We start from the raw sequence: 72089 nt of genomic DNA, 5'->3' as shown, positions 1-72089 counted from the left end.
TTCTTATTTGGAACAGTTCTCTGTTTCAGTTGGTTGACAAACAAGTAGGGACTTTCTCAATCACACAGTGAAGCTTCTATGGTTGCACGTCGATGTTTCTATTTTGGTCATCATTGTGTATGGATCCACTGAGCCCTCTCTAAAACTCTGTTGTGGGAGGATCTAAACGAGGTAAGTAGCAGATGGTTTGGACCTTGGCTAATTGGGAGAGACCTTTAATGTCACTTTAAAGCCTGAAGACAGACAAGGGAAACATAGGTATGATAGATACAGAAGATTTTTTCAGATTTCTTACAAAGATGGAAACTTCTAGACTTGCCTCTTGCAGGTGCCCATTACACTTGGACCAAGGTGCAAACTATCAATATGATACACCCCATATCGGGTGTATTGTATCATATGTTTGGGTTTCTGATACACCTATTTAAAGGTGCATGTTTTCAGGAAACCAATGTTTTTTAATTATTAAACAACGTTAAATATATGTAAAACTGAAATTTTGAAAAAAAAAAAAAAAAACTAAAAAAATAACCAAGTGTTGGGTAAAAGGTATCGATACTTAAACCTTGACTTGGACCAATAACCAAGATCCACTGTCCCTGGTGCAGCTTAATCGTTTTGTTATTTCTTCAGACTGGGAGGAATTATTCCCAAATTCATCACAGGAAGTTCTTCCAAGGGTAATCTCAGATCACGTATCGCTCTTGTTGGATACCAAAGGAATTAGACGAAAACCTCCTCCTTTTAGACTAGATCATAGGTGGTTGGGTATGGAAGAGTTTGATGCAAATGTGTGTTTAAATGGTAGTCAGAAGCAAATTTTGAAGGTTGGCAATATCATCAATCAAGAGAGTCAATTAAAAGGAAGGAGGAATGCAGGAAAATCAATGCTAAAATATACATGAAAGAAGAAACGACTACAATAGATGAGGAAAAGAAAAAGAAAATACAGCTAAGGAGGATCTGCTAAAGGTATTAAAAGAATTTTACTCATTAGCAGCTTTAGAGAGAAGCTTCAGTTTCACATTTATCTTTCTAATCCCAAACATATCCAAGATGGAGCCTTAATAAAAGTGGAAACCGTGGCAAGAAGGGTTTACTTTGTAAAATTGATCTTGAGAAAGTCAGCAACCATGTGAATTGGGCAACCAGCAAGATCTTTCTAGGGTCAAATATTTAGATATGTTGGGATATTCAAGAATGGTATGCCAATTAATGATCAATGTGATAGGATCTGCTACTATGTCTTAGTAGTAAGATTGCATGAATCCTCGTGCACTAAAGCCCATAGTAGATATGGGCGAATTGACCATGTGGGCTGCTTTCTTTTAACTGGTCGCCCCACTATAGTGTTAAGTGGATATTAGTTTTCCCATTAGTTGTGGGTCCCATGCCATATAAGCAGTAGCTGATATCTCCCAATAATAAAAGGATTTCCAAAATTAAATGGAAGATTAGAAGTCTTTCTAAAGAGACCTAGTCAGACTGCCATCAAAAAAGTCAATGTTGATTCTAAGATTTTACTAGGAACCTGACAAGAAAGTTCTAGTGTTTGGGCTGAATTAGGGGAGCAAGATTCTCTCCAAATCTTTCTTAATAATGTTAGAAACCTTTTAGGATTAGGAGAGGACTTCTTACATCCCTCCCTTTTCTATATAAATGACCAAGAAAAGGGGATTGAACAATGTATTGTTCTCTCCATACTAAGCTGGATTCAGCCTTCACTTGTTGAGAGACTTACCTAGGGTTTTCCAACCCCATTCGATCAGACTTTGAGAGCTGCCATCAGAAAGTCATTCCAAAAGTATTTTCAGTGAAAAGGTCATTCAAACTCATGACCAAAGCTTCACCTTTCTTTCTAGAATTTCTGGAGATCAAACAGGAACACAAATCCAAGACTGCACCATATTCAGTTTGTTGTAGACATCTTTTGGAAGAACAAAGCTTGAGTGTAAACCACAACATCGATTTCTGCACTTGTGGACATCAAAATCAAGTACTACACTCAATCCAAATCCAAAGATTTGATCTTTTGTGGTCTAATAGACCCAAACAATCCAAGGGAGAAACCAGTTCTCTCAAGACATGCGATTTCAGCATTAGGGCTACTAGGCAAATCTGGACCCAGCCCAATTCTTGATGCAAATTAAAAGAAAAAAAAAATACTGGAGAAGAGAAGAAGAAGAAGAAGAAAGGAGAGAGAAGAGAAAGATGAGAGAAAAGAGTGATCGACCTTAGCTGCCGCGCCGCTCATCTATTTATAATAACATCAAAAAATAAGATGGCAATTACATTAAAGCCCCTACTGCTTACATAAGAAAATAATCAATAAACTAACATTGCTAATAACAGCCTAACAACAAATATAAAGTGAACTAACTAACAACAGTAGTGGGGACCATAATAAATAAAATAACAGCAATATAACAATATTAATTATTGTTCTACATCTCTACACTCCCCCTCAAGTTGGGAATAGATATTTATCATTCCCAAATTGCATACGTCTGTTTCCAACTTAGCCTTTGTAACTACCTTGGTGAAGAGATCAGCAAGTTGCATATCAGAGGCAATATATGGAAGACACACTTCTTGAGAAGCAATTCTCTCCGATAAAGTGTTGATCTACCTCAATATGTTTAGTTCTATCATGTTGTACTGAATTATGGGCAATGTTAATAGCAGTTTGATTATTAGAATATAGCATCAGAGGTTTCTCATAAGCAATTCCTAGTTCTTCAAACAAGGACCTCAACCATAATACTCCAACCACACCATGTGCCACTGCCATAGATCTGTATTTTGCTTCAGCACTGGAATGTGCCACAACATTTTGTTTCTTACTCCTCCAAGAGACAAGGTTGCCTCTTACAAAGGCACAATAATCAGAAATAGACATCTTGTCATCAACACACCCACCCAATCATCATCTGTGTAGACTTCTATCTTCATGTGACCATTATTTTTGAAGAGTATGCCTTTGCTTGGACATCTCTTCAGGTAAGCAAGGATTCTCTCATCTATAAGAAGGTGAGTGGTTTTGGGTAAGGGTGTCCATGAAAAACCAAAAAACCAAACCAAATCTAGAAAATCGAACTGCAAAATGGGGTTAACTGATGAGTACATGGTTTACTTACAATTTATGTAGTTTTTGTATGGATTTTCTGCCAGTTTGATTGAATTTTACCCCATCTTAGCTTAATTTCAATAAAGAATTCAGGGGAAACCAACTCAAGAAAAAGAAGGCATAAAGCAAGAAAAGAGAGCCAAAATTTAATTAATTTACCCCAGCCCAGCCAAGAGAGCAATGGAGGAGCAATCGGTCCATGCAGCCCATGCTACACTCTTTGTGAGAACCCAAAGAAAGAGCTTAGCAAGAAGGTTAAATTCGGCCCAGCAAAGAGGAGGCCCATTTCAGCCCAAGAGCAGCCTAGAGTGCAGCCAAAATATGCTCAAATCTCAGCTAAGTTGCAGCCCAAAGTGCAACCCAAAGGAAGCAAGGGGCGACAACTTCTAGAGGCTTCAAGATGGAGAAAGGGTGCAGCACTCTAGAAGGTTCAAGAGGGGTGAAGTGCACCCAATTCTAGAAGTTTCAAGAGAGGCCTCTAGATTCCTTGAAAGCCTATAAAAGGACGTCTCTTGAAGGGGGCAAGGTGTTCAATTGCTAGAGTACAAGGCTCTCCCTTCCCTTGAGTTCGAAATTCTTGAAGAGGAAAAGGAGAAAGAGCTAGGCGCAAGAAGAAAAAGGGCTGAAGCGATCCAAACAACCAAGGAGAGAAGAAGGTGAGTTTGAATTAGGGAAAGCTTGATTGAGAGATCTATGTTCTATTCTTATTCAATTTTTGTCTTCTTTGAATTTGAATTCAGCTTTAATTCATGTAATTTCTCTATCTTTCTTTCTTTTCTTTCTTGCTGTAATGGAATTCATATTATGTAATTTAGTTTCTTGAATCATTCGAATGTGCTAGATCCAATCTTGTTGTTTCTTGAAGAGAGAATGAATTGAAGAACTTATTGGCCGAATTGTTCTCTCACAAATCTAGATTTGAAATTTCAGATATGAGATTTGTAATGTCTGAATTGCTTGAAAAAGAATTCAGACATTCTTATTTCAGCTTGGCCGATTTGATCTAACTCTTGAAATTTCTAGAGTGCTTGAGAGAGAATCTAAAAATTCAGATCTGCTATTCAAGAACTGAATTGCATGCAAGGTAAGAGATAACTTGTACAATTCAGTTGTTGATCAATTCAAATCTGAATTAATGCCCTTGAAGTGTTTGATTAAATGCATGAATGATTAGATTCTTGATAGAAATATAAGAATCATCATTCTTACATAGGATGAACATGCACTTGAAAAAGGATGTTCATTGCCTTGGGGTTTCACCAAACCAAGGTTGAATCATGTCCTATTCGAATGACTTAAGAAGGTTAATTGCTGAATCATGAATTTGGATTTTTAGCTTACTCTTTCATCTTGAACATAAGGTATTTGAGCCAATGCTTCTTAGGTAGATTGTAGCTTAGGATTTTGGATTTTAATAAAGTTGTAATGTTTTGTAAATCAGATAAGAGTTACCCAATTTAGTATTAGTAGTTTCTTCCTAAATCCTCGTGGGAACGATATTCTACTAATTTCTTTATTACTTGAACGGCTAGTGCACTTGCTAGTGTCACAATGACCCATCAAGTTTTTGGCGCCGTTGCCAGGGATTTATTGTAGCAATATTATGAACCATTGGTCATTCTTAATCTGATTTGTAGCTTTGCATTTATTGCTGGTTTTCAATTCTACATCTTAAATTTCAGTTTTGAATGCAATGGCTTCATTGATGGAGTCGGTTTCCTCTCTTAATACTTGATTGCTCCATCTTTAAATTCAATTTTAGTTGAGTTTATGTAGATCTGATCACTCTCATTTTTGTTAGCTTCATTGATTGCTCTCTCTCTCTCTCTCTCTCTCTCTCTCTCTCTCTCTATATATATATATATATATATATATTAAACCTCAAAAGAGTACAGATCTGATTGCGTTACTTGTTGTTTCTTGAATTCAACAATCAGACCTACACTCACATAAAAAGATTTTGGCTGCATTACTTTCTTTTGTTTTAGTTTCCTTCCATCAAGTTTTTGGTATGTGTGCTTTCATCTTAAAAGAAAAAAAATAGTATGTGTGCTTTCAAATCTGAGCTTCAGATCGGAAATGGTGTGAGTACAGGTCTGATTCCAGATCTGTAACTCATCCCCATTCGATGATACATCAGGACTGATGAGAAGCAAGCTAGAACAACTATTGTACAGACCTAAGATCAGTGGTATTGTATGATTTCAGACCTGATATACTGATCTCAAATCTGTATACACCAATACACCTTGCTGAATTCTCATATCAACCCTGATAACTGTGGTTCTAGCTACTAAACTTAACATCAGTAGCTGCTGAAATGCAAAATTATAGATCTAAAGGTGTAAAGGATTCTTGCATATACCCTCATAAACTTCAGATCCCAAGGTGTAGAAATCATGTACAACATCTGTACCCTATTAGGATGGTGGTGTGAACTCATATTGAAGATCTGAAACCATCTAAATTCAGATCAAAGTTCATCCGAACTCAGACCTGAACTCATCTAACTCAGATATAAATTCGGTTGCTATCAGTAGCAAAGGTTGCAGACCTGATTTCAGGTCTCTGCAATTAATTGATGTATACAAGATATACAAATAGGAACTTCAAATAAGAAGCTTAAAGCTCTTGATTCCAGCCCTAGTTAACATCTGGTTGCAATATATGGAAGGCAAGTTAGAACAAACCTGATTTGGAATAAGTGGATATGCATGGATTCAGACCTGAAACACTGACCTGATCTCAGGTTATGCATGATTTCAAATCTAATCCACTGATTTCTGATCTGAATACACTTGCAACCATTGCCGAATTTCTATATCAGCCCTGTCCTTGCATCAAGTAGCTGTTGTATATGATTGAATAAGTAGTTGCTATAATTTCAACTGTTGTAAAACCTCACAATAACATCAATGTCTGTTGTAGTTGCAGATCTAATTTCAGGTGTCTGTAATTCATTGCTGCATACAAGACATATAAGTTGGGACTTGAAGAAGAAGCCTAAAGCTCTTGGGTTCAGTCCTATTTCAGACCTAATTGCAACAGATTTTAGACCTACTTATTGATATTAGGCTTGGAATTTGCATTTCTGTAGGTGGTTGTTCTTAATAGCTAAGATTTCAGATATGATTTCATAAGGTTAGAACCTGAAGAGCAGCGTAAAGATCCTAACTTCAGCACTAATTTTAGACCTATTTATAGTAAAGTTTAGATATGTTTACTTCTGTTCATTTTAGTTCGGAATAGTGTGTAATAAACTCCATTGCTGACCTAGCTAGCTCTCTTTTCCATTGATGATCTACTTCACACTTGAATGCTGGTCTAGTTTCAGTAATGGAGCTATGTTTTTCTAGTTTGCAAATTTATAAGAAAATTAGTGTGGATCTGATTTGCATGCATTCACTTACATTGCTGAAATCCTAATGCAGATCTGAGCACACAAGAAAAAAAAAAAAACAAAAAGAGTGCAGTTCAGATCTGATTACCTTACCTATCATTTCTGCAATCACAAATTAGATCTAAACTCATTATATTTTCTATAGTTTCAGTAGTGTAGCTGCCCTTTTTGTTCTGCTTCATCTTTGGTTTCTGTTTTAGTTTAGGTAATCTAGTTGATTGTTGGCTGCTAGTGCAGTTCAGATATGATTATCTTAGCTATGATTTCTGAAATCAGAGATCAGATCTGAACTCATTATGGCGGCTATAGCTTCTGCTCTATTTGGTCTGCACATCTTATGAAAGTAATGTGGATCAAATCTGATTACCTTACCTATCACTTTTGTAATCAGATCTGAACACATACCAAATCATATATGATGACACTAGCAATAGAGTGATTCAGATCTGTATCTTCAATTTTGAGTTTCAGATCTGTATATGTGGTATATACAAATTTGAAACTTTGCTACCATGCATAGTATAGCCACGGATTCATATCTGTATACATTAACTCTTATTGCTGAAATCACATATCAAACCCGAGCACACTTAACTGTCTTTTTACTGATTGATTTCGGTTTTGTACAGCTCTGTATACAACATGCTTCATTGCTGATATCAGTGGTTTGTCTTGCTGGTTTGCTCAGTTTTTAGTAGCCACTTTAACTGATGTTGGGTGGTGCACAATTCATAAAATAGTAGGGTCAGATCTGATAGTTAGTAGCCTTTCAATATGTAGCTTAGACCTGACAGTCACCTGAACACAACTGTTCTAGCTACTGATTTCAGACCTGAACAGTGACTTGCAACAGTGGAGTTTCAGCAGCCACTTATCTCAGCTATGAAATCAGATTGGTACAGTGAGAAAGAATTTGTAAAATTGCAGTAGCTTTCAGATCTATGTAGAACTGATGTCTGAACTGCAGGTACAGATTTCAAATCTGAGTAGAAATGATTTCAGACCTGTATACTGATGGTGTGGCTGTTGGGATTTCAGATTTGATATTGTATACTATATACTAAGAAAAATTTTCTTTGTTGTAAATTGCAGTAGCTAACTGATTTCAAATCTGATATTGAGAGAGAAATTGTAAATTGTTGTCCTACTCTCAGTAGCTACTGAATTCAGATTTGTACATTAATATTTAATAGCTTTTCAGCAGTTCAGATCTGTGCAATTAATTTTTATTGCTGAAATCAAGAGGTTTGTATGCTAGGCAAGGTCTATCTAGATTGGAAACAGAGGAGCAGCCTAAAGTTCTTGATTTCAGTTTTGTTTCATGTCTACCTGTAGTAGATTTCAGATTTGCTGATTGCTTGGACTTTTGTATTCTTAGATAGCATTCAGTCTTTACCTTGTAAATTGCTATTAGATTAGGATTACTTATTGATTAAATTATTTAGATTTTTGCCTTTCTCATTTATAGCATTTCACTTTAGATAAATTTATTTTAGAATGTTAGTTGGAATATAGCTTCTGATCTCTCTCCTTCTAGTATATAATGATTTTCAACAGAGAAACTCCTCATCAACAGAGCCATTGCAGAATTTGAAAATAACCTTTAGGGAGTCCTCTATACCTCTCTCTTTACTTGATGATGCTCTTGCTAGATTTATTGTTACTCCCTAACACTAGGAACATTGGGGACAATGTTCATTTTAAGTGTGGGGGAGTTAGCCTGAGGCTAGGGTGTGGGGGCTGGAACCATGCGCCTCATTCACCCCAAGACACACATGTAGGCAATGACATGACCAATTAGACTGAAACCCCTCAAGTTCATTTGTTTATTAGGTGATTTTAAAGAGGGAGTACAAAGAGTTACGGGAGACTAATGTAGGTATCAGATTTTTATTCTTGTGAATGATCCAACTTAGCACTTGTATGAGGTTAAGGGGGCTGAATATGTCTTTCATCATGACCAGCCCTAACTACCTTCATGTGTATGAAAGCACTTGATTTCATTATTAATGGTCAGTCGAGCTAGTTCACTTCTGAACTGCTGATGCATGAGATTCAACAAATGCAGAAAAAGACAAAGCTCAATTGACTCCGCTATTCCGAGCTGAATAGTAAAACTAGCAGCTTGGAATATGAGTCTTGTTATCTGCCTCAAGCCTGTGACCAGTGTGAGATGGAGCATAAAATGCACTCGCACAAAAAAAAAGTGTGAAATGGAGCATAAAATGCACTCACACCTAGAAAACAATTGAGGAAAAAAAAAGAAAAATTGGTGACGGCTAAGGTTCGAGGAGACAAAATGCAATTGAACTCTCAATGAGGTGCAGTTAAAGATTCGAACCTAGTTCAAATTGATGGTTAATTTTCACAGTCAAGGAGCTGATCTACATATTGAACGGGAGTGAAAACTAGAGCTTGAAGAATCTCATATTCTCACTTTCCTTGGCTCTTATGCATGTGTTAAATAGTAGTTTATATGAATAGGAGTTGAATACTTAAAAAATGTTTCCAACCACTCAATGCAATTCCCTCCTACAAACAAATCCGGTAAATGGTGAGAATAAAAAGGGGGGATGATCAGTTTATGGCTGATGCCTTTGCTTGAGGACAAGCAAAAGCTTAAGTGTGGGGGTATTTCATGAGTACATGGTTTACTTACAATTTATGCAGTTTTTGTATGTATTTTATGCCAGTTTGATTGAATTACACCCCATCTTAGCTAGATTTCAGGAAAGAATTTAGGGGAAACCAACTCAAGAAAAAGAAGGCATAAAGCTAGAAAAGAAAGCCAAAATTTAATTAATTTACCCCAGCCTAGCCAAGAGAGCAATGGAGGAGCAATTGGTCCATGCAGCCCATGCTACACTCTTTGGAAGAACCCAAAGAGAGCTTAGCAAGAAGGTTAAATTCGGCCCAGCAAAGAGGAGGCCCATTTCAGCCCAATAGAAGCCTACAGTGTAGCCAAAATATGCTCAAAACTCAGCTTAATTTGCAGCCCAAAGTGCAGCCCAAAGGGAGCAAGGGGCGGCAACTTCTAGAGGCTTCAAGAAGGAGAAAGGGGGCAACACTCTAGAAGGTTCAAGAGGGGTGAAGTGCACCCAATTCTAGAAGTTTTAAGAGAGGCCTCTAGACTCCTTGAAAGCCTATAAAAGGAGATCTCTTGAAGGGGGGAAGGTGTTCAATTTCTAGAGTTCAAGGATCTCCATTCCCTTGAGTTCGAAATTCTTGAAGAGGAGAGGATAAAGAGCTAGGCGCAAGAAGAAGAAGGGCGGAAGAGATCCAAGCAACCAAGGAGAGAAGAAGGTGAGTTCAAATTGGGGAAAGCTTGATTGAGAGATCTATGTTCTATTCTTACTCAATTTTTGTCTTCTTTGAATTTGAATTCTGCTTTAATTCAGGTAATTTCTCTTTCTTTCTTTTCTTTCTTGCTGTAATAGAATTCAGATTATGTAATTTAGTTTCTTGAATCATTTGAATGTGCTAGATCCAATCTTGTTGTTTCTTGAAGAGAGAATGAATTGAAGAACTTATTGGCCGAATTGTTCTCTCACAAATCCAGATCTAAAATTTCATATATGATATTTGTAATGTCTGAATTGCTTGAGAAAGAATTCAGACATTCTTATTTCAGCTTGGCCGATTTGATCTAACTCTTGGAATTTCTAGAGTGCATGAGAGAGACTCTAGAAATTCAGATATGCTATTCAAGAACTGAATTGCATGCAAGGTTAGGGATAACTTGCACAATTCAGTTGATGATCAATTCAAATCTGAATTGATGCCCTTGAAGTGTTTGATTAAATGCATGAATGATTAGATTCTTGATAGATATATAAGAATCATCATTCTTGCATAGGATGAACATGCACTTGAAAGAGGATGTTCATTGCCTTGGAGTTTCACCAAACCAAGGCTGAATCATGTCCTATTCGAATGACTTAAGAAGTTTGATTGTTGAATCATGAATTTGGATTTTTAGCTTACTCTTTCATCTTGAATGTAAGGTATTTGAGCCAATGCTTCTTAGGTAGATTGTAGCTTAGGATTTTGGATTTGAATAAAGTTGTAATGTTTTGTTAATCAGATAAGAGTTAACCAATTTAGTATTAGTAGTTTCTTCCTAAATCCTCGTGGGAACGATACTCTACTCATCTCTTTATTATTTGAACGGCTAGTGTCACAATGACCCATCAAGTTTTTGGTGCCGTTGCCGGGGATTTATTGTAACAATATTAGGAACCATTGGCCATTCTTAATCTGATTTGTAGCTTGCTGGTTTTCAATTCTGCATCTTAAATTTCAGTTTTGAATGCAATGGCTTCATTGATGGAGCCGGTTTCCTGTCTTAATACTTGATTGCTCCATCTTCAAATTCAGTTTTACTTGAGTTTATGTAGATCTAATCACTCTCATTTTTGTTTTAGCTTCATTATCTCAAAAAGAACCAATATATATATATATATATATTAAACTTCAAAAGAGTACAGATCTGATTGCGTTACTTGTTGTTTCTTGAATTCAACAATCAGACCTACACTCGCATAAAAAGATTTTGGCTGCATTACTTTCTTTTGTTTTATTTTTCTTCCATCAAGTTTTTTGTATGTGTGCTTTCATCTTAAAAGAGAAAAAATAGTATGTGTGCTTTCAAATCTAAGCTTCAGATCTGAGATTAGATATGAAATTCAGATCTGATATGGTGTGAGTACAGGCCTGATTTCAGATCTGGAACTCACCCCAATTCGATGATACATCTGGACTGATGAGAAGCAAGCTAGAACAACTATTGTACAGACCTAATATCAGGGATATTGTAAGATTTCAGACCAGATATACTAATATCAGATCTGTACACCTTGCTGAATTCTCATATCAGCCTTGATAATTGTCGTTCTAGCTACTAAACTTAGCATCAATAGTAGTTGAAATGCAAAATTACAAATCTGAAGGTGTAAAGGATTCTTACATATACCCTGATAAATTTCAGATCCCAAGGTGTAGAAATCATGTACAACATCTGAACCCTATTAGGATGGTGGTGTGAACTCAGATTGCAGATCTAAAACCATCTGAATTTAGATCAGAGTTCATCCGAACTCAGACCTGAACTCATCTAACTCAGATCTAAATTCGGTTGCTATCAGTAGCAAAGGTTGTAGACCTGATTTCAGGTCTCTACAATTAATTGATGTATACAAGATATACAAATAGGAACTTCAAATAAGAAGCTTAAAGCTCTTGATTCCAGCCCTAATTCACATCTGGTTGAAATATATGGGAGGCAAGTTAGAACAAACTTGATTTGGAATCAGTGGATATGCATGGATTTAGACCTGATACACTGATCTGATCTCAGGTTATGCATGATTTCAGATCTAATCCACTGATTTCAGATCTGAATACACTTGCAACCTTTGCCGAATTTCTATATCAGCCCTGTGCTAGCATCAAGTAGCTGTTGTATATGATTGAATAAGTAGCTGCTATAATTTCAGCTATTGTAAAACCTCATAATAACATCAATGGCTGTTGTAGTTGCAAATCTGATTTCAGGTGTTTGTAATTCATTGCTGCATACAAGACATATAAGTTAGGACTTGAAGAAGAAGCCTAAAGCTCTTGGGTTCAGTCCTATTTCAAACCTAATTGCAACAGATTTCAGACCTACTTATTGATATTAGGCTTAGAATTTGCATTTCTGTAGGTGGTTGTTCTTAATCGCTAAGATTTCAGATCTGATTTCATAAGGTTAGAACCTGAAGAGCAACCTAAAGATCCTAACTTCAGCACTGATTTCAGACCTATTTACAGTAAAGTTTAGATATGTTTACTTCTGTTCATTTTAGTTCGGAATAGTGTGTAATAAACTCCATTGCTGACCTAGCTAGCTCTCTTTTCCATTGATGATCTACTTCACACTTGAATGCTGGTCTAGTTTCAGTAATGGAGCTATGTTTTTCTAGTTTGCAAATTTATAAGAAAATTAGTGTGGATCTGATTTGCATACATTCACTTACATTGCTGAAATCCTAATGCAGATCTGAGCACACAAGAAAAAAAAAACAAAAAGAGTGCAGTTCAGATCTGATTACCTTACCCATCATTTCTGCAATCACAAATCAGATCTAAACTCATTATAGTTGCTATAGTTTCAGTAGTGTAGCTGCCCGTTTTGTTCTGCTTCATCTTTGGTTTCTGTTTTAGTTTAGGTAATCTAGTTGATTGTTGGCTGCTAGTGCAGTTCAGATCTGATTATCTTAGCTATGATTTCTGAAATCAGAGATCAGATCTGAACTCATTATGGCTGCTATAGCTTCTTCTCTATTTGGTCTGCATATCTTATGAAAATAATGTGGATCAAATCTGATTACCTTACCTATTACTTCTGTAATCAGATCTGAACACATACCAAATCATATATGATGACACTAGCAATAGAGTGATTCAGATCTGTATCTTCAATTTTGAGTTTCAGATCTGTATCTGTGGTATATACAAATCTGAAACTTTGCTACCATGCATAGTATAGCCACGGATTCATATCTGTATACATTAACTCTTATTGCTGAAATCACAAATCAAACCCGAGCACACTTAACTGTCTTTTTACTGATTGATTTCGGTTTTGTACAACACTGTATACAGCATGCTTCATTGCTGATATCAGTGGTTTGTCTCGCTGGTTTGCTCAGTTTTTAGTAGCCACTTTAGCTGATGTTGGGTGGTGCACAATTCATAAAATAGTAGGGTCAGATCTGATAGTTAGTAGCCTTTCAATATGTAGCTTAGACCTGACAGTCACCTGAACACAACTGTTCTAGCTACTGATTTCAGACCTGAACAGTGACTTGCAACAGTGGAGTTTCAGCAGCCACTTATCTCAGCTATGAAATCAGATTGGTACAGTGAGAAAGAATTTGTAAAATTGCAGTAACTTTTAGATCTGATCTCAGATCTATGTAGAACTGATGTCTGAACTGCAGGTACAGATTTCAGATCTGAGTAGAAATGATTTCAGACCTTGTATACTGATGGTGTGGCTGCTGGATTTCAGATCTGATATTGTATACTGTATACTGAGAAAAAATTTCTTTGTAAATTACAGTAGCTAACTGATTTCTGATCTGATATTGAGAGAGAAATTGTAAATTGTTGTCCTACTCTCAGTAGCTACTGAATTCAGATTTGTACATTAATATTTAATAGCTTTTCAGCAGTTCAGATCTGTGCAATTAATTTTTATTGCTGAAATCAAGATGTTTGTATCTAGAAGCTGCTCGACGCTGGTTATATCCAAGAAGTAAAGTACCCGGACTAGCTGGTGAACGTCGTGATGGTGAAGAAGGCCAATGGAAAGTGGATGATCTGCATCGACTTCACTAACCTAAACAAAGCCTGCCCCAAAGACAATTTCCCCTGACAAGGATCGACTAGCTCATCGACGCAACGGTGGGGCATGAACTCCTGATCTTCATGGATGCGTTCTTAGGTTACAACCAAATCCAAATGCATCCAGATGACCAAGAGAAGGCTGCCTTCATCACGATCGTGGACTCTACTACTCTAAGGCAATGCCCTTCGGCCTCAAGAACGCCGACGCTACCTATCATTGGCTAGTGAATGAAATGTTCAAAGACCAGCTCGACCGTAATGTTGAAGCATATGTAGACGACATGCTTGTGAAGAGCAAGAAGGTCGAGCACCACCTAGCCTACCTCAAGGAAGCCTTCGGTACCCTCAAGAAGTATAGAATGAAGCTAAGGCTGACAAAGTGTGCTTTTGGGGTTGGCTCCAGCAAATTCCTGGGGTTCATTGTTACATAGAGAGAAATTGAAGCCAACCTAGAGAAGATCCAGGCCATCCTCGACATGTAATCACCTTGGACCTACAAAGAAGTGCAGCGCTTCACCGGATGAGTAGCCACCCTCAGCCGGTTCATGTTAAAGTCCGTAGACCGATGCCTGCCCTTCTTCAAGGCCCTGAAAAAGATGAATGATTTCTAGTGGACCGAGGAATGTGAACGGTCCTTCCAAGAGCTAAAGAGGTATCTAAGTTTGCTGCCTCTCCTTACAAAGCTGAGCCTTAGAGACTAGTTGCTGCTCTATCTCTCGATTGGAGACGAGGTGGTCAGCTCGGTACTAGTCAAGGAAGAAGATCAGGTACATAGGCCAATCTACTACACCAGCAAGGTCCTTAGCAACACGGAAACCCAGTACTCAAATCTGGAGAAGGTAGCCCTGGCCTTAGTCACCTCGGCAAGAAAGCTCAGGCCATACTTCCAAGCCTACATCATCTGAGTACTTACCGACCAACCTCTTAAACAAGTTCTACAGAGGCTGGAAGCATCTAGCCGCCTAGTCAAGTGGAGTGTGGAGCTGAGTGAGTTTAACATTGACTACGCATCTCGGTCCACCATCAAGGCCCAAGCCCTAGCCAACTTCCTCACTGAATGCACCTTCACGATACAGGATCCAGTTGCAGCATTGTAGATATAGACTCTCCATGTGGACGGTTCATCCAACAAGCAAGGTAGTGGAGCCGGGCTCATCCTCCTCAGCACAGACAGCACGATACTGGAGCACACCCTCAGGTTCGAGTTCCAGGCCTCTAACAATGAAGTTGAGTATGAAGCTTTGATCGCGAGACTTCGGCTCGCCTTAGACCTCGGTTCCCGGTGAGTCGAAGCCTTCAACAATTCCCAACTAGTGGTTAACCAGATCCACGGCTTGAACACTTCACCATTCAGTAGATCCCTTGAGCTGATGCACTTTCAAAGCTAGCAAGCTCACCACAGACCAACCTTGACACAATGATCCAAATAGATACGTTGGCCCAACCAAGCATCGCGCTAACGGCTTCCTCGCTCTCCCTGTTCAACACAGCCTGTCCTGGATGGATCCCATAGTACAATACCTTCAGGATGACACTCTACCGAAAGACCGAGTCAAAGCCGAAAGACTTGCACACAGGTCGGCCCGATACTTCCTCATATAGGGACAGCTCTACCGCCGGTCACACACTCTCCCCTACCTAAGGTGTCTCCCCCCCTTCCAGGCCAACTATGTCCTCAAGGAGATACGCAAAGGTATCTGCGGAGATCACCCGACACTCAAACCCTGGCTCAAAAGAAACTCCAGCAAGTCTACTTCTGGCCGACCATGAAGTAGGATGCAACCCAATTCGTCAGAAAGTGCAATCGTTGTCAAAGGCACTCCAACCTCCATCACCATCCAGCAATATCCCTGAAGCCGATCACTAGTCCATGGCCCTTTTCACAGTTGGGAATGGATATCCTCGGACCCTTCCCTACCACAGTCAGGCAAAAGAAGTTCCTCCTAGTTGCAGTGGACTACTTCACCAAGTGGGTGGAAGACGAAGCCCTAGCACGCATTACCACATAGAATGCCCGAAGTTTCTTCTGGCAAGGTATTGTCTGCCGATTTGGCATTCCTTGGGTTCTCATCACCGACAATGGCACACAGTTCACTAACCATAAGTTCAAAGCCTTCTGCGCCAACCTGAAGATCGACCACTGGACTACAGCCGTTCACCGACCTCAAAGCAATGGACAAACCGAAGTGACCAATTGAACCCCACTGCATGGCCTGAAGACTCGACTTTACCAAGACAAGGGAAGGTGGGTCAAGGAGTTGCCAAGCATCCTCTAGGCGTACAGGACCACACCGTGGACAACTACCGAAGAGACACCTTCCAGCCTAGCATATGGGGCCGAAGCCATGATCCCCGTAGAGATAGGCTCGCCAACTCTCTGGATCGAGTTCTACGACGAAGAGAAGAACAATGAAGACCTCCATGCAGAGCTTGACCTGGTGGAGGAAGCAGGTGACTGGGCATACCTCGGGATGGCAACACAGCAACACAGAATGGCCAAGTACTATGACTCTAAAGTCCGAAGAAGAGAGTTCAAGCCTGGGGACCTCGTCCTTCAAAAAGTCATAGTACCCGCGCTAGGAGAAGTTAATCTCGAACCAAACTGGGAAGGACCATATAGATTCACCAAAGTGCTTGGACCTAGTACCTACAAAGTAGAAGACCACGACGGAAAGCCTGTATCGAGGAGTTGGAATACCAGGAATCTGAGAATGTATTATCAGTAATCTACATCAACAAAGATAGCATTTTCTACATTCAGTTGTTCAACACACCACACAACAGACACTGCCCACACACTACACAGCACGCCGCACAATGCACACCGCACACCGCACAACACACGCCGCACAACGCACACCTCACTCAGCCGACCCATTTTTATTACCATTCTTTTATTACTGTTTATAAACTGCCATTTTTTAAGACATTCATATAGTCTACAAGTCCACATAAATTGACCCTTATATATCAAAACCATAAAATTATATGGGTCATTAAATTCAACTTTAACTATTTATTACTTTAATTTAACCATTTTTATTCTTATTCTTATTAATTTATTTTAGTATTTAGTTTAAATTTGTAATTATTTAAATATTTACTTAAAATAATTTTTTCCAACAAAGTATAATTATTATATAATAGATTTGTTAATATATTTTGCATTTACGAATAAACATTAATTATTTGGCTTAACAATTTTAATTACTATTAATAAATATTGATTCTTATTTATGGTTTAATTACTATATAGTGAATGACCCTGTACTAAGTACGGGGAAGTATAATAGATTTGTTAATTCATATTTTTCATTTACGAATAAACATTAATGATTTGGCTTACAAATTCTAATTATTGTTAATAAATATTGATTCTTATTTAAGGTTTAATTACTGTATTCGGTAATTATTATGGTGTTTGATTTCAATAAACATTAATGATAACTGATGAGTGTTATTTTGTTTTTTATTAATTACTTAATTAAGTACTTGATGATTGTTATTATTATTAATTATTTCTATAAATAACAGATTGTTATTATTATTTACTTAATTCAGTAATTTTCAGTAAGTAATTATTTTATTTAATTTGAATTATTTGAATTATTTATAATAGACATTTAGGGTAGGCTCTTTATTTGATTTAAGAGACTAAACTTGTTTTATCTAAAGAATGGCCCCATACTAAGTAAGGGGGCAACTATGGTATTATTTAATTTGAAATTTACTATTTAAAAATAAAAACATCAATGTCCTGTTGAGCAACCCACCCCCAAAAAAGTATCAATAACTTTAAAATCATTAATCTATTTATAAAATAGTAAAAGTAGATGGATGTTTACAACAATACGACCAATACTGCTTAATATTTAGGGACATATGAATGGATAAAAAGCATTTAAATGATATCCATTCAAAGAGGCAAAGAAGGAAGAATATCATTCAAAGAGCTGCTAAGAAAAACAATCCATGCCAAACAACATTTATAGGTGCATCCATCCTCTGAAGTAAGAGATGAAAAATATATGACTACAATCAAATCATCATGATATATGGTTACAATCAACTGATAATATAATCAGGACACCAAAGCCCATCCAATAGAGGAAACAGGAAAGAAAGGAGAATAATGGGACCATTCCGAATATGGAGGTCACCTCCAAATTAGGTGGCAACGCTTCTTTTGGTCGATCATGGTTATGGATTTTAAGTCTAAGCTCCCCACAGTGCACGTAGACTGGTTGGAATTTATCTTTAGGAAAAAGGTAGGAAAACTTGTACATAACCTAATAGTATGTTTGAATTATGGGAATTGGGAGATAGAAATAGGAAATGTAGGTTCAAATTATAATTTTGGGCATACTGATGTGTCAAATTCAGGTCAATTAGAACACTCATAGATTTTTAGTTCATTCATTTAGTTGTAATTTGAATATTTTTTTTACTCCATGTCTTTATTGAGTAACATAGATAAATAATATAGTAATAATTATGAAATCAGTAATAAAAGTAAGTATATTACTATTACTATTATTTACTAATAATATATTCTTACTATGTGTGTATTGATTTTGAAATCAGTAATAATAAATTATTATTATTATTATTAATATTATTATTATTATTATAATAATAATAATTATTATTATGAAGTAATTAATTTGTTATAATTACGATTTTTAGTTAATTCCTGAAATAATAATTGTTTTTATAATTCTTTTAGTTTAACAATTATGAATAATTGAAATTTTTATAATAATACTTTCACTAAATAAATAATTACTTATAATAATAATGCAAATAATTAACACTAATTATATATTTATAAAATAAATAATATGAATTAATGTAAATATAAAATGATTATATCCCAATTAATAATTAACATTATTAAAATACTTATTAATTATCATTAATTAATTAACATAATTATCACTAATTAATTAACATTTTGATGTAATAATTATCATTATTATAATTAAGGAATTAATTATCAGTAAGTAATTAAAATTAATAATTAACTTTTATTAGACATCATTATTATTTGTGATAAATAACTATAATTATTGATAATAATAATATACTTATATTAATTAATAAAATAGTATTAATTATAATTAATGATAATAATAATATAATTAATTATTTCATATAAGTGTATGAATTATAATTTCCAATAATAATTCTAATAAAAATAATTAACATTAATAATTATTTTCAAAATAATTAATATGAATTAATATAAATATAAAATGATTATTTCTGAATTATTAATTACCATTTTGAAAATCATTATTAATTATCATTCCAAACTAATAATGAACAATACTATTGGTAATAAACTATCAGTAATTAATAATAATAATATAATTAATTATTTCATATAAATGTATAAATTATAATTTCTGATACTAATTCTAATATAAATAATTAATTAACATTAAATATTTATTTTCAAAATAATTAATATGAGTTAATATAAATATAAAATGATTATTTCTGTAATGTTAATTACCATTATGAAAATCATTATTAATTATCATTCCGAATTAATAATTAGCAATATTATCAGTAATTAAGTATTAGCAATAATTATTATAAGAAATTATTATCAGTGAGTTATTATTATTAGTAATTAATAGCTGGAATTAATTAATTAGAAGTCATTAATTATTATTAGTACCCCTCTCTTTCAAAAAGTTGACTCATCATCATTGTCATCATCAATGACAACAACTTGATAAATACATAATTTGATAAAAATAGGTAAATATCATTAATTTATTTTTTTATCTTTTGGAAAACTAAATAAGAGAAATAAAATGGTTAACATTGCAAATGAAAAATATTTAGATTTTTTCAAAAAAAAATATTGAACATAAAAAACCAATTATTCAAAAATAAGATCGTTAACCAAAGAGTAATTAAAATTATTCAATAAATAATAGTTTTAAGAAATTAAAATTAATAATTAATTATCTGTCCAAATTAAAACGGGTAATTTCAACAAATAATTTTAAGTAATTAAATTTTGCTATGAATGAGTGAAAGTAATGAGGTAGAGCAGCACCACTCCACTCCCTTAATTCTGTCAGGAAGGGAAACCGCACAATGAGTTTGGGGTCTCAATCATACATCAATCAAAAGTGCCAGTTAGTACCAGCCGCTTTGTCACTAACTTTAATTCTTTCCTGCCACCCTATAACAGACAATCTATACAACCATCTCTTGCATATTCAAGCCTCATCATGAATCAATTCTTCCAATTTTATAACAACAAAATCTAACTTGAGCCCCATGCTCCCAGAAATTCAATTGCTGCAATTCAGATAACTGAGGAATTGCATGAAGCAATGTTGCAGTCCACATGTGAAGCCTTGCACAGCCACTGAGATTCTCCAAGCATGATGGAGCTGGGCCTTAATCAAGTGTCCTTCTATATCTACCTGCTTTAATCCTTTCTTTTGGGCGGGGGGAATTAAAATCATCATAAGAACCTTGGAATCAAATCAAATCAAATCAAATCATTCTGGTCCATCACATTCTGCCCACATACCAATAACTTCAGTGCTATTTCTCAAGGTTTTTAAAACCGAACCATTGAATTGGTCGGGGTCCGGTTATCGGGTTGAATGGTTCGACCGTTCGAATCGAAAGGATGGCCTGTTTTAACAAAAAAAACTAAAAAATAGTTAAATGGTTCGATTACCCAAATCAGTGATTTATTGACCAAATCAATGTTTTTTGGTGAAATAACAGTTCTGGGGTAAAACGGAATCAATCACCTGACTGGTTCCCAGTTTTTCAGTCCGACCATCCGGTCTGGTCTGGTCCAGTTTTGAAAACCATGTTATTTCTTGTGTCGTTCAAATCAATGGATGAGTCATGAGACACAACCACTCTTCAGCATCATTCAAGGGTTCAAACTTGGCCATTGCGTATGACACGAGCTTTTACCAAAAGCTGTTTGTTGAATTGCACCACCAATAACTTCATCCCCCACTAGTGTTTTGCTTTTACTTTCCCCAAAATCACCCAAAGTAGAGCTACTGAACCAGCTCATCTATATATTTTGTCCTTTTCTTTTCAAGTGTTATTTCTTGATTTGCATGCCAGCCTCTTGGCTTGTAAAGGGCCCTTTCCTAAAGCCCAATGAGGCTAACACATGCCAGCCTCTTGGTCTATAAAGGCATATCACTAGAGTATGGATTGTTAGTGGGGAGGGGATTAATCAATTTCATACCCATGTTTGTGCAACTTGTTCTTTATGCATGGACCAAATTAAGAAGAAAAGAAGGAAAGGAAGACTCACATCACGTCAATCAAAATCAAGGTGATTCCTAACACCAATAGAGCAAGCTTAGTTTGTTTACCCTTTTCTACAGCTTCCTCAATGAGCATCCAAATAGGCTATATCTATTTGATTAGATATTTCTGATACAATAAGTTGTGAGCTATAGCTGCATTCCATGATGACAGAGCTAATATCTTGACCAATTTGATGCAATGAGCATCCAAGTATGGCCAAGGTGCCCTTGTCTCATGGAGCACATACAATTATTAATTAATTAATTAGTAATTACTATACTGTTACTTTATTAATAATTTGTTTATGAAATTAAATAATTCAATTTAATTGTCAATATTATTTTCATTGATAATTAACTATTATTAATTTATTTAAATTGTTATTTTGTTTAAATAATTAAATTAATTTTTATGATTAGTTTTAATTAATTAAACAATAGTCAATATTTATTTATTTATCTTTTAGAAATTATTATATTTTTATTAATGTACTTATGGAATTATTAATAATTTATTTGAAGTTAATTTAATTATTATTAAATAGCAATCATTAATTATTATTGTTATTCAAGAGTAATGAACTAATAATTCGTTAATTATTAATTTTTAATCATATTTATTAATTTTAATAATTTTAGTAAATATTTACTTGTTTATTAATTTTTATCTGTTTATTAAATATTTATTAGTTTATTAATTCTCAATATATTTATTGTTTTATATAATATTTTCTATCAATTTATAGCCATGGATAACTATTATCCACGGCTATAGTTATAAGTAGCTTTTACCCATAGATAAAGATCTCTTTAGCTATGAACAAAACGATCGTAGCTATAGGTCTACTTCTACCTTTGTAGGTTATAGACACGGATGCTTTAAAACCGTGGCTATAAATATTTTTTAGCCACGAACAAACAACTTTCATTCACATACTTTATCTACGGTCTTTTATGACCGTAGTTAAAAGTGCAGAAGCTACCCACTTTCTTGTAATGATCATTTATACATATGTAGGTATGGAATTTAGATTGGGAAATGGTTGGCACTGGCGACCGTCATCCACCCACATCCGATGTTCGTGCATGGGGTTGGCACGAGCTAGTCAGGGGGGCATTCATAATAAGATGACCCATATGGCATGCTATCGTGGTGGGTGAAAGCAAATCCACCCCAAGTTGAATAGGCGAAGATGCACCAAGTGCCACCACCTAGCAGGGTGACACTGGCGACCCACGTCCACTGACGTCCGAAGTTGTCCTAGCCTGGGGTTGGTACGGGCAAGTTAGTGGGACATTTGGAACTAACAATCTGATGACCCATATGGCATGCCGTCTTGGTGGGTGAAAGCAAATCCACCCTAAATTGAATAGACGGGTATGCACCAAATGTTACCACCTAGTAGGGTGGCACTAGCAACTAATGTCCACCTATATTTGAGGTTCTGCAAGCCCGGGGTTGGCACGAGTTAGTTAGTGGGGCATTCAGAACTAACAATCTGATGACCCATATGGCATTCCATCATGGTGGAGGTGGGTATGCACCAAATGTTACCAACTAGCAGGGCGGAACTGGTGACTGACGTCTGCCCACATCCAAGGCTCTTCGGGAGGTTGGCATGAGCCAGGTAGTGGGACATCCAGGACTAACAAACCGATGAACCATGTGATAAATAACTTTATAATAACCAGAAATACCCCTTTTAACAACTAGAAAACAATTAGTTCACCATTCATTCTCATCACACCATTTCAGCAATTTTCTTCTCAATTTTCATACAATTGTACTCTTTTAATATATCATCTCAATTCTCATGCAACCTCAACTCTCATATTGTCACACTCATGCTACCACACACTTAGGCAATTAGGCACTTAGCAATTCAGCCACTTAGGAGGCCTAGAGAGGCTTCAACCGATGAAATCAAGTTGAGATTCTGATTCGATAATCCAACCATCCAGATAAAAAAATGGCTGGCTCATCCTCGAAACCAATTCCCCAGCAATAAGTTCACTAGCCCGATTTAGAAAGTATTTAAAATAGAGGAGATTGAAGGGAAGGAAAAAGAGTCATTCGTCAAAAATTTAGGATCGACTTTAACTTCAGTAGAAAGGGTGGTACTGGCCACTTGGCTAGAAATTTTCTCTTCCATGAGAAACAAGAAAAAGACATCTACTTTAAAGATTTGCTGGATGTTCTGAGGATAAATTACAAGACAAAGAAGGGCATGACACTACTACACTTGATGAAGCAGATGATTAGAGTCAAGGAGATTGAGTAACTTTCACTTTTATTTAAATTATTTGTTATTTTTTCAACATTGTAACTTTTTATTTTCAATTTGTATTTTTTTTTATTTTTTTAAATGAAATAAAATTCCTATTTTTCCAATTTATTGTCCATTTTGTATTTTGGTAAATATTTTTTTCATTTCTTTGTTAGATTTTTTATTTTCAATTTGTTTCCAAAGCGGGCAAAACCCAAAGGAAAGTTTGCAAAACAAACGAAAAAAAAGTATAGGCCTTTTTGGCCTGATTCAACCTAGGTCCAAAGCCTGGCCTGTGGCCTAGGCCCACGACACAGTCTCCAGTTCTCCCAACCCAGGCTCGTAGCATGGCATGATACGGCACGGGCCCGTACGGCCGGCAACATCAACAAAACGCTCATGATTGGCAACTCGGAAAACGACAACTATAATGCCATGTCGTCAGTTTGGAAGTCTGGTTCAATGAACTAAATAGACTAAACGATGAACTACAGCAACAAGTATCAGAGTCAGATTCCTAATGGATGAATAAGCAACATTAATTCATTTATTTTCAATGGATTACCAAGAAAAAAATTTTGAACTGAAGTTTACACCAAGAAAACATGGGGATTTTACAATGGACACCAAATGCATATATTGGACAATGAAACTTGATGGATAAAACAGAAAAAAAATTAAAAGGAAAAAACAACAAAGACCAGTAGATACCATAGATATATACATGGTTCTTTACAATACCAAAAAAGGAATACTGTGCACCATGACCCAAACTCATAACCTTGGGCTGATGCTAGATGACGGGACATCCATGTAATCTAAACCCCGTTATTAGTGTAATGTCGCGGTTGGCAAATGGTACATATTCACCGCCTATATTGAATGTGCAACTCCCTGAATCCCACCGTTGTACCATCTCAAGGATAAGCGCCTTATTAAACATAATGGGTGGGATGCGCGGTAAGTGTCCAAACAGGTTGTGACGGTTCAGTACAAGCTTAGCCTTGTCTACGTTTGGCAGGCTTATGTTAGGGGTATGCCCGTCATTTTCGCCTATAAGATTTTTGGGAGAACTGATGTCATATTCAGGCAGACCACCAAAAGTTTAACGTACTCTTTGAGGAGGGGTGGTCGACCTCCTTGGGTGCCTAACCTTGGCACTCCTAAACCATCATCCCCTTGCGGGGCGGCCCTGGTTAATGGCTAGCATGGCTACCTGTTAGACAGTTTTATATGCCCTTAGCTTCAATCAGAATGATGTACTTTATGAGTTTATTGTAAATGAATAAAGATACATATTTGATTCATGTTCCCTTGGTATGTTTCTGTGTAATACCCTTAAACTGGACACTTAATGAGACTCGTGTTAGTTTAGAATGTTCACAGCCAGTGGGTCGGTCAGGGGAGACCTATCCTGACAAGGCTGACACTGTAGTGCCACCAAGTCGGTTGGGGTGGCTTGTCTCAGCTGCCAGGGTGAGACCCTACGCACATACAGTGTAAGATTAATTGAATCTTTGAACTGGACCAGATTTCCAGTATTGCCTTGGACCTTGGAGATTGATGGGCAAATCTGGAAAGTTAAACCCGACCCCTAGACTCGATTATGATACTACACTAGGTGTCGGATTGGGCTGTCTTTGATGTACCAATCAGTGAGATCCTTAGTGGGGGTCAAAACCTGGGTATGTTGGGACAGTCCGAGAATTCATCTGAGTGGGTGATCATAGTGACAGGATCAGCCCCTTTGTCGGACAAAGGTAATGATCGGGGATGCGCTCTCACTGATGGAAACCAAGACTGCCGGCAGCCGATTTCAACTGTTGAGATTTGTTTTGCAAAATATATTTTATATAAGATATAAAAGTATATATGTATGGTTTCTAAATTGTTTGCAAGAATGTTTTAATTCCCGGGATCCATATAAGTGGAGAGTGCAACACTGTTCCTTGCAGCCGAGGGAGAGGTCCTCTCTTGTCGGGCAGTGTATGATCATTATGGGCTGAGAGGTTAAGTGTAAGACCATTGAGGATAATGCCTGATGGGCTAATCTTGCATCTGCCCACAGTCCCTGGGTGTTACAAGGTGGCTTGGCCCAGGGACCACTTAGTGTAAGTGTTGGGCCACCAAGTCGGTTGGGGTGGCTTGTCTCAGCTGCCAGGGTGAGACCCTACGCACATACAGTGTAAGATTAATTGAATCTTTGAACTGGACCAGATTTCCAGTATTGCCTTGGACCTTGGAGATTGATGGGCAAATCTGGAAAGTTACACCCGACCCCTAGACTCGATTATGATACTACACTAGGTGTCGGATTGGGCTGTCTTTGATGTACCAATCAGTGAGATCCTTAGTGGGGGTCAAAACCTGGGTATGTTGGGACAGTCCGAGAATTCATCTGAGTGGGTGATCATAGTGACAGGATCAGCCCCTTTGTCGGACAAAGGTAATGATCGGGGATGCGCTCTCACTGATGGAAACCAAGACTGCCGGCAGCCGATTTCAACCGTTGAGATTTGTTTTGCAAAATATATTTTATATAAGATATAAAAGTATATATGTATGGTTTCTAAATTGTTTGCAAGAATGTTTTAATTCCCGGGATCCATATAAGTGGAGAGTGCAACACTGTTCCTTGCAGCCGAGGGAGAGGTCCTCTCTTGTCGGGCAGTGTATGATCATTATGGGCTGAGAGGTTAAGTGTAAGACCATTGAGGATAATGCCTGATGGGCTAATCTTGCATCTGCCCACAGTCCCTGGGTGTTACAAGGTGGCTTGGCCCAGGGACCACTTAGTGTAAGTGTTGGGCCCATAGAGCTCATTTGATGGGTTTCAAGGGGTACACTGTCTTCAGTAGTGCATTCGGCCAGGCCTTGTAACAAAGGCTGGGCTGAACCCATGTGGCTGATGTGTAGATCAATGCTTGGGTCCCACGCCATACAAGGAAGCCCAACTGGGCAGCAATTTGGAAGGTTTTTTGAGTACATAACCTTAATGGGCCTTAAGCCCATTTCGAACTGGGCTGATTTGATCAGTCATTTAAAGGGGGCGAATTCTGAAGTGGGTCAGCTAAAAGGATTGGGCTTAGACCCTATCCACTCAAAGAGTCTAAGATCTAAATAAGATTTAGATCTGGAAACCTCCTAATTAGATTAGGAGACACCTGATCTGATTTGCAGATAAGATAAGGATTATCCCTTATCACTAAGGGACTTCTAACCCAAATATGATTTGGATTAGCAACTGCTAATCTGATTAGGAGCTGATCCCTTTGAGATTATAAAAGGGGAAGGGGGCGGCAGCCTTTTACATCATCAACAGCATTCTTCTCTTAAAGAAAGAGAGATTGAGAGATTTCCTGCATACTGCGAATTCTCTCCTGCCGCCACCTTCCTGCCATTGCCATTCCTTCAGTTCGATCTCCAGTTCTTGGGAGCAATCAAGATTGGATCTTGATTTCAATCTTTTGGGAAAAGATTGATTGGAGCTGTACTCACAAGCCGTCCAGTTGATTCTTGCGAAGGGTCAAGTTCTTTTGAAGAACATTGCTGATTCTGCTCCATCCTTCACTGCGCCATCTTCAGTGGGAGCAAATTTTGGATCCTTCCTTGGGCGTGAACACCTCCATTGGGAGATAGTATTTCTCCGAATCAGGTATAATCCTCTCCCACTCCTTTTGGTTCAGATCTGGTTCAGTTTATGGTTCAAGATTGATCCTTGAAAATATGATTTTCTAAATAGGGAATACGATTCCCAGTTGAAGGGAGAGATAAAATTTTGAAATTCGCCCCTTATTCCGCAATCTTTGGGCGTCCATAGGATGGATCTCTCATCCCTTCAACCAGGGTTCCTCATGGGTGCACACTTGCTCATAGGGACAGCGTTGGACTGGCACTACGCTACCGATACTCAAGGGAGACTTGGCATGCGGGCTTGGCTCAAACATGACCCTTCACCACGCCATCCCCTTGCCCAAGCTAAGTGAGCTATCCCGTTGCCTCTAGCGCACGGGTGTGTTTCGGCCCAAGCGGTTGCCTATCATCATGGCACACAGGTGCCTGTCATCATCGGCATACAGGAGACCCTTCACCTCGGTGCCAAGTCACCTCATCGGCGCATGGTCGCCTTGCATTATGGTTGTCCCCCTTTAGCACGTAAGCGGCGCCTCCCATGGACCGGTCTGAGCCAAGAGAGTGCCCCGGCCATTGGACTTGAGGTCATGATCCAGTGCTTCTGACTTTGGTGGAGCCATCCCATCGGGCAACTCCTAGCCTCTAAGCGCATAAAGGCTTGTCCTGGCCTGCCTTGGCCAGGACGCCGCACGGGTTTCTTCCACTGTAGAACTACCCCCGTGACAGTTGGTATCAGAGCGAGCTAGCCAGTTACAGCCGCAGTTGGTTTTCAGCAGATTAATCCAAAGCCAGTTGAAGCAGTCATTTCGACAAGCAGCATTCTGTGGGGTGCAGTCCCTAGGCACTTCCACCCAAGGTCGAGCATAATGTAGATCAGGTCTGGTAAGAGGCCATTCATTGTTCGTGTCCCCATTCCAATGACACTAAAATAGCTTCCCTTGTAGGGGCAGACACATTGGTTATTATCCTCATGCGGGGGCAGACGCGTGAGCTTTGATAGGAATGTGGGTATACTGTTTGCACAGATTGCTTATCCGGCCTAGCAAGAGGCCCTTCATTGTTCGCGTTCCCATTCCAATGACCCTAAAACAACTTCCCTTGCGGGTGCAGACACATTGGTTGTTGTCCTCATGCGGGGGCAGACACGTGGGCCTTGTTAGGAATGTGGTTACGCTAGCCGTTGGAGCATGGCGGCCCTACACTGGCAAAGTATCAGGTGGACATGCTCAGTTTTCAGGTTGAACACTTGCAGCAGCAGAAGCTCATCACAAGGCGAGTGCATGTTCGGAAACTCATGGGTAAAAGTTGCCACCTCTCGCATTTGAAGCGGTCAGGTCTCCTTGAGGCAGCAGCAGTGGGGCCCCCTCAGAGTGAAGATGTAGCCCGAACCAGCGAGGTGAAGCGTAGTTTCGAGGGCCGTGAGAGCATAAGCCATGACTAGGTTTGAATAACCCGCACAGGGCGAGGTGAAGACCGCAGGCCAGCATGGTGAAAGGGTACACCCAGCATCCATCGCCAACAGTAGGAGTAGACCTATCAGCGTGATCGGTAGCATCACTGAAAAGCTACCAAGAAGACAGTTGAGCCTTGAGGTAAGATGATACATGGGGTGGACCTCCGCAAAGCACCACACACATTTCTTCGAGGGCCCTTCTTTCACAGTTCAACGGCATAGCCATTGCACGGTTTGAGTAACCTCGACACTAGGGGGGTGAAGTCCAGGCAGGCCGGCATGGTGAAATGATTCCGTCCCCATAAATGGACACCCATATAGGCGAGACCCAGGCCAGCCAGACGAGCCCTGGAACTGGCAAGGAAGTGGATGGCGCGGGATACAGATGCCCATTCACGAGGAAGACCCATTGTCGAGGACGACAATGGATTGAGTGGGGGAGCCTGTGACGGTTCAACACAGGCTTAGCCTTGCCTACGCTTGGCAGGATTACGTTAGGGACATGCCCGTCATTTTTGCCTGTAAGATTTTTGGGAGAACTGATGTCATCTTCAGGCAAACCACCAAAAGCTTAACGTACTCTTTGAGGAGGGGTGGTCGACCTCCTTGGGTGCCTAACCTTGGCACTCCTAGACCATCATCCCCTTGCGGGGTGGCCCTGGTTAATGGCTAGCATGGCTACCAGGGTTCCTCATGGGCGCACACTTGCTCATGGGGACTGATGAAGGAAGATTAGGCCCGACCTCGTAATCACTCAACACGTGGCAAAGGCGAACAGCTCGGCAAAGCAGCGCGCCCAAGGCGCGAGCACCGAAGGGATGAACCAGCGGTCTGAACTCCCTACTAGGAGCCCGAACTCCCTACTAAGAGCCCGAACTCCCTACAAGGAGCCTGAACTCTCCCTTAGGCCCCGAGCCTCACACAAGGCAATGACCCAAACTGGCCCGCCTCATGGCAGTTCGAGACACTCTCCTATCCGAACTCAAGACTTCACCTCGCTCACCACTCCAGCACTTCACCTCCAGGACGCTGAGCTGAACAAGCGTACCATACCTGACACTGAGGAGGTCTGTATCTAAGGGCAACGCACCTGACTGACTTGGGATTTGACGCTTGACAACTGCACTTCAACGGCCACCTGCCACCGCCACCTGCCACCGTCATTGCCAGTCGTAGAGATGGCTCCGACAAAGAGAGCAGTGGCGGTTTTGTCCAGCAGAGGGGATGACACCCGAACTGACAGGGGCCCAGGGGTAATCATACCCGACCTGACAGAAGCTTAGGAGTGAGTGCGCGATGTGGTTATAAAAGGCTCCCCACCCCCCGAGAACAAGGTATGTGAACTTTGCGCCATCTGGTTTTGTCCTGCCTTTGAGAGAATTCTAACTTGAGCTTCGGAGCATTCATATCGGGTTCCCCCCGGAGCTTCCCCATCTTCTCTGTTTCAGGCTCCCTGTATCTCCGCCCAGAGGCAGAATCGTCGACAGCTAGGACCAGCCGGATTGCGCCCCATCAATTGGCGCAGTCTGTGGGATACGCTTCTAAAAGCCTCCCTCTAAACTCTCATAACCTCTTTTCTCCAAAAGCTCCAACACTCATGGCTTCATCCAGCAACGCTGGACATGACACGAAGACAAACACCACCAGGGAACAACTTCAAGTCCTTGTGGTGTGCGTCGGACAGTTCACCATCCCCCTTTCGGTGGATGGGATCTCCAGCTTGAATGCGCCACAAGCAGTGGCGCCCGTAAACCTCCCTACCATGAGCATCCCCTTTCCTCTCCCTATCGAAACAACCTTTACTAAACCGACTGTTGTCCCCCTGGCAACCAGCCATAACCAGTTGGACGACCTGATGCAATGCATGCGGGCAATGCAAGCCCAAATGCAACAATTCCAACAACATCAGCTCCAGCAGCACCAAGTACTGCACAACATCTCCCAGTATCACTATCAGCAGTAGTTCCCCCAACTACCGATGAACCAACCGCTACTTCCACCTCGGCACCTTGCTCCGAAGCCGGTTAAGGCCTCCCCTCAGGGTGGACGCCCCCACCAGGGAAAAGCCTCCCGACCCCAGAACCCCCCTAACAGCCAGGCCTCATCCCCAGGCCGAAGGGAAAGAAAAATCACTCCCGCCTCGCAACTCGCAGGCGGGTCAGGAACCTCGCCCGCAAGGTCAGCACCTCAGCGCTCCAGGCCTGAGTTCCCTCTCACGGAGAACCGATTCAGCGCCCTGGCAGCAGACTTCCAACGTTCCGCGCCCATCGAGCTCGGCAACACAGAGGCCAACAGCGCCAGTACCAGGCCCACTCAATGAAGGCGCCGGCAAAGTCGCCGAACTGCCACTCGTGTCCTACCCGAACTCAGAGGTAAGGAAGAGACGAGCTCGAACGAAGTAAAAACTGCCCCATTTCTCTCAATTCCTTTCCCCCTCGCATTAGAACTCTTGGCAGTCCCCATGCCTAGAGACTTCAAGCTCCCACCATTGGACAAGTATGATGGGTCCTTTGACCCCAATGACCACGTCGATGCTTTCCAGTCCCAAATGCACCTCGCTAGGGCCAGTGAATCATGTATGTGCGTGGCATTCACCACCACCTTCAGGGGGGTGGCCCGCACATGGTACAGGAACCTAGCCCCAGGGTCAGTAAGAAGCTGGACCCAGTTCGTGCAGGTCTTCACCGCACACTTCGTTACCAGCAAGCGGTGCCCTAGAACTGAGGAAAGCATCTTCGGAGTAGTCCAAAGAGAAGTAGAATCCATCCGAGGCTACATCAAGCGGTTCAATGAAGCATGCTTGCAGATACCACGATTAGACCCCGTAGTCCAGCTCGCAGCGGCCAAGAGAGGGGTAGCGCACAAGGAGTTTAAATGGCACATGGTAGCCAGCCAGCCCGCGACCATGGCCGAATTCCTCAAGCTCGCGGACAAGTTCATGAGAACAGAGGAAGAGATCAACCAAAGGACCGAAGGCGGGGTCGAGAAAAGGAAAAGAGAGGGTGAACCCTCCAACCCAGGCGACAGAAGAAACCCAGCCTGGGAGGCGAAGCCGAGCCAACCGTCCCGAGCACCATTAACAGTTCGGACGGATTATACGCCGTTCAACACGAGGCGGACCGAGATCTTGATGACGATCAAAGACGCCCCATACATCAAGTGGCCACCTCGCCTGAAAGGAAATCCAAACGAGAGGAACAAAAATCTGTACTGTAGTTTTCATAGATATCACGACCACAGTAAGAACAGTGTAATAATCTCCGGGACGAGATAGAAGGACTCATCCGTTGCGGATACTTGAGAAATTTTGTACAGCATAATAACAATAATAACAATAAGGCAGGTCGGCAAGGGGAGCACGGGAAGGACTCCCCCGAATCCAGCAGCAGACCAGCCGAAGTGTTGCCACAACCTCCGGAAGAAAGGCTAGTTCAGGGAACCATCCATGTGATAGTGGGAGGTTCGGTGGTAGCAGGATGTACCTCGGCAGCAGCCCGGACGTTAGTTCACGAGGCAGCCCGAGAAGAACAAAACCCTCCCAAGAGGCTGAAGACAGAAGAACCGATCTTCTTCACTGAAGACGATGTGCGAGGTGTCCACTACCCCCACGATGACGCGCTCGTCATAAAACTCAGGATCAACGACTTCGAAGTCAGGCGCGTACTTGTGGATTCGGGTAGTTCGGCAGACATCCTCTTCAAGTCGGCATTTGACCAGCTACAGTTGCGGAAAAGCGAGCTGAAGCCCGCAAGCACTCCTCTGGTGGGCTTCAGCGGAGAGGAAGTCAGGCCTATCGGAAAGATAACAATACTTGTGGAAGTCGGCACATGGCCTTGTGCGGTCAGACTCAACCACGATTTCCTGGTGGTTGCAACCCCCTCCCCGTACAATGACATAATAGAGCGGCCAATTACGCATATCCTGCGGGTAGCGGTCTCCACGTACTATTTGGCAATGAAGTTCCCTACAGACTTCGGTGTGGGGGTAGCGCGGGGCGACCAGCTTGAGTCCCGCAAGTGTTATGTTGCTGCCCTGAAGGGAAAAACCAAGGCGGCCGACGACCTTGAACTGGAGCGGCCTACAGAGCAAGGCGAGGAACGAGCTTCACCCATAGAGGAAATGGTCGCAGTCTCGACTTCGGCTACAGACCCAGCTCGCACACTATAGATCGGTGCTTTCGTCAAGGAACTGCTACGAACCAAACTGGTGAGTTTCTTACTTCAAAATTTAGATATTTTTGCCTGGTCCGCGGCCGACATACCCGGTATTGACCCCAGCCTTATAACTCACAAACTTAATACTGACCCTGTAGTCAGACCCGTTAGACAGAAGAAACGCAACTTAGCCCCAGAACGCTGGAGGGCGGTCGACGAGGAGATCGAAAAGCTCCTCGCAACAGGTTTCATAAGGGAAGTTCATTACCCGAGCTGGGTAGCCAACCCAGTGCTGGTAAAAAAGGCAAACGGCAAGTGGCGCATGTGCGTCGACTACACCGACCTAAACCGAGCTTTCCCAAAAGATTGCTTCCCCCTCCCCAGGATTGACCGCCTAGTAGACACGACCTCGGGACATGAGTTGCTAAGCTTCCTGGACGCCTACTCGGGCTACAACCAAATCAGGATGGATCAGACCGATGAAGAAAAAACCAGCTTCATAACCGAGTTCGGCCTGTACTACTACAAGGTCATGCCCTTCGGATTAAAAAATGCCGGGGCGACCTTCCAAAGACTTGTAAATAGTTTGTTTCAGCCCTTAATTGGCACGAAAATAGAATGTTATGTAGACGACATGGTCGTTAAGACGCAATTTTCACATGAATTAATACAAGACTTAGATTCTGTCTTCCAAATCCTACGTCGAATTAGCATGAAACTGAACCCTAACAAATGTGTCTTCGGTGTCACCTCGGGCAAGTTCCTAGGGTATATTGTCAACCGACGCAGTATTGAGGCCAACCTGGACAAGATAAAGGCCATCCTAGACATGAGACCACCCCGGAAAGTAAAAGAAGTTCAGAGGCTAAACGGCCGTATAGCCGCCCTGAGCCGCTTCATGTCCAAGTCAGTAGACCGCTGCCTGCCTTTCTTCAAAACAATCAATGGCAAAGGGTTCGATTGGACCCGAGACTGCCAGCTCGCGTTCGACGAGCTGAAAAGCTACCTCACTAGTGTGCCAACCTTAGTCCGGCCCGAGGAGGGCGAAGTCTTGGAACTATACCTCTTGGTAAGCGACGAGGTGGTCAGTTCGGTACTAATCAAAGATGTAGATCAGGTCCAACGACCCATCTATTATGTTAGTAAAATCTTGCAGGGAGCAGAGACAAGGTACCCACATATAGAAAAGCTAGCATACGCACTGGTGATAGCAGCCCAGAAACTCCGCCCATACTTTTAGGCTTACACTATCGTCGTCTTGACTGACAAACCTCTGAGGCAAGTTTTACTCAAGCCCGAAGTTTCTGGTCGACTAACGAAATGGGTCATCGAACTCAGCGAGTACGACCTCCAATACAAGCCACGAACTGCTATTAAGGCCCAAGCCTTAGCAGATTTTGTCGCCGAGTGCACGTTTTGCCTCGAACCCCTTGGGCCGATCGAGCCCGAGATCCCCAGTTCGGGTGAGCCCGGAGCTCCCAAGCCAATAGAGTCCGAACCCCGTGAAGTAGCAGCCAGTGTGGCATCTCTCCTGGTTAGGCCAAACGCGAACTGGGATGAGGAGCCCTGGATCCTTCACTTAGATGGCTCCTCGAACCAGTAGGGCAGCGGGGCTGGAATAGTGCTACGCGGCCTGAGTGGCACGAAATTGGAATACGCACTACGCTTTGAGTTCGCGGTATCTAACAACGAGGCGGAGTACGAGGCACTGATAGCCGGACTGAACCTAGCGCACAAAGTAAGAGCGAAGCACGTAGTTATTTGCAGTGATTCCCAGCTCGTGGTCAACCAGGTTACGGGCGAATACGAAGCGCGCGAACTCACTATGATTGCATACTTGGCAAGAGTAAAGGAGGCTCTGCTCAACTTCCAGTCACACTTCATCAGACAAATCCCGAGGTCAGAGAACACTGAGGCCGACGCCCTGTCTCAGTTAGCCAGCACGAGTCACAACACCATGAGAACCGTGTACATAGAGGACTTACCTCGGCCTAGCATTTTCGGTGGGGCAGAGGTCGCTCCCGTCCTTGAAGTAGAGCCGAGCTGGATCGACCCACTCATGAGCTTCTTGATAGATGGACCCTCCCTGCGGACTGCAATGTAGCCAAAAGGGTGCAGCGCCAGGCAGTCAAATACGTCATGATAGATGAACGGTTGTACCGACGGTCCTACACGCTCCCCTACCTGCGCTGCTTGCGACCTGCCAAAGCCGAGCTCGAACTCCGCGACACTCATGAAGGTCTGTGCGGCGGACACCTAGGGGGCAGAGCCCTTGCCCAAAAAGCACTTCGACAAGGATACTACTGGCCAACAATGAAGGCAGAAGCCGTCGAGCTCGTCAGAAAATGCGACAAGTGTCAGAAGCATGCCAATATCCACTATCAGTCTACTGCCGACCTCAAGTACCTCACCAGTCATGGCCCTTTGCACAATGGGGCATCAACCTCCTGGGGCCATTCCCGCCAGCAACAGCTGGGAGAAAGTTCCTAGTGGTGGCAGTAGATTACTTCACAAAATGGATAGAAGCTGAACCTCTAGCAACAGTCACAGCCCGAAACATACAGAACTTCTTTTGGAAGAACATAGTATGTCGCTTTGGGCTACCTCGGGTACTGATCTCCGACAACGGCAAACAGTTCGAGGATATCAAGTTTCAAGAATGGTGCCAAGATATGGGAATTCGTCAGAACTTCACATCGGTCGCACACCCGCAAGCAAACGGTCAGACAGAAGTAATGAACAGAGCCATTCTCCGCAGACTCAAAGCACGACTAGACCGAGCTAAAGGGATATGGGCGGATGAGCTACCAAGTGTTCTATGGGCTCATCAAACCACGAAAAAAACTGCCACAGGAGAGACCCCCTTCAACCTCACCTACGGCACCGAAGCGGTAATCCTGACGGAAATCGAAATACCTACACTGCGACTAGAAGCATATGACGACCAGACAAATGGAGACGAGTTACGCACCAACCTCGACCTACTGGATGAGGTAAGAGACCTCGCGCACATCCGAACAACGGCCTACCAGCAACAAGTAGCTCGGTACTACAACGCCAGAGTAAAGAAGTGGAGCTTCCACGTCGGTGACCTGGTCCTCCATAAGATTATGGTACCCGAACCCGGCGTGGGCAAACTCGGACCAAATTGGGAAGGACCGTACAGAGTAAAGAAAGCACTCAGGGGGGCATACAAGCTCGAAACTTTAGAGGGTAAGCAAGTACCCCGAGCATGGAACATCGTCAACTTAAGGCGATACTACCTATAGACCACCAAGCGAAGTGGAACATCATCAACTAGGATGCCGAGCCAACGAAGGAACCTCGGCATAGGCAAGCCAAGAAAAAGCGAAAGGCAAAACGAAGAACGAACTAATGGGGACCGGCATCTTAGAGCACCAAAACAGGTCGCGCGAGTGCGGTAACCCAGGCAGGAGACAGACCGGACGTATGGTCAATTCGGCAAATATGTTCAGTTCGGGAGAAAGAACAACCAACACTTAGCCAAAAGGAAAGTCGTTCCATTTCAAAATAAGGAGTACATTTCAAAAAAAAAAATTTACAGGCCCGGAGCCACTTCTTCATTATCAGAAGGCACTTCAACAACACCCGAAGGTCCCGCCTCGCCCTCGGAATCTGGCTCACCATCCGCAGCATTGGCCATCTCCTGAGTTATGCGCAAAGCGGATATGGCACTGATATCAAGTTCGGGGTACGTATTCCGGATCATCCACCGGCTTAACTTGAAACCCCTTCGGTACGAATCCACCATTAGGTCATCAAAAGCTCGGCGAGGCGATGTAATCATTGACAGCCTTCTTCTTGGCATCTTCAATACCTTGAGAGAAGATCTGCGTCCTCTCCCTCCTCCTGAAGATACTCGACCTGATGCTGCAAATCCAGCCTCAAGTCCGCCATATGTTTCACTACGACTCCCATGGCCTCGGCATCCCTCTGAGACCTCGCCTGCCTAGACTGTGCAACGTGAGTAGCCGCCTCAGCAGCACGAAGGGCCTCTTCGATAGCTCGCACCTGCCTCGAGCTCCTTTCCACCTGGGCCGCCAAGGCGTGAATAGAAGAGTTCACCTACCAAAAGGAAAGAACAAGTGATTAAAGGAACGACAACAAGAAGGATAAAAGTAGAGGAGCTAAATAAGAAGTCTGACTTACCACCATGGCATGAGTAACAGCACGACAGGCCACCTGGTGCAGAGGGAGATCGGTCCACGCCGCGACCTCCTCGGGAAAAATGGCCTCCTTACTCTTCTGAAGAGCGTGGGTCGGCGACAACACACTCCTGAATTCCCTTGGGGCCCACGAGCCCGAGGGCCCGGCTCGCATATAAGCAGACCCAGAATAGGTGGGAGCCCCCGTGTAAGTGGTTTCAGCATACGGGCCCCCTGCCGCTTCTTGCATCGGAGGAGCCATCTCGGGCTCCCTGGGCGGATCCTCTGACGGATAGTCTGGAACCTCGAGCTCCGCATCCCGAGGCAGCTCGACGCGAGTTCGCTTGGCGACTCGCTTCTTCCTCTTCATGCCCTGAAACAAGTGCCCACCACGGGTCCCTCCTGAGTCCATCACACCTGCAAAAAAGAGTTCGACATCAAAAGAAAGTAAGAGAGAGCAAAATAGAACCTCAAAGTAAGAAACCTACCCGAACTCGGGCCGACCGCAATGAGCTTGGCCTCCGTCAAATACTGTTGGCACTTTAGCCCAAGCCGCGCCCATTGCTGGAGGCCCTTCGCCATCTCCTTGTCAAGTGTAACCCCGGAGTCAGGGGCGGCCATCCCCCACCCGGTCTGAAACGGCCACCCCAGCACACTTCGCACCCCGAAGTAGTCCCGCTTCCACGTCGGGACCTTATTAGGGACCTCATGTAAAAGCTTAAAACCCGGGCGAGGAGACAGGTAGTACGCTCGCCTATGCCCGGGGAGGAGACCCGCTTGCTTCTTAAGCATTAAGATGGAAGAGAAGATCTCCAAATCTAAAGGGAAGCCCTGTTCGCAAAATAGGGAGATGGTCCCCACCAAATTACGAATGGAGTTCAGGTGAAGCTGTCCGACCGTAACGCCGAAGTGATTCAAGACCTCGACAAGGAAGGGATAGAAAGGCAATCGCAGCCCCGCAATGAGCTGCTCCTAGAATATCATGATCTCATCAAGACCGTGTTCCCAAGGAAAGCTACCCGAAGGTATGAAATAGGCGTACTCCCCAGGCAAATTATAGTAGGTAATAAGGGATTGGAGCTCTTCGGAGGTCATGGTCGAGAGACCAAACTTGTCTAAAAACCGACCCCGACGAGAGGTGGACGCCAAACTACCCGAGGCGACTCGACCTACGGGTTCGAACTCTTCCTCGAGCTCTACTTCTGGCTCGCTAAAGCTATCAGGGGATGCAACTCGGTTCGTGGAACCTGCATCCGACTCACCAGAAGAATCACCTGATCTATCCGAGCCAGACATCAAGGAAAGAAGGTAGATTCCAGGAAGGTACTTTCCCGGATAAGAGCTTGAACGAGACTACGAGAACTTGAACGAGCAAAAAACCTTGAACGCGAACTGAAAGCCCAGATGCGAGCTGAAACCTGGACGCGAGCTCAAGAGGCAACGCAGAAGTGACAAAGCGATTGGGGTCCCCCACTATTTATAACCACAGTGACCGAGAAGCAACGGCGCAGATCAAAGCCGATCCAATGGCTCGCAGTCGCGCTGACCGCACATCCCCTGAGACCGAGACGTGATTGGCGCACGTCTTTCTGAAACTGACATGCGCCGGCGCACGTCTTTTCAAAACTGATAGAACGCCAGTGTACGTCTCCTCACATTAAAGGCAGCAGCGACACGTTTTCAAATTTGAAAAGACGCCTGTTGTCATGTCTCCCAGCGGCACGCTTTTTGAATTTTTGAAGTAAAGAGCGCACTGCCACGTCTATCAGCATTTGTAGGTAGGTTGGCGCGTTTTCCGCGCTATTAGTCAACCAAGATTCGAAGTACGGGACAAATCCACTGCCAGCTCATGAACTCCCCGCACCAGGGCAAGACCCTTAGCACGAGGAGTGGGGGGACAATTGATGAAGGAAGATTTGGCCCGACCTCGTAATCACTCAACTTGTGGCAAAGGCAAACAGCTCGGCACAGCAGCGCGCCCAAGGCGCGAGCACCGAAGGGAGGAACCAGCGGTCCGAACTCCCTACTAGGAGCCCGAACTCCCTACTAGGAGCCCGAACTCCCTACTAAGAACCCGAACTCCCTACAAGGAGCCCGAACTCTCCCTTAGGCCCCGAGCCTCACACAAGGCAATGACCCGAACTGGCCCGCCTCATGGCAGTTCGAGACACTCCCCTATCCGAACTCAAGACTTCACCTCGCTCACCACTCCAGCACTTCGCCTCCAGGACGCCGAGCTGAACAAACGTACCATACCTGACAGTGAGGAGGTCCGTATCCAAGGGTGGCGCACCTGACTGACTTGGGATCTGACACTTGACAGCTGCACTTCAACGGCCACCTGCCACCGTCATCGCCAGTCGTAGAGACGACTCCGACAAAGAGAGCAGTGGCGGTTCTGTCTAGCAGAGGGGATGACACCCGAACTGACAGGGGCCCAGGGGTAATCATACCCGACCTGACAGAAGCTTAGAAGTGAGTGCGCGAGGTGGTTATAAAAGGCTCCCCACCCCCCGAGAACAAGGTATGTGAACTTTGCGCCATCTGGTTTTGTCCTGCCTTTGAGAGAATTCTAACTTGAGCTTCGGAGCATTCATACTGGGTTCCTCCCAGAGCTTCCTCATCTTCTCCGTTTCAGGCTCCCCGTATCTCCGCCCAGAGGCAGAATCATCGACAGCTAGGACCAGCTGGATTGCGCCCCATCAGGGACAGTGTTGGATCGGCACTGCGCTACCGATACTCAAGGGAGGCTTGGCATGCGGGCTTGGCTCAAGCATGACCCTTCACCACGCCAGCCCCTTGCCCAAGCTGAGTGAGCTATCCCGTTGCCTCTAGCGCACGGGTGTGTTTTGGCCCAAGCGGTTGCCTATCATCATGGCACACAGGTGCCTGTCATCATCGGCATACAGGAGACCCTTCACCTCGGTGCCAAATCACCTCATCGGTTGTCCCCCTTTAGCACGTAAGCGGCGCCTCCCATGGACCGGTCTGAGCCAGGAGAGTGCCCCGGCCATTGGACTTGAGGTCATGATCTAGTGCTACTGACTTTGGTGGAGCTATCCCATCGGGCAACTCCTAGCCTCTAAGCGCATAAAGGCTTGTCCTGGCCTGCCTTGGCCAGGACGCCGTACGGGTTTCTTCCGCTGTAGAACTACCCCCGTGACAAGGTGGCATCCTATTGGATTTTAATCTCGTAAGAGATTAAATCCAATGGGTTTGATTGGTCATTTATATGAGAAATTGAACCTGTATACTTAATTGGAAAATTATCTTTTCTCTTACAAAACCCAGTTTTTAATTTGTCCTACATTGGAAAATTATAAGATTTGTTTTCAATATTTTAATAGGAGCTAATTTACACTCCTTAGAAATAGAAGATGAGAGTATGGAGGTTTGATACCGCACACGCGTGTACGCGGCGCAATTTGCTCACACTTCGTGCACACCCGTGTGGCTCACGAAGGACAACTTTGGTTTTGGTGTGATGCTAACCGTTGATCACTGTGATGAGATCAACGGTCACCATTCGATCGGGTGTGATCAAGAGGCACAATTCAAAGTTAACAGTTAATCCCTTTTAAAAAGTCACAATGTTTGAAATTGTGACTGTTCAAGGTGCCTTCTCTAAACCAGCACCTACCTTTTCCTCATACCTCTTCATAAACTATTTAAGGAGCATGAATCAGACTTCAAAAACATACATTTTCGAAGTCCACTTTCTCTCTCTCTCTCTATCCGGTCTGCTACAGTCTCACAGAAGGTTTCTTCGGAGATTCTTCAACTTTGCTGGTTGCAGATTCTCGCCCAAGGCTCTGTTGTATCATGGGAACGGATTTGCCTAAAAACCAATAGCAAGCTCAGTGAAACTGAGTGGGGGCAAATAATGTTCTAAAGACAGTATCTTCAGACATGCCTCAAAGCTTCTCCTCCAAAGTTACAGTGACCCCATGTACCAATAACTTTAGAACGTTATTCTGCAATGGAGGTAGAAGAAAGCATGACAAGATGAACCAAGATCTTGTTCGATTGGACCAATTCGATGGAGCAAACTTCAACCGATGGCAAGACAAGATGATCTTCTTTCTAACCACACAAATACTATACTATTTTGCTAGACCCGAATCTGCAATCACTTCCTGAACCCACTAACAAAGACTCAGAAAAACAAAAGAAGGAAAGAGCAAAACGAGAAGGTGACTCACTTTTATGCCAATGACACATACTGAATGCCTTATCAGACCGGCTCTACAACTTGTGCAAGGAACTTACATCTCCAAAAGAAATCTGGAAGGCCCTGGAATTCAAATACAAGGCAAGAAGCAAGTATGAATAAGTATCTTATTGCAGAATACTTTGACTTCACCATGAACGACCATAAACCCATACTGGAGCAAGTTCATGAACTATAGGTGATGGTCAATAAAATTCGATCCCTTGACATCATCCTTCTTGAATCTTTCCAAGTGGGAGCAATCATTGCCAAACTTCCACCCTCTTAGATGGATTACAAGAAGAAGCTTATGCACAAGGCTGAAGAACTTACCTTGGAGCAAATTCAGCAACACCTTCGTACTGAAGAAGAGTCTCGGATTAGAGACAGTAGGGATAAGGCCCTGGCCGGTATGCTAAACTCTAAGGTCAATTTTGTGGAAAACGGATCGAAAAAGACTAACCCTGTATTACAAGTAAAGAAGAAGGATGGGAAATTCAAGAAGAGCAACAATAAGAAAGGATCCTAGTATGCTTGTGGAAAGAAGGGGCATTATGTCCGAGTCTGCCGACATCGGAAAGGCGGAACTAAGTCTGCAAACATGGTAGAAGACAATCTAGTGGCCATGATTACTGAAATCAACAAGGCAGAATCGTCTTCTGGATGGTGGTTTGATTTAGGCACCACAGTCCATGTTTGCAAGGACAAGTCATTGTTCAAGACATATGAAGAAGTGACTGATGGCCAGGAGGTACAGATGGGAAACCAAACATGTGCCAAAATTGGTGGAAGAGGTAGCGTAGAGTTGAACTTCACCTCTGGAAAGACATTGACTCTCCTGAATGTTCTCCATGTTCCTGACATTAGAAAGAACTTGGTCTCAGTAAATCTTGTTTGTAAAAGGGGATTCAAAGTTGTTTTTGAATCCGACAAATTAATCCGATCCAAGAATGGGATGTTTGTTGGAAAGGGATATGGTTGTAATGGTATGTTCAAACTAAGTATTAATGAAGGAAAAGTTTCTACTTATATTGTTGATTCTTTCTCTTTATGGCATGATAGATTAGCACACTTGAATTTTAAATCCATAAAGAACAAGAGCAAACTTGGTATAATTGCTTACAGTAATGAATCAACTGAAAAATGTGAGATATGTGTAAAATCTAAAATAGCTAAGAAACCTTTCCCTAGTGTTGAGAGAAATTCTCAACTTCTAGAACTAATTCATTCTAACATCTGTGAACTCAAAGGTGTATTAACTAAAGGATTTAAGAGATATTTCATAATATTTATATATCACTTTTCTAGGTACACCTATGTCTACCTTATGAGAACTAAGGATGAAGCCTTTGACATGTTTAAACTATACAAGACTGAAGTTGAAAATCAACAAGAAATGAAAATTAAAATCTTGTGAAGTGATAGGGGTGCTGAATACTTTAAAAATGAGTTTAATTCTTTCTGTGAAGAATTTGTAATAATACATCAGTGTTCTACTCCCTATACCCCTCAATAGAATGGCATGGCCAAAAAGAAAAATATAACACTTACATAAATGATAAACTGCATGTTGTTAAAAGCTAATGCACCCTTAAACCTATGGGAGGAAGCATTCCTAACAGCCTACCATTTATCTAACAGAATTGTTTTTAGAGTTAATAGCATATGCCCATATGAATTATAGACAAGAAAAAAGCCTAATTTAGCATATCTAAAAGTGTAGGGGTGCTTAGCATATTATAGAGTTTTAAATCCTAAAAGAACCATGTTATGACTTAGATCTAAGAGAAGTATGTTTGTTGGATATGCAAAACAAAGCAAGGCCTATAGGCTTCTAGACTTAGAGTCCAACATAATAATTGAAACTAGAGATATTGAATTCTTTGAAAATAAACTATGTTCTAAATCTACAGAAAATGACAGAAAACTTGAAAGAGAAACTCATATCTCAATACATGTTGATAATAATGAGACTGAAAGAAGAAATGACACAACTGTAACACCTACAATAGGACCTAGAAGAAGTCGAAGACAAAGAACAGAGAAACACTTAGGTTCAGATTTTATCTCTACTCAGTCAATTGTATTTTTGGTTGAGGCTGATAGAGAGAAGATTTTAAATAAGATACCCATTGTCCTGAACATTGAAAATGATCCAAAAACCTACAGTAAGGCCATGACCTCTAAAGATGTTGCCTTTTGGAAGGAAGCTATAAATGATGAAATGGATTCAATAATGTCAAATAACACATGGGTACTAGTAGACCTGCCTCTAGGATCAAAACCAATAAAATGTAAATGGGTGTTCAAAAGAAAATACAACACTGATGGAATTGTACAAACTTTTAAGGCAAGATTGGTAGCCAAAGGATTTAGTCAAAAGGAAGGGATTGATTACATTGACACCTATGCACCAGTGGCTAAAACAACAACTATTCGAACACTCATAGCATTAGCATCCATTTATCACTTATCTGTTCATCAAATGGATGTTAAAACTATTTTCTTAAATGGTGATTTAAATGAAGAGGTTTATATGGAACAACCAGAAGGATTTGTTCTTCCTAGAAATGAGAAGAAAGTCTATAAACTGGTTAAATTACTATATGAATTAAAAAAAAACACCTAAATAGTGGCATGAGAAATTTGATTCTTGCATTCTAGCTTTTGGTTTTAAAAATAATAGTGCTTATAGATGCATCTACTCAAAATTCACTGAAAATTATGGAGTAATTGTAGGTCTTTATGCTAATGATATGCTTATTGTGGGTATAAATATGGTTGGCATAAATGAAACTAAAAACTACTTATCCTCTGTCTTCAAGATGAAAGATTTAGGAGAAATATATACCATCTTGGGAATAAAAATTAAAAAGCATAATAGGGGTTATGCATTAAACCAATCACATTATATTGAGAAAATACTTGAGAAATTTAAGCATTCAGGGTTTAAAGAATATAACACGCCATATGATTCTAGTATACAGCTAGTAGAAAATACTGGTAGAGCAATTACACAACTTGAGTATGCTAGTGCAATAGGAAGCTTGATGAATGTTATGTTTTGTACTAAACCTAATATTACATTTTCAATAAGTAAACTCAGTCAATTTACAAGTAATCCCGGTATAGAGCACTAAAAGGCAATTGGGAGAGTTCTTGGGTATCTCAAGAGAACCTTGGAACTTGGCTTATTTTATTGTGATTATCTAGCTGTACTAGAAGGGTACACTAATGCAAGTTGGATTACCGGTAATGGAGATAACAAGTCCACCTCTTGATGGATTTTCATCCTTGGTGGGGGTGCGATCTCGTGGGCATCCAAGAGATAAACTTGTATATCTCACTCGACCATGGAATCCGAATTCATAGCCTCGGCAGCTGCTGGAAAAAAGGCTGAATGGATTAGGAATTTATTATTGGATATAAAACTTTGGCTTAGTCCTATGCCTCTAATTTCCATTTACTGTGATAGTGAGACAACTTTGTCAAGAGCCTACAGTGGTACCTACAATGGTAAGTCCAGACATATAAGTCTGAGACACGAATTTATTAGGCAACTGATTCAAGATGGAATCATCACTATAACCTAGGTGAGGTCAAGTAAAAACTTGGTTGATCCTCTTACCAAGGGCTTGGCCAGAGAATTGGTAAGAATGACAACCAAAGAGATGAGATTAAACTGTAATGGTAACCCGACCTGAACTGAAAAACCATCAGTATCGGGTTTAATGGGTAACAACAAGTTACAACAATGTGATTGTAAGCACTAACATTGAGAAATATCTCATCACAACATAAACAATGTTGTTCGTTATGATGAGAGGTTGAATTAAACTCTTAATGAAGTTCTGAAATGTGTCAAATAACAGAACACATTGTGGAACTTCACCTATGTGACATAGAAGTGGTGTCGCTTCTCATGAGAGTTTGGGTTTGCTCTCGAGATTGTTCATGAAACCAGGAAAGAAGCACATGGTCATAATAGTGTTGAACAAAACTTGAAACTCTTGCAGAGACTAGACATTTTTGTGTGTATGGGTGTCTCTGGTCTGTCTTGAGAGTAATTGGTTTAAGGTCTTACCACCAATAACTTTGACAAAGCTCTGAAATATCTATATTAACAAAATGTTTAAGTTGATAAACACATTTTGTATGCATAACTGTGTCATAGTAGTTTTGATTGAGAAAGAACTATGTAATTGATCAATCAATGTGGGGGATTATTGGATTTTAATCTCATAAGAGATTAAATCCAATGGGTTTGATTGGTCTGCACACTTGATTGGAAAATTAGCTTTTCTCTTACAAAACCCAGTTTTGAACTGGTCCCACTTTGAAAAATTATAAGCTTTGCTTTTAGTATTTTAATAGGAGTTGATTTACACTCCTTAGAAATAGAAGATGAGAGTATGGGGGTTTGATACCGTGCAACGTGCACGCACATGTGTGCGCGGCGCAAAGATGCGCTTTAGAGGCACACTTTGCTCGTACTTCGCGTGCACCCGCGTGGCTCGCGAATGACAACTTTGGTTTTGGTGCAATGTTGACCATTGATCACCATTGATGAGATCAACGGTCACCATTCAATCAGATGTGATCAAGAGGCACAATTCAAAGTTAACAGTCATTAACTGTTAACTATCTTTTAAACAGTCACAATGTTTGAAATTGTGACTGTTCAAGGTGCCTTCTTTGAACCAACACATACCTTTTCCTCATACGTCTTCATAAACTATATAAGGAGCATGAATCAGACTTCAAAAACACACATTTTCGAAATCCACTTTCTCTCTCTCTCAGTCCTGTCTGCTACAGTCTGACAGAAGGTTTTTTCGGAGATTCTTCAACTTTGCTGGTTGCAGATTCTCGCCCAAGGCTCTGTTGTATCCTGGGAACGGATTTGCCTATAACCCAACAGCAAACTCAGTGAAACTGAGTGGGGGCAAATAACATTTTAAAGACAGTGTCTTCAGACGCGCCTCAGAACTTCTCCTCCAAAGTTATAGTGACCCCATTTACCAATACATCCAGAGCTTTAATGTGCTTTCTCCTTAACAGCAACCGTGCAATAAGGTCCCTGAAACATTTTGGAGAACATCTTGTGCCAATTCCCCTCGATACCATGGTTTCAAAATATTTTACTTCCTAAAATTGTAAATCCATGAAACATTTATCAACCAAATAAATACATTCATCCAAATTACTGAACACCAAAAACATGGACTAGTGATGGGTGGGGTTTAAATGCGATTATAGGTTATAGGTTAAACAATGGAATATTGAGTGGAGTTCAATCAAAAGCAAGATTTTAGACAACAAAAAAGAGAAAAACTAATTTCTTTCATACAAAATAGCAAGCAAAAACTATTCTTAATAATCCAAAGAAGTCTTAACATCAATTAATTATTCCAACAACAAGCGATAAATATCATGCAATTGCCTAATTTTTTTCCATTGCATTATGAACTTGTTGGAATGGACTCCGGGGATGAAAACAAAGTTTACCTCACCATTGGTCGTCTGTCTGTGCTAGTGCACGGAGTAAAGGGAAGAAAGAACGAACGTCAATGGAAGAAAGAGAAGAGATAAGAGATATTTATAGTCTTATAGATAGTGGTTAGAGGAGAGAAATGAGAGGAGAAATGTGGATTTTCAGGTGACTAGAATGACTGATTTCCTGTCAAAGAAGGATGTTCATTTGGTCGGAGGCTAGAACGAAAGAGAACAGGGAGTTGAGAGAAAAATTATAAATTTACATTTACCGCTTGGGGTTAGTTGAGGGGCATTTTGGGTATATGATATGCATGGGTGATAAGCCTTTGGTGCAGGGACATCTTGGATCATACACATGGGTGATGTGCATGTGGGCTAGTGGAGTGAAGGGAAATTTGAAATTGCCATGAGTAAAAATTGGTATTTTTTATTTGAGTACTGTGGTTTCGGTGTTTATTTTTTATGCCTAGTAGACCTGGCAATTGGGTTGGGTGGGTCGGGTTCAGGTTGGGTCAAGGTACTTCAGGTTGATTTTGGGTCAAGTTGAATTTCGGGTTGGGTTGTCAAATGCTAGACCCTAACCCTAAATGTCCGGGTTAGGGTTGACCCATGGGTCAATTCGGGTCATCCCAAAAAATAATTGAAATTTAAAAAAATTAAGAAAAAATAAATAAAAAATGTCAAAATTAAAAGAATTAACCTTAAAATTTCAAATATAAAATAAAAAACTTGAACATTTAACAATTTAAAGAGTAAACAATAAAAAGTAAAGACTAAATAGAAAATATTAAAGAGTGGAAACTTCTAACAATGCATAAATAATCCCAATTAGACTTAACAATCGGGTCAATGGGTTGACCCATGACCCAACCTAACCCAACCCAGTTTTTTTGGGGTTGGGTCGGGTCGGGTCATTTTCACATTCGGGTAGCTAAATATGAGACCCTAACCCTGTTTTTTCGGGTTGGGTTGGGTCAGGTCAACTTTTTGCCAGGTCTGATGCCCAGGCTTGAGTAGTAAATTTGCCAAGATTTTAATGAGTATCTATGTATTAAGGAAAAAGGATGGATTGGGTGGACCGGGCCCATATCTATAGTCTATATTTTGGTGAAAGTTAGTTGAACAACTAGGACTTGGGCCTCGAGGGAGTTCGGGGTGGAGTCTGTGTTTTGTGCACCCATGGGTTCATGGGCTGCGTGAACCTGCCAACCAGAGGTGACCACATTGGCTAGGTGACATAGATGGTAATGTTAACGTGCCTTTGGCCGTTAACCTGAAGTGGCCGGTTCAACTGGACACAAAATAACAAAAATTGACCATTCCAAATTTCATTCAAACTCTCACTCCTCCCTCCCATTTTTCTCTTCCACCGAACCCTACCCCACAAGCACCGGTAAGCTCAACCCACATCGGCATCAGTCAACTCAAAAGCTACCGACAGTGAGAGGGCTTTCATCTTGCGATACATTTTCTGGCCGTTCTTCTTTCTTAATGTTCTTTCTAGTTTTCTTTTTTCAACAAATCGAATGTGAGTTACCCAATCAGAGAACGACGACACACATCTCTTTCCAACAAAAATTATATTCTCCATTGTTTTGAATACCCTTTGTGAGTAGAGATGTAAGGCTACGTATGAGGGTCTCCTTGAAAGATGAAGGAAGGTTAAGCTAAAGGCTAGGGTGAACAAAGTGATAGAATGATGTCCATGTTATGAGTTGGACCTCTATTTATAGGGAGAGATCCCGAGGTCCCGAAAGGAATGAGCTAAAAGTGTTTGATTCCACTTGGGAAGGGAATCTTGGATTCGGTGTCAGTTGTCAGAGAACACCGCTGGAGTTTCACCATGTGTCTTATGAGATATCTCAAGGATGAGATTTCCTTTCATCTAAGAATTCTCATAATACATGTGTGCTACTTCCTTTCATGAGTCTCTTAGACTGATGTGGCGCAGGTGATGTCAATACTTATCTCTTATGTCTTTTCTAATGCTACTAGACGTTCTGTCATGCACGTTATTAATGAAGCACGTGTTTCTTTACTCGTTGTGACTTGCAATGGTCCTGGACTCATTGCAGATCTGCGATGAGTTTGAGCTCATCGTAGGTTCACGGTAGTTTTGAGTTCATCGCAAATCTACGATAGCTTCGTGCTCATCGCAAGTCTGCAATGGATCTGAGCTCATTGCAACCTCACAATGGCCTTATGTTCATCGTAGGTTCACAATGGCTCTGAGTTTGCTTTCGTTATTGCGGTTCTAGGTCTATTGCGGGCCTGTGGTGGTCTTGAGCTCATCGCAAGCTCATTTCAGGTTTTGAGCTCATCGCAAATCTTTGTGGGTTCTGAGCTCATCGTGGATGTGAGCTGAGTCATGAACTCATTATGGGTGTTCTTGTGGTGTCGGTTTAGCACCTTCTATGTCCCCACAGTCATGGCAATCAACATATACCTACATTAGCCCCCCTTTGGTAAGTGGGATCTTACCGATAAGAATTTGTCATTGGGTTTGCTTTGGAGGTCTGTGACAGAGTGATGAGAATGGGGGACCGTAGGTGTCATGGCACCTCGATTGGGGTGCATGGAAGACTGTGTACATCAAGAATTTTTAATTTGGGTAGGTTATTTTTCCCCCTGCTTAATGATAAGTGTGAGCTTATCAATAAGCATTTTTGTATTACTATATCTTGGTGTTGTTTGGGCGAGGACCGGGAGTGGTTGATTTGAGTTATTCTCTCGTTCTTTTTGAAATTTGGCACTAGTTAGTTGGGTTGGTTGTGCTGATGTGTTCAACCCCTTGGCTTTTGATAGGGTGCTTTCTATCAAGGGGCAGTTCCAAGTTGGGTCATTTAGCAAGGGTTCTCATCCCCCCTGCACCTCAATAGGAAGTAGCTTGTTAAAAGATAGCTATGGATTGGCAATTCGATTTCTAGCCCCCCTGTTATTGACGGGGTGGTTTTTGTTAGGGCAGTTTGTTGTGTTAATTTTGATTTCAGCCCCCTTGTTTCTTGATAGGAAATGCTATGCCAAAGATAATTGAGGTTGTGGTTTTCATTGCCAGCCCCCTTGTCTTTGGCATAGTATTTTCTGTCGTGAAATATTTTCGAGAATTTAGTGTTCTCGGCAATGTTTTTAGCTCCCTTTTGTTAGACAGTGTATGCCCTTAGATCCAATCAGAATGATGTATCTTATGACATTTAATGTAAATGAATAAATTACATATTCGATTCATGTTATTATGGAATGTTTCTGTGTAATACCCTTAAACTGGACACATATGAGACTCGTGTTAGTTTAGAATCTTCACAGCCATTGGATAGATCTGGGGAGATTTATCCTACCAAAGCTGATACTGATGTGCTGCCAAGTTGGTTGGGGTGGCTTTGTCTCAGTTGACAGGGTCAGACCTGAGGTACATGCAGTGTGGGTTTTCTTGAAACCCAGAACCGGACCAGAATTCCAGTATTACCCTGGAACTTGGAGATAGATGGGAAAAACTGGAATGTTACACCTGACCCCTAGACTCGATTATGATACTATACTAGGTGTCGGATTGGGCTGCCTTTGATATGCCAATCAGTGAGATCCTTAGAGGGGGTCAAAACCTGGGTATGTTGGGATAGTCCAAGAATTCATCTGAGTGGGTGATCATAGTGACAGGATCAGCCCCTTTATTGGACAAAGTGAATGATCAGGGATGCACTCTCTTTGATGGAAACCAAAGCTACCAGCAACCGATTTCAACCGTTGAAATTTTTTTTGCAAAATATATTTATATAGAGATATACATATATATATATTATGGTTTCAAAATGTTTGCAAAAAGGTTTTAATTTCCGGAATCCATGTGAGTAGAGAGTGCAGCACTGTACCTTGCAGCTGAGGGAGAGGTCCTCTCTTGTCGGGCAATGTTTGATCATTATGGGCTGAGAGGTTAAGTGTAAGACCATTGAGGGTAATAATTGATGGACTAATCTTGCATCTGCCCACAGTCCTTGGGTTTTTATAAGGTGGCTTGACCCAATGACCATTTAGTGTAAATGTTGGGCCCATTAAGAGCCCATGGTGATGGACTCAGGGGTTCACTGTCTCCTACAGTGAATTCGGCCAGGCCTTATAATAGAGGCTGGGCTGAATTTAGATCAGTAGATAGGATAAGGGATTGTCCCTATCCATTCAGAGAGTCCAGATCCAAATAGAGATTTGGATCAGGAAACTCCTAATTGGATTAGGAGGGTTAATCTTTATCTGTAGATAAGATAAGGGATTATCCTTATCTCTTAAAGAGAGTCCAGATCCAAATACAAGATTTGGATTAGGAAACTCCTAATGGGATTAGGAGAACCTCTCTTTAAGGCTATAAATAGAAGAGAAGGGCGAACCCCAAATCATCCTTCAGTCTTACTGATTCAAGAGAGAAGACAACATACACTTGGACTGACGCCATATTCTGCTCTTGCCTTCTCTTGCTATTACCGCCATTACTAGTTCGATTTCCACTTGTAGGAGCGATCAAGAAAGGGTTCTTGATATCACCTTTTGGCTGAAAAGGTGATCTGAAGTCGTGTTCACTCGCCCTCTATCAGATTCTTGGTGAAGAATTAGGTTCTTACTGAAGAGTCATCTTGTTAATTCTACTCCACCCTACGCTGTGTCATCTTTAGTGGGAGCAGTCTTAGGTAATCTCCTTGGGTGTGAACACCTTCGTTGGGGGTTACTACTACTCCGTATCAAGTATATCCCTCTCCTACCTTTTGGTTTCAGATCTAGTCTAGTTTAGGTTCAAGATTGATCATTGAAAATGCAGTTTTCTAAAATAAGGAATGTGATTCTCACATGGGAGAGAGAAATTTTTGAAATTTTGCCCAACCTACCTGCAGGGTTCGGCCATCCATATGATAGATCTCTCATCCCTTTACCTTTTGTGTTGGTGGTGTACCTACTTTACTACTCTTCGATCTCCCTATGAATTCATTGGAGGATGCAGGGCTTTCCACATTCTTGTGCTATTTGGTGGCAGTGAGTTTGACCGTTATGTGTATGATGTAGTTTCTCCTATGTCCACGTGCAACTGTCGACTCGCCTTAATGTGCTATAGACATGCGTGTGGCTCAGGGTTAGGTGTCGATTTTTGTGAGGTGGTGGTTTTCTGATGTGGCAGTCCTTTATAAATTAGTCTACCGATTGTCTTGCTTTCCTGAGGGTAATTTTGTAATTTTCATGGGCATTCTTTTTGGCTTAGTGACAATTAGAAACCGGTAATCATTTCCTTTAGTCTTCCAGACTCGTGTGAGGTTTCTATAAGAGGATGATGCTTGGGGAGATTTTGTGCTTTCTATTTGCAATCTCGTTGTGAGTCCGTTGTGCTTTCTGTGTTTGGTTCATCTCTCTTCTGAGTTCTATAATCCTTCCATTTCATCAAACCTATTTGTTGCAATGGCTCCTCGTGCTCAGAGTAGTAGATACTGCAGATATGCTCTTAGAGCGTGAGGCTGTGAAAATGGCAGATGGTGGGAAGGGTTTCTGGCCTCCTATGCAAGTAGCGAGGGGTAAAGGCGGTGAGTTTGATGCCGTGGAGGAAGAGGAGATGATGTGTTTGTATGGTCGTATGGATTGTTCACTATCATTCCAGTGTCACAAGCTGAGGACTGATCACTCAAAGTCACTGGTAAACTACTATGACTGGGCTGGAGAACCCTATGTTTTTCCTGTTACTTTGTGATGCCGGTCTTCTCCGTTTCATCAACTACTTTATGGATCTCCCCGACAAGGAGGGGGTCAGTTATATGAAGCCTCTTCTAGAGAATTGGTGTTTCCGTATTCACACCTTGTGGGTGCTTTTGGCAAATTTGGCATCACCATCGAAGATGTTGCTGCTCTCTTGGCCCTTCCAGTAGGAGGAACGATATCCGTACACCATTTATAGTTTGCTAAATCGATCCTGCCAATCTGTCCGCTTGTGCGCAGAACCCACAGAGGAGATCCGTGTTTTAAAGTCTCAAGTGGATGAACCATCTGCCCATGGGAAGATGTCATTAGAAGGGTGGATAGCGTACTGGTATGAGAGCAAGGGTTCGGATGACATCATGGTTTGAAAGGGGAACAGCCAGTGTCATCTTATTTCCCGGTGTCCCTAACTATGGCCTTCGGATGGTTTTGGGTTCTCTTGTTGTTCTTGCTACTGGTGGCCATCAATTGCCGTTGGCTTCTATGTTTTTGGGCTTCTGTTCAACTAGATGGACTACACTGTCCATCAAATAATGGATCCAAGCTACAAGCGGCGTTGCAATTACATCTTCTCTCCTTTTATCTTTATGTTTATCTATGACCAATTTCAACTCAGTGTTACTCCCCGTCAGCTATCTCCTTTAATCGTTACCATTGCGACTCTGGAGGGTGATCCAGCCAAGGAACAGTCTCTGGGTGTTTACCGAGGGAAGCAGGGGCTCAGCGCCAAGAGGCTTAGACAGTTTGGTGTTGTTGAGATCGAGCTGAAACTGTCTTTGCCCGAGGTATTGTTTGGTGGCCGTATGTTCATCTTGTCCGTCATTCCATGCCATTCTGTATTGCTGCTAATGTTCCTGAGGATGGCAATCAACAGTGTGCCATCGAGGCCGACCATCCTCTTGCATGTGTTGTGCAGCTTGTTCTCTGGCCTGACGTCATCGCATATATGGGTCGTGCCGGAGAGGCTCAAGTGACTACCTACCGACTTGACCGGTTACTCCACCAATTTGGTTATGATGACATGGGATTGAGGTTTGTAAATCTATGCTAGAGAGGCTCTGCAGGTGAAGATGTTTTCTGGAGTCGTTGAAATAGCCTGGCTATTCCTGGTGTCACTTGTTTCCCTCTAGCCGGTTTCAAGAGGGTCGAGGTTTGTAAATTTGTGCGATGGATTTATCTTTGCTCTCTTCTTGGCAGGCTGCAACTATTCATGGTTGCTGATCCCCTCCCTCATCATGTTATGGCCCCCCCTTTGGGTCATGCAGCTAAACAGGGGCAGGAGGAGGCCCCTTCCCAATCTAATGCCCTTTAGGTTGATGTAGAGGAGCAGGAGTTCTTGGGCGCTGTTCATAAAGGTAAGCACCCTACTGTTGAAGAGGGTGAAGGCAGTCGTCCTACTGCCTAGAAGAGGTCCAGGACAAGGTCTTTCTGGCCAATAGTATTGCGGCCATTCGTGAATCATAGTCTGACATTCTGGCATCCCATGCAAATGATCATCCTATTGGAATTGCTCGACAGGAGCATTCTGAGGGGGTTGTACTGGATCTCTCAATTACTTCTCCTAAGGTTGGGGAGGCAATGGATAAGGAATCGGATCAATCAGCGGTCCCGGTTCCTCCTGCTGTAGTGGTTACAATTCCAGTCGCCGATGGGAGAGTGAAGAAGATGGCTCCCTATCCTTGGAGGAAGGAGTCAGAAAATTCTGGATTAGTAAGCTTATAGTATTCTTGTTTTGTTTATGTTTGGATTTATTGTGTCATCTGCTATTATGTACTAACTGTGCTATTGTAGTCATTTGTGTTAAAGCAGGTAGATGCTATGAGGCTCACCCTGAAGCTGGAATCCCGCAAGTTACATCCGAGGGTATTGTGGGTGAAGAGGTATGCGTAATTCAGTTTTTGTTTGATTCTTTCATATGTTATGCTTACTTGTTTTGATCACAGTTTGTTTGCTCTGTCATAGGGATTTTGTGATGTGAGTTTTACGGATGTCTCAGCGGCACCGATGATTAGGTGTTTGGTGGAAGGTTTGAAGTCTTTGCAGCCTCCTACTAAGGGGTAGAAGGCACCTCAGAAGCATTCTGTTGGCTCGGAGGGTGCAAGGGTTGATGGAGAGGGCGTTGTTGGCGATTTTGTGCATGTCGACCCTATGCGAGGGCAAGAGCCCTCTATGCTTGTGCGAGACCAGCCCCTTAGGAGTTCGGTGGGTGAGATTGAGGTAGCGCAAAGGCATGAGCCCCCTGTGCTGGAGCAACCCCAGATGGTGTGGTGGTCGGGGTCGAGAAAGTGCATGAGCGTGGCCATTTGTGTCCGAGTAGCCCCCCAATAGTCTAGTAAGCGAGTGTGGGCATGAACAGAGGCCCTCTGTTGTGGTGCTAGAGCAATCTCTTGGGGAGGAACATGAGAAGATGGTTACTGCTGTATTGCCCAAGCAGCCTCGCGGGGATGTGATGCCAGAATCTCAACGCAAAGAGGAGCTTGTACCTATTGACCACGGGGAAACTAAAACCGTTTGGAGAGGTATCGGCAATGCAATGCCAACATTCCAAGGCTTTAACAGAGCTAAATGTATGCTTTGAGACTCAACCTGAACCTGATCCTGTGGGTGTTGAGACTTCATCGCAAGATGAGCCTAGGTCGTATTCTGAGAAGCTCACATTGGTGCGTTAGGAGCTCAAGGATTACTATGAAAAGCATGAGCTCGTGCCACAAGGTTACTTTATTTCCGATCCGGTCACCATTCAGGGCCTTTGCAAGCATGAAAAGTACGTCATTTCAAACTCTGTGGCGAAAACTACAGCATTGATTGTTCAGGAAGGGTGGCTACCAACGATGACTGACGTCCCACCAGTGGTCATGGAAGCATCATTGAACACTATAGCGGCAGTGATGAACTGCATTATGGACCAGTCGATAGATGAACTCTCATGGTCTGGTTTTGCCTGTTTGATGAGAACTTGTGCATCATTTGCCTTCTTGGGTTTCAAGATGGATTGGATAAAGGAGAGGGTGGTTCTCTTGGCCCACGTTTTCTAGAAGGCCAGTTACAAGGAGTCCAAGCCTCTGACTGCGAAAGCTTCCGATGAACTCCACCAGCACCAAAGGGTTGTCCAGAAAAATCTTGCAAAGGCTAAGGAAAAACAGAATGCTTTGTTTGACGAGGCTGCCTACCAACAGAAAATAGTATGGCAATTTTAGGAGGAGGATAGGAAGATTACAGAAATCAAATCGCAATGGCAGAGTTTGGAGGAGATCACGCGAATGAGGGACGAGTGGTATAAGGACTAGTGTTTGCACTTTGTAGAGACATTCACTACTTAATGAAAAGATGATGTTCATATTCTCTGTATGTTATCTGCTGATTCTTTTTCTATTGATTTATGCGATAAAATTCTGCTCTTGTGTGAAATATTGGGGTAAGCGCAATGCTAGTAGGCCCACTGGGCTGAACGTAGTGCTAGTAGGCTTCATCAAAATCGTGTATGTTCTTAGTAGCCTTGCTTCCGTTGGTTCACTTGTGCCATGTTTTTTGACCATTCATCAAATCGTGAAGACAGAAATATTATTCTCTTAGCAACTTGGTAGTTGTAGGGCTTAGCAGTTTGTTTTATATGTTCATCTTTGCGATGAATAGAACGCACAGAGTTTGTACGATGCAAAGTGGTTTTGTGCTTTGAGTAGGCATCTATGCTCAGAGTATAGTTGTTGCATGCAAACGTCGGATTATGGCTTTGTTATCGCCCGGGTTTATGTTACTTGGTTTGTTATGATATGCTTGGATTGTTCATCGCAATTATTGACATTGCTAACTGTAATTAGGTCATTGCGGGATGGGCGTGCTATGCCACTTTTTATGAAATATCTAAACGCATATATGATCCCTTCTCGGACCATCACGGGGTGACCTGGTCGTCTCATCGCACCTCAGAACGCTAAGTATTTGGGGTATTTCATCTTGATGCAGCACAATCTGGGCACTCCTAGCTGGCCGAGAGTTGGCTCCAAGTTGTGATGGACGGCACCTGAGAGGAAGAAGAAGATGAAGGGTTCCAGGGGAGCTCTCCCGGAGGGAACACTCTGATGGCTAAGTTAGAACTCTGGGGAAAACTCAAAGAAGATACAGAGAGTTAAGAGTGCTGAAAGTGCTACCTTCAATACCTTCGTTTCGTGGGGGTTGGGGTTCTTTTATATCGGAGCTCGGTCACATCTGGCATAACCGCCACTGCCCAAGCCGTTACTACCAGGGCAGGTGTGGCAAGTGTAGGTTGCTGCTATAGGCTGTTATTGCAAGGTACGGACTCGACAGGCGTGCCATGCTTTTCAGAGATGACAAGCAGAACGCCGCCTGGCAAGGGATCTGAGCCCTGCCACCAGATCCAGTAGGTACGGATGTCAGGCAAGCACGGATGTCAGGCAGATATCCCTGCAGCCTGACGAGCTATTGTATGCCGAACCACCTGGGGCAGGTTTGCCTTGCACCGAGGTGCCGAGGTACGCCGAGGTGCCTGCACTGGAGGCAGGCCTTAAGCAAGTTCGAATAGGAGTCTCGACGGTGTTGCCCAGAGGTGTTTCTCCCTCGAGACACTTAGCCAAAAACCGGGGTGCTCCCTTCTAAGGAAGGGAGAGCTCGGGCCTTGAGAGGAGTTCGGGTCCTGAGAGGGGTTCGGGATCTCCCACACTTGGTGGGAGTCAAGGTTGGCCGAGCGCTAGTCCCCGGCAAGTGGCCAATGTTGGACTCGTCGGGTCATACCCGTCGAGTCAGGGGTTGTGCTGTTAGACCGAGCTGTTCGTCGAGCCAGGTCACGCACACGTTTCCCTGTGCTGCGAGGTCAGGCCAAATCACCCTCCATCAATTGCCCCCCACTCCCCGTGCTGGGGGTGCTGACCCAGTGCGGGGAGTTCACGGTGCGCCGGGTGGATTTGGCTCGACACTTATGCCACTTGTCGGGCAACCCATTGGCCAGACCGGTCTAGCACTTGGTTCACTCGGAAGGGAAAAAAACCGGGTTGCGTACAACTCACACGCGGACTTCACGCGATATGGACTTCGCGAACGCCAAAAAACGCGCTAAACTAATTTCACCTCAAGAGCCTCATAGCCGGTTTTCTTGAGAACCGTCAGATTGCTTCGATCTTGACTATTGGTGCCCGGGCCTAGCGGCTATAAATAGTGGGGGACCCTGGTCATTTTCTTCCGCCACTAAGTATCCTTCGTCTAGCTTGAGCACGCGTCTAGAGTCTTTAGCTCGGGTCTTCTAACTCGTCCAGTTCTAATTCGGTTGCGTTTTTCCTCGGTGAGTCCCCGAGCCTCCCTTTCTCCTTTTTCAGTTCATTTCATTCAATGTCTAGCGGGGACAGTCTCTTAAGCGAGCCCGAGGTGGGTACCTCGGGTCTGGGTGACCCCGCTGTTGCCCAGCCTTCCCACGAGGCACGGGTGACCTCGGGTAGGCTGGCGTCCACCTCCCGCCGAGGTCGGGTGCCAGATCAGTTCGGTCCATCCACTATGACGCTGGAGAGACTTCAGCACCTCATCCAGCACTTCAACCTACCTCAGGAATACTCATATAGTCTTCCTACCGGCAACTTCCCTTGGGAGCACGGTCTGGATGAGATCATGATCTTTAGGGAGAAACTTGTCGGCGGGCTTCGTCTCCCTCTTCACCCCCTTATCCCCGAGGTGTTGACGTGCTTTAACGTCACGCTGGACCAGCTCCACCCAAACTCTATTCGAAACGTGGTCGGGACTATCTTCCTTTGTTTCGAATACAACCTTCCCTTAGACATAGATATCCATTGTTCTATTTTGTCAATAAAGAAGAGCGCCTCGGGCGTTCTCCCCGAGCACAGGCGGACCTACAATCTGTCCCTTCGCCCTAGCTTCAAATTGTTACATAAATTCCCAAGCAAGGTCCTGGCCTGGAAGCGGAACTACTTTGTAGTTTGGAGCAGCACGGGGTGCCCCTTCCTTACTAATTGGAGGGTGGCTACTTAAGACCCCGGCATTATTCTCGATTCGAAGACGAGGGAAACACTCCACTCATGGGCTCAGGTCAGGCTTGATCACAAAGATTACATTGCCGAAGATAAGCTCATTTAGGCCAGTTTGAGCCCGGGTAGGTCTATTTTTACCTTAGCGTCTCGCTTAATCAGCTATGTGTTCTCAAGCTTACTGACACCGAGCTCTATTGCAGGTCCCATGGAGGAAGAGAGGATTACCGGTCAGAGGCTCCTTCGCCAAATGAAGAAGAGGAGGAAGCGAGCCGCCAAGAAGGCGCGTATAGAGCCCCCAAGTACCCCCACCCCTGAGCCCGACCTCCCACAGGTTCCCTCTTTAGGGCCCGAGCTCCCACATGTTCCTTCTTCGTTGCCCAGACTCCCACAGGTTCCCATCTCGAAGCCCGAGCTCCCTAATGCCCCTCCAGTGATAGATTTGGAGGGGGACTTACCATCTCAGGAGCCTAAGGTGGCGGCAGAGCCGGTCGCTGAGCCAGCCGAGGCTGCTGCCGAAGTTCCTAATCCCGCTGAAGCTGCTGCTGAGGCTTCCGAAGAATCAGCTCATCATGCTGCTGAGATGGCGGTGTCCAGCTCGGGGAGCTAGGAGGAGGAAGAGAGCATCCTGATCCCCTAGTGTAGCCTCCAAAAAAGTAAAGAGGCTGTCTACCCCCACAGAGGTTACAGACTGGGCCGATCTCACCCCTGGTCAGCTTGGGGCCCGCACTGCAACCCACGCTATGGTGGTGAGTTCACACTCTAAGAATCATCATTTTCCCATTCTTTCATTCTTTTCTCTTTGGTACTGACCGACCTCCTTTAGCCATGTGAACACTGTCGTGCACTCGTTGACCCTTCAGTTTGATAGATATCTGAAGCGGGCTTTGGCTGCTGAGGAGTCATCTCGTGCAACTCATACTGATTTGAGGGCAGCTCGGTCTAAGATCCATCAGTTGGAAGGTGACGCTGTAGCTCAAAAGAGCTTCATTGAAGTTCTATTGTTAGAGAAGGAGGATCTAGCCCGCGAGAGGGACAGGCTGAAGGCTGAGGTGAACAGGCTCAGAGCAGGCTAGGAGGCCTTAAAGCTCGAGGTGGAGAGCCTCAAGGCGGGTCAGGAGGCTTCGCAGCTCGAGGTGCAGGAACTTAAGGAAGCCAAGGGGGGCCTGGAGCACGAGGTGGAGTACCTCAAAGCTGATATTAAGGAGAAGACCGAGATCTTCGATCAAGCTCTCGGGGAGACGAAGGTCCAGGCCATCATCGACTACGTCAAATCATCTAGGTTTGACGACGTGATGTCGTAGGTCTACCGTAGGGGGTTTAAGCTCAGCAGGTGGTTGATAAGGCATGCATACCTCGACCTCAACACAAGTGCCAACACCACCTGGAGGATCACAGACGACATGGCCCGCCAGGCCATGGATGACCCAGACTCCGAAGAGGAGGGCGGCGATGAGGAGGCTGGTGCTACCGACCTGGCTGACACCCCCGAAGAGGCTCCGAGTGAAGTCGACAAGCCTTCGAAGTAGTTGTGTGCTCCTTGTACTCTGGGCCTGCAAGCTCAGTTTTACTTTTTCTTTTTCTTGATCCTTTGTACTGAGGTTTTTGTAATGAAAGCACATATTATGTAATGAGAGTACATATTTTGTCAAGTGTTTGTGTAATTCTCTTCTGCTGAAGTGTTTGTCTTATCCCGAGCTATCGAGCTAGCGGGTTTAGTTCTTGAGGTGGGTGTCCCTTTACTGCAGTCACCCCAAACTGTTTCCCTGTACTTAGTAGGGGTGACCATAAGATTTTACAACGTACGCCGAGGTGGACATAGTAAGGTGCGTGCCCGACCTGTCTACTTGGCTACTTAGGTTGGTGTTTACCCCTAGCAGCATATATTGAGGTAGGCTAAGAGTCTGAGAGTTCGTACCCGAGACGCCTTTTGTCCTTGGCATACTAAGCCTATGCTGACGAGACAATTAAGTCATGCATAGCGCCGAGGTCTTTAGTTAGCTCAGCACGTTGGCCCTTAAGCTAGAGGGGGTGACTGGGTCTCGTGTTGCCGAGGTTGTCGCTAACTTTGCAAATTGGCCCTTAGGCTCTAGGAGCGACTCGTGGTCTACTCAGTTCGGTGATTTATCAGTAATATTGTCTAAGGTTGACAATATTCCACGCCTGAGGTACTTGTCTTCCTTCTAGGGTTTCGAGCTCGTACGTTCCTTCCCCGAGCACTCGCTTGACTCAGTAGGGTTCTTCCCAGTTTGGCCTGAGCTTGCCAACACCGGGCTCAGGTACCATAACTTTACGGAGTACCAGGTCGCCAACGCGAAGGTTCCGCTTCTTAACCCTGGCGTTATAGTACCGAGCTACCTTCTGCTGGTAGGCCGCGGTCCTGATGTATGCGAGGTCCCTTACTTCATCAAGTAGGTCAAGGTTGGTGCGTAGCTCATCCTCGTTCTCCTTGTCATCATACGCTTCCAGCCGCAGTGAAGGGACTTCGATCTCGGCTGGGATGACTGCTTCGGTGCCGTATGTAAGGTTCAAGGGGGTTTCGCCTGTGGCGGTCTTTTCTGTGGTTTGGTAAGCCTATAGAACGTTGGGCAGCTCATCCACCCATAGTCCTTTAGCTTAGTTTAGGCGTGCCTTTAACCCGCGGAGAATAGCTCTATTCGTGACCTCTGCCTGACCGTTTGCTTGAGGGTGTGCGACTGAAGTGAAGTTTTGTCAGATTCCCATGTCTTGGCACCAGTTTTGGAATTTGATGTCTTCCAACTGCTTACCATTGTCGGAAATTAATACCCGAGGTAACCCGAAGCGGCACACTATATTCTTCCAAAAGAAGTTCTGGACGTTTCGGGTTGTGATCGTTACGAGAGGCTCAACTTCGACCCACTTTGTGAAATAGTCAACTACTACCACCTAGAACCTCCTTTGTCCTGTAGCCGGTGGAAATGGCCCGAGTAAGTCAATCCCCCATTGTGCAAATGGCCACGGGCTAGTGAGGTACTTTAGGTCGGCGGTAGGTCGGTGGTGGATGTTGGCGTGCTTCTGACATTTGTCACATTTTTTAATGAGCTCGGTCGCATCTGCCTTCATCGTTGGCCAGTAATACCCTTGTCGTAGTGCTTTCTGAGTGAGGGCTCTACCCCCAGGTGTCCACCGCACAGGCCCTCATGAGTATCGCGGAGGACGAGCTCGGCTTCAAAGGGTCGCATGCAGTGCAGATAGGGGAGCGTGTAGGATCTTTGGTATAGCCGTCCATCTATCATGACATATTTTGCTGCCTAGCGCTCTACCCTCCTGGCGGCATTACAATCTGCAGGGAGGGCCCCGTGTAGCAGGAAGCTCATGAGCGGATCAATCCAGCTCGGCTCTTCTTGAACGATGGGAATGACCTCCTCTGCCCCCTTGAGAATTCTAGGCCGAGGCAAGTTTTCTATATACACAGTCCTCATGGTGTTATCTCCCGTGCAGGCTAACTGTGATAGGGCATCGGCCTCAACGTTCTCTGATCTCGGGATTTGCTGGATAAAGTGTGACCGGAAGTTGAGCAGAGCCCCTCTTACTTTGGCTAAGTATGCTACCATGGTTGGCTCGCAAGCTCCGTACTCACCCAGAACCTGATTGACCACGAGCTGGGAGTCACTACAGACGACGATGTACTTGGCTTTCACTTCCTTTGCCAGATCCAGCCCGGCTAGTAGCGCCTTGTACTCTGCTTCGTTGTTGGATGCCGCGAACTCAAAGCATAGTGCGTACTCCAGTTTCACACCGCTTGGCCTGTACGGAACGATCCTAGCTTCGCTGCCCTGCCGATTTGACTAGCCATCTACGTGAAGGATCCAGGGTTCTTCATCCTAGTTCTTGCTTGACCTAACTAGGAGAGATGTCGCACTAGTTGCTACTTCACGGTGCTCGAGTTCAACCAGCCCGGGAGCTCTGAGCTCTCCCGTACTGGGAGCCTCGTGTTCCACCGACCTGGGAACTTCAGAGCTAAAAGTGCATTCTACCAAGGCTTGGGCCTTGATAGCAGTTCGTGGTTTATACTAGAGTTCATACTCGCTGAGCTCGATGGCCCACATTGTCAACATTCCCGAGATCTCAAGCTTGAACAAAACTTGCTTCAAAGGTTTGTTGGTAAGGACAACGATGGTGTGAGCTTGGAAGTATGGGTGGAGCTTTCGGGCTGCTATAACCAGTGCATAGGATAACTTTTCTATCTCTAGGTACCTTGTCTCTGCTCCCTACAACACTTTACTAACATAATAGACGGGTCGTTGGACCTGATATACTTCTCTTATTAGTACCGAGCTGACCACCTCGTCACTTGCCGAGAAGTATAGCTCTAAAACATCACCCACTTCGGGTCGGGTTAAGACTGGAATGCTGGCGAGGTGTCTTTTGAGCTTGTCGAACGTGAGCTGGCACTCTTTGGTCCATTCAAAGCCTTTGCCTTTTATGGCCTTAAAGAAAGGCAGGCAACGATCTACTGACTTGGATGGCCTTGATTTTGTCCATCCGGCCTTAAAGAAAGGCAGGCAACGATCTCAAGGTGGCTAACCGGCCGTTCAGCTTCTGAACCTCCTTTAATTTCCGGGGTGGTCTCATTTCTAGGATGGCCTTGATTTTGTCCAGGTTGGCCTCAACGCCTCGCCGGTTAATGGTGTATCCTAGGAATTTACCCGAGGTGACACCGAAGACACACTTGTTTGGATTTAACTTCATATTAAATTTACGTAGAATTTCAAAAACTGAATGTAAATCTTGTACTATATCATGTGAAAATTGGGTTTTGATGACCATGTCATCTACATAACACTACTTTTTTGTCAATTAGTGGCTTAAACAGCTTATTTACAAGTCTTTGAAAAGTGGCTCCAGCGTTTTTCAACCCGAAGGGCATGACCTTGTAACAGTACAGGCCGTACTCAGTTATGAAGGCAGTTTTTTCTTCATCAGCCAGGTCCATCCTGATCTGATTGTAGCCCGAATAGGCATCCAGAAAGCTCAACTCATGCCCCAAGGTTGTGTCCACTAGGTGGTCGATCCTGGGAAGTGGGAAGCAGTCCTTTGGGCAAGCTCGGTTCAGGTCGGTGTAGTCGACGCACAAGCGCCATTTACCGTTAGCCTTTTTTACCAGAACGGGGTTGGCCACACAGCTCGAGTAATGAACCTCCCTGATAAAATTCGTTGCAAGGAGCTTCCTGACCTCCTCATCGACTGCCCTCCATCGCTCTAGGGATAGGTTGCGTTTCTTTTGTCTAACGGGCCTAACTACAGGATCAGTGTTTAGCTTGTGAGTTATCATGTTGCGGTCTATGCCGGGCATTTCTGCCGCTGACCATGCAAAAACAACTAAATTTTCGAGTAAGAAACTTACCAGTTGAGACCGCAGGGGCTCCTCAATAGAAGTGCCGATCTGAAGTACCCGAGCTGGATCCTCTGCTGAAGCTGGGACGGGAATGGTCTCTTTGGTAGGTCTGGCGCGCTCCGCGAACTGCTCCATAGGTCGTTCTAGCTCGAGGTCATCTGCTACCTTGGCCTTTCCTTTGACGGCGGCTACGTAGCACTTGCGGGATTTGAGTTGATCACCTCACGTCACCCCGACTCCAAAGTCTGTAGGAAACTTCATCGCTAGGTGGTAGGTGGAGACTACTGCTCGTAGGGCGTGGGTAATGGGCCGACTTACTATTGCGTTGTACGGGGAGGGGGTCGCGACCACTAGGAACTCATGGTTGAGTCTTACCATGTTGGGCCAGGTGCTGACTTCTACTAGCACAGTGACTCTCCCCAAAGGCCTGACCTCCTCACCGCTGAATCCCATGAGTGGAGTGTTTGCGGGCTTCAGGTCGTTTTCCTGGAGCTATAGCTGATCAAAGGCCGTCTTGAAGAGAATATCTGCCAAGCTGCCTGAATCAACTAGGCCACGCCTGACCTCGAAGTCATTGACCTTGATCTTTATGACAAGCGCGTCATCATGGGGATAATGGACCCCCCGCGCATCATCTTCGGTGAAGAAGATCGGTTCCTCCATCCTAGGTTGCTTTGGGGGGTTAAGCTCTTCCCTAGCGGCCTCGCGGGCTGATGACAATTGATCCTCCGACAATTACATGGATGGTCCCCCGGACTGGTCTCTCGTTGGGAGGCTGCCCCTGCAGTTGCTCTGCTTGTCTGCTGGACTCGGGAGCTTCCTTACTCTGCTCCCCGTGCTGACCTGCTTTATTACTATTATTATGTTGTACAAAATTTCTCAGATATCTGCGATAGATAAGTTCTTCTATCTATTCGCGGAGATTCTTACAGTTTTCGGTACTACGACCGTGATCTCTATGAAAACTACAATACAAGTTTTTGTTCCTAACATTGGGATCGGCCTTAAGCCGAGGTGGCCACTTCACATATGGGGCATCCTTGATCGCCATGAGGATCTCGGCCCGCTTCGTGTTGAGGGAAGTATAATCCCATTCTGCTACCGGAGCTCGGAAAGGCTGAATTGGCTTTGCCCCCCGAGCTAGGTCCTTCTTCTTCTTGCTGTTACATGGAGCTGGAGGCTCCGGTTCCCTTTTTATTTTTTCAAGGGCCTGCTCGCCCTTCTGGTTGATCTCCTCCTCTGTCCCTATGGAAGGGTAAATAAGATTTTTAAGCCATGTTTTTGTAATATTCAAAATAAGACAGTTTTACCCCTAAAGCCCAATACCGATCTATACAGAGTTTGAGAATGTTGGAACCAAGATGCTTGATTAATTCTATTAGGTATGACCTTGTAATGGGAAAGATCTATATACTCAATGTAATTTTAAGGCTGCATTGCTAAGGGACTAGCAATGGTTAAGTTGGGGGATGTGATAACCCTACATTTTGATGCCTTAAGGGCATCAATTAAAGGGTATTTTCGGCCTTAGAGTAGTCAAAGTGCATCCTTTTTCCAGTTAAAATCAATTATGTGACCTCTGAGGGTCTTTGTGCAAATTATGTAGAAAACTGGGAAGTTTACATGGCTGAAGTGCAGTTTTTGGGAAGCTAGTGTAAAGTCCAACTGAGAGAGGGGGTGCTTTTGAAAAGAACTAAAAGCAGGAGGGTGTCTCCTAGCTGCTAAACCCAGTTTGGCACCCCTCCTACTGTATTAGCATGCTTCCCACACCTTAGCAAACCCTAGGGCGCCTTTTAACTCTTAACAAAACCTAACCACCCCTAACTGCTAAGTCCTCACCTTCCATCCCTTCTATTCTCCACCATCCATTATAGGGCACTCTCTTTTAAGCATTCTAACCCTAGGAACCACCTAACTTCTAATCTTCACCATTCAGCCTTTAGCCATTAAATCTTAGTCTTACATAATATTGGGTGCCTTCTCCTTTTCTTATCAGCCTTAGGATCATCCTAGAACCATCATAACCCTTTATTCTAAACCTTAAGGCACCCATATTTTTGCTAAAACCCAGTTGCCACCCCCCCCCCCCCCCTCTTTCTCTCTATTCCTAGTTGAGAAGTTCAAGGGTAGAGGAAGAGGAGGACACCCAGGCAAGAGGAGTGGTTCCTACTTGCAGTTCGCCAACACCACTACTGTCACCTCTAGATTTGAATCTCAACCATTTTTTCTTCGGTTTTAGAATTACTTTATGTTCTTTAATTTCCAGCTTATTTTTCCTTCCAACAAATTTCACTTTTATTAAATTTAATTTGTACTTTATTTCTATTCTGCGGATTTGAAATTTGGCCAGGTAAGACGGAAGGCCTAGCTCAAGAAGTTTAAGGGTCAATGGTGAGATCTGGAGACTACTACCTTTGATCAAACTGCAGATTTCCTCTTTTTAATTTCTATTGTTTAGTTATTGCTATTATTTATTTTATTTTCAATAGTGTTTGAACTCCATTTTTATTTAACTCCAATTTAATTAATGAAAGTTTTGTGATTTTGCAATTTCCCTTTGCATTCTTTTAACCGGATTAAGGTTTGTAATAATTTTTCCCTCTCTTCCCTAGGGAGACCCGTTCTCACCATTTACTACATTTATAGTTGTTGTGAGAAACGAAAAAATTATAAATGTTTAAACTGGTGTTCCAGAGTGTTTAATGACGCGCTTCCGGACACACCAAGGCAGAATCCAACCCTTTCTCTGGAGCACTTGGGTCCTTTTTATGGAGAAGGGAGGATACAATTGGGATTAGAGAGGAAGAGGGGGGCAACAGCTGAGTTTTAGCAAAGATATGGGCGCCCTAGGATTTTTAATGGAGGGTTAGGATGGTTCTGGGGTGATCCTAGGGTTGAGAAGAAAAGGAGAGGGCACCCAATATTATGTAGGGCTGATATTTGAGCACCCTAAAATGAATGGTGGAGATTGAGGCACCTAGGGTTGAAAGGTGGAGATTAAAAGAGGTGGGTGGCGCCCTAGAGTGGATGGTTGAGATAGAAGATGGAATGGAGGGATGAGATTTGGTGGTTAGGGACTGAATGGTGAGGATTAGTAGTTAGCTGGGGCCCTAGGGTTTAAAAACTACAAAGAGAGTGCCCTAGAATGAATAGTAGAGATTAGAAGAGGTGGAGGGTGGAGATTAAATAGCTAGGGGCGGCTAGGGTTTGCTAAGGATGAAAAGAATGGGTTAAAAGGCACCTTAGGGTTTGCTAAGGACAGGGGAGCATACTAATACAGTAGAAGGGGTGCCATTCTAGGTTTAACAGATAGGAGGCACCCTCCTGTTCTTAGTTTTTCACAAAAACACCCACTCTCTCAGTTGGACTTTACACCAGTTTCCCAAAAACTGCAATTCAACCATGTAACTTCCCCAGTTTTCCTCAGAATTTGCATAGAGACCCTCAGAGGTCACAACATTGAATTTAACTAGGAAAATGGCACACTTTGACTGTCCTAAGGCCGAAAATACCCCTAAATTGATGCCATGCAAAGTTATCACACCCCCCAACTTAACCATTGCTAGTCCTTTAGCAATGCAGCCTTAAAATTACACTAAGCATAGAGGTCCTTCCCCTCTCCAGATCATCCCTAACAGAATTAGTCGAGCATCTTGATTTTAGCATTCTCAAACTCTATATAGGTCAGTATTGGGCTTTAGTGGTAAAACTGTCTTGTTTTGAATATTACAAAAGCTTAGCTTAAAAATCTTATTTACAATTCCATTTGCAGATTGTCTTAATAAGTTGAGATTGATTTTTTGAAAATCAGACACGTATTCCTCTTATCATTTTTTATAATGGATTTCTACCCCGGAACTTGATTCGCACACTTATTTTTGTTGCTACCTTCCACCGTTTGATGCGAATCTTGACACTTGCCTTAGGTGAAAAGACCCGATTACTAAGTGTTAGGTAAGTGTCTTTGGCATTTCCTTTTCTGTTTGACGCGAATCTCGACACTTGACTTAGGTGAAGAGACCTAGTTACTAAGTCTAGGGTGTCCATTGACCTTTTATTCTCCTTTTTTTTTGAAACATTGTTTAGGGCAATAAACTGCTTCTAACAATTTAAAGAATTTTTGTCTAATTTCTATATCTTTCTTTTCTTATCTTGGCAAGGGCAAACTTGAGAGTATTTTCCAATTTCTAAACAGTTTCGACAATATTCAAATAAGACCAATTTTTACTCCTATCATTTGCTACCAATTTCTACAAAATTCAATATTCTTCTATCAGTTTCCACAACTTTTTCTATTTGCAAGCTTTTAATGGAAAGAATTTTTAAAATTTTTAGTGTAATTTTAATTCTACATAAGTAAAGGCTTATCTTCACAATTTTTTTTCAATTTTTCTCTCTCTTTCCTCACCCCCAACTTAAATGCCATTGTCCCCAATGGCATGACTAGAATGATGTAAAAAGGACTTGGGCCAAAGGGAACAATTAATAGGCTTTTCCTGAGGGGTTCAAGGTCTGCCACTTGGTCTCGAATCAAGAAAAAAAACTCTAATCCTAACAGCAGAAACACTAAAAACTATGTTTGGTTGCCTCCCAAACAGCACTAAGTTTAACATCTTCAGTCGGACACATTCACGCACTTTCTTCATCTAAACTCTCGGACTCACTTTCATCTTCCGACAGACAGGGTTCAAATTGGGCTAACCAAGGGGTCGGCAGGGCATCTAAAGAATCATCCACTATATCCACCTTGCACTCATCTTCCCCTAGGTTTGGATACTTAGAGGCCCTAAAAATTTTTAACCAAACATTCTGCTCCCCTAATGAAATGTCCATTTCTCCCGATTTACAGTTGATGTTTGTATTGGTCGTTACTAGAAACGAACATCTTAAGATTATCAGGATATGGTTCAGTTCCTCGGTTGGGGTCATGTCTAGGATGATAAAATCCACTATGAAGTGACAACCCTCTACCTTGACAATGACGTCATCAAAAACACTTCGAGGAGTCTTGACTGACCAATCAGCGAGTTGTAGAATTACCAGGGTAGGTTTTAACTCATCGATCCTGAACCTGTTATAAATGGACGAAAGTAGATTTATATTGGCCCCAAGATCCAATAGGGCCCGATCGAAGGTGATTCCAGAGATGACACAACTTATGAGAGGAGCACCAGGGTCTTTCATTTTTCGGGGAAGTTGGTTTAGGAGAGCTGCACTAACATCTGTCAAGAGCATCATTTTTTATGGGGTCGATCATGGCTCCATCATTTGAGTGCACAGCTCTTTCAAGAACTTGGCATAGGCCGGGACATGCTGGATCAAATTGAGGAGAGGGAAGTTAATATGGACTTCTCGGCTCTCCTCGTTGTGAGTCTCTTTCTTCCTTCACACCGGCCTGGCTGTGAGTGCAGTTGGGAAAGGAACTACGGGTTGGTTCACTATAGGCTCTTCTAAATTCTCCTTTTCTTTTCCTTCCCCCCCCCCTCCAACTTATGGTCTTCTTGCTCCTTTTCTTCTTCACTAACTCTCGGGTCCTCTAAAATCCGCCTACTCCTTAAGGTTATAATAGCCTTGGTATTTTCAAGCTGAGAGTTCTTAGGAGGTGGTTGAATCTACTGTGGAGGAAAACCCGGTGGCTGATTTTAAGGGTTTGCAACTAGTTGACTTGGTAGTTGCCCTACTCCTCTCATCGCCTTTGCTTCGTCTAGCTGTCCTATTTGGCTCTCTAATCTATCGATGGACTGTTGCTGAGTTAGAATTAGTTGCTGCACCTGCATGAATTGGTCATCTACTATACGGGTCTAAGGAGGTTGTGGGTAAGCCTGATAAGATTGGGCCGGTTGGTTCCTATGATACACCTGCTGAAATTGGCTCTGCCCTTGTGGCCTCTGAAATTTTTAGGCCATGAAGTTAGATGGATGGTACTGTTGTTGGGACTGTATGTAGGTTTAACGTGGTTGAGTCGGTTGAGTCCCAGGGTAATCATTGTACTCTCAATGAGTTTGGGCTTCAGACCATTGAGAATGCACAGCTGATAGTGGAATTACTTGGACTTTGGCCCTATAAGTGAAGTTGGGCTAATTTTCCCACCTTGTGTTATATGGGCAAAAGAATGGGTTAGCATTGGGTCGGAAAAATTTGTTGGGCGCATGTACTTGGTTTGGAATGACTGGTTGACATGGGCCCGCCGCAGGGCACTAGCTAACATGATGGGTCGGGCTTGCGTAGATGGAACATGTTGGAAAGGATGACAAGGTTGGGTACGGGCCACTTTGTTGACGACAAGCAAGGACTTGGTCAAGTCATTGGGTCATCCCATTAATCTAGTCCAGTTGTCGAGACACATGGTTCCAATCTATCAGTGGCTCAGGTTGGAAGTAGTTTCTCGTTCCACAAACTTCGGCCATTCAATTCATTTTGTTTTAACCCCCCCCCCCCCACTTTTTTGTTGGAATTTGAATTTGAATTTGAATTTTAGATTTTGAAATTTAAATTCTGAAATTTAAACTCAAATTTGATTTTTTTTTCTTTTTTTATGTTTTTATGTTTTATTTTTTTATTTTTGATTTTCTTTTTTTTGAAATTCAAATTTTAAATTTTTGAAATTCAAATTCAAATTCAGATTTTGAAATTTAAATTCCTAAAATTAAAATTAAAATTGGAATTTTTAAAATTTTAAAAAAAATGCAAGCAAATCAATCACACGACCTAGGGTTTCCTAAACTAGTGGTTCAACCAATGTGAATCCTCTTAGGTTCACTTGGAATTACACCACTTCCTTTGGTTAGCCAGGTAAGAAGTGGGGATGTGGGAGGCTCCCCTTGCTCTCACAAGGACCTAATTAAGTAACCACAAAACCCGCTTTGGCGTAGCCATTTAACCTCTTTCCTTAGACACCAACCGCTGGTTATGGAAAATAATTACAAGCTTTCCTAAAATTCAGCACCAGGACACCTTTGAACCAAGTGTGAGGCTTCCCTAAAGGATCTTGCTATCCAAATTTTAAATTTTAAATGACACGTGAAGGGTGGTGATTTTTGGGACAAGGAAAGGTGATGAAATCCCCACCTTATCTAATTTAAGTTGGGTGCCCTTAAATGGATTAACGAAACAAAAACAATCAAACAAAATGAACGCAACTAATTACAATGCATGAACAATTATTTCTGAAATGCATTTCAGCAATATAACATAAAAGAATAAAATAAACTAAGCAAAAGAAGCAATTAAAATTAAAAGAAAGAAAACCTAGCACATTCACCACTAACAAGATAATTTCAGCAATTAAATAAACCTATATGATGCATGCTCTAGAATATGAAACCCTAAATGGATTCAGATTCGAATTCAAATTCAAATTCAGATTCAGATTCGAATTAAAATTTAAATTTAAATTCGAATTAAAATTTAAGTTTAAATTCAAATTCAAAAAATTAAACAATTTCCTATTTAATGATTAATTATTCAATTAAATAACAAAAAAGGAAATTAAATAAAGCAAAAATTGATTATAACACACAACAAATAAAAGAAATAATTATGCTAAAAATGAAATTAACTACTACCAAAATAAATTCTAACAAGAAAATTTCTATTCTAAAAATTAAACCAAAAATAAAATAAACAAAAGAAAATTATGCAGCAACAAATAAAATAAAATAAAATGAATTTTTTTAATCTGCAAATAAAAAAACAAACCTAATAAAATAGAAATCCGAACAAGAAATTAAAATAAAGAAAGAAAAATAGATCTAGAAACAAAATGGAAGAAAAATAATACTAAAAAAATAAATCAGATCTAGAAAAAAAAATCATTAAAATTTCAAAAATCACTATTCAACCAAAAAAAAGAGTTCGAAAATAATAATAAAAAAATCAAAAATAAAATGGATCGACTACACCTGAAACGCAATCCTATTTTTCTTCTCTTCTCTTTCCTTCCGTAGTCCCGCAACGCTCCAGTACCCACCTTTCGCTATTTCATCCTGCAAAATCAAAGAGAAACAAGAACTAAAAGGAGATAACGGATTAAGTAATAAAACGAAAATAAAAAAATAATGAAACAGATCCAGACAAAGCAAATAAAAAATTTTCTCTGGGCTTCCTTGGCAATGGTGCCAAAAACTTCGGAACACTAGTTTAAACATTTATAAAATTTTTTTGATTCTGAAGAAACTATTAACACAGTAAAATGATGAGAATGGGTCGTATCCATAGGGAAGCGAGGGAAAAATTAATACGTACTCAAATTTGGGCAAGAGAACACAAGAGGGAAGTGCAGAAATATAAAAATTAATTAATTAAACTGAAAAAGATAGAATTCGAACATTGCAGAAATTAAAAGTGCAAAAAAATAAATAAATACAAAAATAAATAAATGAAGGAAACGAAATAAAAAAATTTGTAATCCGATC

The 72089-nt window shown here is 42.6% G+C and overlaps 2 long non-coding RNA genes across 2 annotated transcripts; both read left to right on the top strand.

Moving 5' to 3' along the window:
- The first annotated feature begins 3495 nt into the window (after positions 1 to 3495).
- On the top strand, positions 3496 to 16673 carry LOC148801306 (uncharacterized). Its single transcript, XR_016084712.1, has 2 exons — positions 3496 to 9830; positions 13798 to 16673. It is a non-coding gene; the product is annotated as an uncharacterized LOC148801306 (long non-coding RNA).
- Positions 16674 to 51875: 35202 nt separating this feature from the next.
- On the top strand, positions 51876 to 55677 carry LOC104589676 (uncharacterized). Its single transcript, XR_733997.3, has 3 exons — positions 51876 to 54039; positions 54121 to 54209; positions 54292 to 55677. It is a non-coding gene; the product is annotated as an uncharacterized LOC104589676 (long non-coding RNA).
- The last annotated feature ends 16412 nt before the right edge of the window (positions 55678 to 72089 follow it).

Source organism: Nelumbo nucifera, chromosome 3 (genome assembly GCF_055504915.1).
Source record: "Nelumbo nucifera cultivar China Antique chromosome 3, China Antique-T2T, whole genome shotgun sequence".
Classification (NCBI taxonomy): domain Eukaryota; kingdom Viridiplantae; phylum Streptophyta; class Magnoliopsida; order Proteales; family Nelumbonaceae; genus Nelumbo; species Nelumbo nucifera.
The sequence above is the reverse complement of the archived record's forward strand: the minus strand, read 5'-3'. Positions and strand labels throughout refer to the sequence as shown.